Source organism: Lycium barbarum, chromosome 4 (assembly GCF_019175385.1).
Source record: "Lycium barbarum isolate Lr01 chromosome 4, ASM1917538v2, whole genome shotgun sequence".
Taxonomy (NCBI): domain Eukaryota; kingdom Viridiplantae; phylum Streptophyta; class Magnoliopsida; order Solanales; family Solanaceae; genus Lycium; species Lycium barbarum.
In genome coordinates, this window is record NC_083340.1 from 14,148,760 (window position 1) to 14,220,848 (window position 72,089).

The 72,089-nt window shown below is 34.8% G+C and overlaps 4 protein-coding genes and 1 non-coding gene across 5 annotated transcripts; 2 read left to right on the forward strand and 3 right to left on the reverse strand.

Moving 5' to 3' along the window:
• Positions 1–7,771: 7,771 nt before the first annotated feature.
• On the reverse strand, positions 7,772–9,697 carry LOC132635285 (protein HAIKU1-like). The gene has a single exon (XM_060351614.1). The coding sequence runs from the start codon at positions 9,204–9,206 to the stop codon at positions 8,157–8,159; it is 1,050 nt and encodes a 349-aa protein (XP_060207597.1). The 5' UTR covers positions 9,207–9,697; the 3' UTR covers positions 7,772–8,156.
• Positions 9,698–18,720: 9,023 nt separating this feature from the next.
• On the reverse strand, positions 18,721–18,805 carry TRNAM-CAU (transfer RNA methionine (anticodon CAU)). Its single transcript is given in 2 exon segments — positions 18,721–18,756; positions 18,768–18,805. It is a non-coding gene; the product is annotated as a tRNA-Met (tRNA).
• A 12,245-nt stretch (positions 18,806–31,050) lies between these two features.
• On the forward strand, positions 31,051–47,782 carry LOC132638215 (uncharacterized). The gene is made up of 6 exons (XM_060355173.1): positions 31,051–31,636; positions 38,810–39,529; positions 39,610–39,813; positions 39,940–40,026; positions 40,113–40,725; positions 47,545–47,782. Exons 2-5 carry the CDS (start codon positions 39,512–39,514, stop codon positions 40,248–40,250), a joined length of 447 nt encoding a protein of 148 aa, XP_060211156.1. The 5' UTR covers positions 31,051–31,636; positions 38,810–39,511; the 3' UTR covers positions 40,251–40,725; positions 47,545–47,782.
• Positions 36,224–38,441, forward strand: LOC132637179 (uncharacterized). Its single transcript, XM_060354311.1, has 3 exons — positions 36,224–36,551; positions 36,684–37,551; positions 37,658–38,441. Exons 1-3 carry the CDS (start codon positions 36,224–36,226, stop codon positions 38,439–38,441), a joined length of 1,980 nt encoding a protein of 659 aa, XP_060210294.1.
• A 3,440-nt stretch (positions 47,783–51,222) lies between the features above and the next one.
• Positions 51,223–51,561, reverse strand: LOC132637180 (uncharacterized). Its single transcript, XM_060354312.1, has one exon. It carries the CDS (start codon positions 51,559–51,561, stop codon positions 51,223–51,225), a length of 339 nt encoding a protein of 112 aa, XP_060210295.1.
• Between the last annotated feature and the right edge of the window lie 20,528 nt (positions 51,562–72,089).

Sequence of the window (72,089 nt, forward strand, 5' to 3'; positions counted from 1 at the left end):
ATTTAACGGAAAAGAACAAAAATGCACCTGAACTTTTAGAAAAGGTATAAAAATACCCTTTATTCATCTATTTTGCTAAAACTACCCCTCAATTCAACTATTTGGCTCATTTATTCCCCTTGACTAACGGACAACACTAATTTTTTTTTAAAAATAAATAAATAAATTGCACATGACATTTTATTACTGAAAAATTGATTTATTCTTTTAAAAAGAAATCTGAAACCTTGGAATTTTTTTAAATTTGGACAACTTTTTTTTAACGAGTAAAACCTTGACTAACGGACAACACTAATTTTTTTCTTTTCAAAATGTGAAAAATTGGATTTTTATAAAAATCTGAAAAAAATAAATTTTTTATGGAAAAACTGTGTTTAAAAAAAAAAACCAGAAAACTATCTTTTTTTAAATCTAGAAGAAAATTATGGAGTATTAGTTTTGCACATTTTACTTAAAAAAACAATCAGTTTTTCAGATTTAAAAATTGAATTTTCTAAAAAAAAAAATGGGGTTTCCACCTGTTAATTTTTTTTTCCAAACTTAAAAAAATTCCACATGTTTTAATGAAAATCCAATTCTGTTTTATATATATATATATATATATATATATATATATATATATAAAAGGCTTACTACATTTGTTTTTTTAAAGAAATGGATGTTGAAAAATTATTTTTCCTTATTCTACAAATAACAGTAAGCCTTTTATATATATATATATATATATATATATATAAAACAGAATTGGATTTTCATTAAAACATGTGGAATTTTTTTAAGTTTGGAAAAAAAAAATTAACGGGTGGAAACCCCATTTTTTTTTTAGAAAATTCAATTTTTAAATCTGAAAAACTGATTGTTTTTTTAAGTAAAATGTGCAAAACTAATACTCCATAATTTTCTTCTAGATTTAAAAAAAGATAGTTTTCTGGTTTTTTTTTTTAAACACAGTTTTTCCATAAAAAATTTAATTTTTTCAGATTTTTATAAAAATCCAATTTTTCACATTTTGAAAAGAAAAAAAATTAGTGTTGTCCGTTAGTCAAGGTTTTACTCGTTAAAAAAAAGTTGTCCAAATTTAAAAAAATTCCAAGGTTTCAGATTTCTTTTTAAAAGAATAAATCAATTTTTCAGTAATAAAATGTCACGTGCAATTTAATTTTTTTTTTAAAAAAAAATTAGTGTTGTCCGTTAGTCAAGGGGAATAAATGAGCCAAAAAGTTGAATTGAGGGGTAGTTTTAGCAAAATAGATGAATAAAGGGTATTTTTATACCTTTTCTAAAAGTTCAGGGGCATTTTTGTTCTTTTTCGTTAAATTTATTTGGGATTGTGACTAAAAGTGCACCACTTATGCAAACATAATGTACTATTAGTGCACCATATGAAAGAATATGTATGATTTTGATCCAAACCCAAACATTATGGATGATTTTGGTCCTTTTCTCAAAATTGTTCTCAACAAATTTTTTCAAGTTAAGGTCATGCTTTAAAATTTTATTAAGTGAGGACAAAAATTCAAGACCAACACTTTGACGACACCACACGTCATTTCCAGCATCGAAATAGTTGTTGAAATTATAAAGGCCCATGCTCAAGGCTCTCAAGGCTGACAAAACGCAGTGAAGATAAAAAAAAATCAGGAGCACAGATATGTGCTGCCAATTTATCAAGTACATTGTCGTGAAGATAAAGAACAGATTTTGAATATTGTGCCCCCTTATCTGAAAATTGAATCCATTTCGCTGCACATAAAACCAAAAAGTTTTGTGAATGTTAGAGCCCGTTTGAATTGGCTTATAAATTGCTTATGAGCTATTTTAAGTTTTTTTTGAGTGTTTGACTGGTCAGCTTAAAGTTATTTTGTGTTTAAATTAAATTCAAAAAAATAATTGGGCCCATTTGACTTAGCTTATCTAAAGCAGCTTATAAGCTAAAAAAAAATAAGTTAAACTATCTCAACTTATTTTTTTTAGCTTATAAGCTGCAAACAGCTTATAGGCGTAAGCCCATCCAAACAGGCTCTTAGTCCTTTCGCTTAACTCGTTTAATAATAAAGGATTTCACACACTTTATAATAAAAAAAATAATAGTCTTAAATGTAGAAGTGTTTACTATCTAAACCTACCTTTTATCGCTCCTTATATGTCTCACTAAATTAGTAACACTTTACTAATCGAAATATTAATGAGAGATTCAATGGAAGATTTAAATGAATTCTTGTTTTTCTAAAATATCAAAGAAGTCTGATTGAAAGTTTTTGCCTTTGTCACCACTAGGATTTTTGGGCTCGTTTCGTAATTTAAGTATGACTTTCCCTCGAGTGATTTTCCTAATAGGGGTGGGCATGGTACGGTATGATACGGTATTAGAAACTTCGGTACGGTAATTTCGGTTTTCGATTTTTAAAAATACTATACCATTACCATACCAAATAATGGTTCGGTATTTTGAAGTTCGATTTCGGTATTTTACAGTACGGTAAATCGGTAACCATAGTTTGTTCGACTTCAACTTATGTATACTCATATAATAGAGAATTATGACTTCGGCTATTCAAGAAGCGTCTCAATAATATCGTACTAACACCTTAAACATGTTAAAATATTCAAAAGAAAGCACAACCAACCCCCTTGGTAAATCAATTAGACAAAAAGGACGTTTCAATCAAGTTTAATAAGTCAAAATTTCAATATCTAAACAATTAATTTGGTATTAATACTAATATATATGAATTGTATATGTAACTATATACTTCGGTATGATATTCGGTATTTCAGTATATTATTTATAAATACCAAATACCGTACCCAATACCAAACTTTTTAAAAATGCATACCAAATACCATAATACCAAACCCTGGTATAAAAAAATTCGGTTTCGGTATGGTAATCGGTATATACCATACCATGCCCACCGCTATTTCCTACCATACCGTTCTCACTTTATGGATTTGCACAACAATTTTTTGTGCGGAGTGCCCTTCAAATGCACTAGTCTTTAATTTTTGTCCCTTTCGCCTAATACCATGAGGGGTTTGAACTCCAGCTCAGTAAAAAAAAAAAAAGACAATTTCGCAAGGCAGAATTTTGTAGTAAAGTTACGCCTGTTCAGGCCTTAAGGCAGAGTTTTGGCATGCCTTAAGGCAAAAATATGCCTTAAGGTAGAGTTTGCCTTAGAGAAACTCTGTCTGATCAGACAGAGCTCTGAGGCAAACTCTACCGGAAGGTAGCAAAATTCTGCATGCAGGCAGATTTTCGCCAAAATACTGCCTGAAGGCAGAGTTTTGCAGACAAATCTCTGCCTAGCAAATCCAAACTCTACCTTGCGGGTTTTTTTTTAAAAAAATTTTGACTGAGCTGGGGTTCGAATCTTAAATCAAGGAGTTCTAGTGAAGGACAAAAATTAAAGACCACTAATTTAATGGCCAAAAATTAAAGAGCACTCCAAAATAAGGGCATTCCTGCGAATTGCCCTCTGCACAATTCTATGTATACACTAATGGCGTTACATCAAGGTCCAAATATTGAACACTTACAAAATATAGGTCGTATAGAACATCATTAAACCCACCAAAGGATATGGTAGAGCGTTCCTCTATCTTTAATTAGAGGTTACGAGTTCGAACCCTGAGTATGAAGTCGCATTCAATAGGAAGCGCTTTAAATTTGAGACTTTTCAGCGCGAACCCGGATTAGTCGCACCCCAAAGAAGGTGTCGAACAAGGATGGAAATTAAAATTAAAACACCATTGAAGATTCAAGGTATTAATAGGGTTTATTGTCTTTCTTGAGCCTAGTTTTGCACCAAACAAAATCCTAACGATCTTATTGTTTTTTTCCAGAAATTACTACTAATAATCTTCCATTTGATTCTTTTTGCACTTTTCTCCTCGAGCGTCTTTTAGGTCGAAGGGGCAGCAATTCAGTAAATACTCCCCAGTGTTTCAAATAAAAATGGCAGTTCTCCCCGAGTCGACGTATTTAATTTTAGGTGTGAATTCTCTAAACTTTCTCGAATAAGATTTTACGTATTGAAAACTATAGAAGTACTGTAAATCCCTCTTTTTATAGTTGAGGATGTTCCAAGAAATAATACCTAGAGACAGTTCTAGCTCCCTAGATAGTTTTTTCTTTTTTAGATAAAGTATGTCAAAACCTAATTAAGATTGAAACCTGAGACAAAATTTCCTTTGTAGTATAACTTTATTCCGCTTTCTGATCCCAGTGTTCTTAAACAAATATTACTACCATTTTTAATAACGACAACAGACCAACTTGGGTGCACCTATACTATTTCACTAAATACCCGCTATCTTCACTAGCATAAGTACCAAATGACTTTGTCCACCAAACTTTAGCAGATGGAAAGAAATACATAGTAATAATTTTTCTCTTTGGATTTGAATCACGGTCTCTCATAGTTTTTGCTAAATGATTACATTTCATAGACATTGTAACGTGTGATTTTATATTTGTTCCTCTACTAATATTATTTATGTTCGTGAATGATCGGTCCTTCATGTTATGTTCGGATAGAAGAATTTGAAAGTAAAAAGACAGGAAGAGTAGATTGATGTTGAATAAATAGTCCATGGCTCCAGACGCAAAATGGTCCAAGTTCCATCATGGCACACATGTTATAGTAACTATTTGGTCCTTCAAAAAAATTCAACTAAAACCAAAAAATTAAGAGTTAATGCTCAGTCAAGATAGACTCAGAGGACTCATACAGCAATTTGATTACCGAGTCAACTTCCAACACAAACTATACCAAATTCATGAAAATCCATAGCAATTTCCATGAAGAAAAGTTCGCATGAAACTCTATATGAATACAGAAAAAGTTTCTCAAAACGAGGAAAGCATTCATATGAAACAAGTTTGGCAGCTGACAAGAAATTGAGAGCAAGTCGCCAATGCATTTTTCTTTTGCTAGTTGTGCAAGAATCACAAATCAAATGTGCATAAGAAATAATTTATTCAATGCAAGTGGGAAAAAGCAAATCGGCTTACGGAACTACTAAGACAACCGTATGAGCTAAAACCTAGGAAGAAATTATATTATTTAAGCACACTTACTTAAACCGGCAAAAAATTGTCAAGGAGCTCATTCAATGGTCTGGACCTGTGTTACCTGTAACCGCCTTCAGCAGCAAGAAGCAGCAGCCAGCCATTAGACAATTCTGCAACTCTCTCTGTCTCAATTTATATGAAGGACTATCCATTTTGAGAATACTTAACAGAATCTCTGGAAACTTTCAAGTCAAATTCATTAAACTATACAAGTTTTAAACTGTGATATGATGTTCTCACTATTCAACTAACTTAACAAATGATTTTAAATAATTTCTTCTAAAATTTTAGAGTTAATGATCAAAAATACACCTGAACTATCACTTTTTCGTGAGTTTCCTACCTGAACTATCAGCAACTATTTATTAAAACACACCTCAACTATTAGTTGTTCCCTTTTCCTACCTGAACTATCGAAAAAGTGATAGTTCAAGTGTGTTTTTGACCCTTATCTCAAAATTTCAATACAACGCACTATTGGAGACGATCAGTGCAATTAAAGCTAGTAGTTTCTTCTTAAATTCTAAAAGAGGAGTTTTACACATCCATAACCTCAAGGTAAGTCGATATTATGTAACATACTCACATCATCCATAAATACAATGTTATCCACACCTACTACAGAAGACTAGAAGAAGAACATAGCCCACTCATTCCATAGTTGAATCCACAACCTCAATGTAATGGATCCTCAAGTTTTTTGCGACCAGGCAAAGCTTCTATTGCTACGACTTACGGTTTTTGATCAAAGACAGGATGCAGCAACCAGATCCAAGAGAATGTTGAAATGTTAGTGTGTCTGGACACAGGCAGTAGTATATCACCCACCAACCTTATAAATAACCAGATCCCGTGAATCTTAAACACTAAGAATCCTAAGAAAACTAAAGAGAGTTGCGATAAAATCCTAGAAGGGCCATACCTGTTTGATAATATTTGTAAGTTATAATGTCGTAGAGTTGTAAATAGTTATAAGTTCACTATATAGACAGATGAATTTCCGAAAATATAGAATTAACTATGCAATTAAAGAGAAAAGGGAAATATTGAATTGATCTCATAACCAACTTTAGCTACATTAGGTTCTCATAAAAGAGATGATAATGGCCACCAACCACTGATCACTAAACGACAACACGATGCACAGAGCATTCGGCATTCAAACAGGAACCAGGGAAGGGCCGCACCTCAATTTTACCGTTGCTCTAAGGCTACCTATCCCTTTTCTTATGAAGTCATTTCATTAGAAAGGCATCAAGGAGATCCGAGGTTACAAAAGTATAAATGTTGGCTCCATTGAAACTGATCATGCTAAGACTAGGAACTAATAACGTCCAAAACATGATCAGTACTAGTTATAGGGGTTAGGTTTGTCCAACAAAATAAAGTAAGCAAAGATCTTCGATTCATTTCAGTCCACACAACCATTAAAGATTACTACACTTTGCACATCTCACAAACTTATTCTTCCAGAAAACGAACATTTAGATATAGGAGGTCTTTATAGCAGTGACAAACTTTCAAATTCCAAAGGAATGGACAGAAAATAACTTTGCATGGATGACCAATCATAAATTCCCCAGCCAGAATGAAGTTATCCCACTCTCAAATTAGCTATCAGCCATCTCATTGCACTCTGAAAGTAGTTTTTCTCAAGGTTTGGGCATTTCAGAGCTATCCATGAAAATGTAAAGAATCGTTGGATTTCACCCTACTTCTCAAACTAGGTACAGGACAGAAATCTCCACATTTTGCATTCACATATCACCTCTTGTGCATATCCCAAATTATGAGCATGACCCATTTCCAACCTTCTATCAGCTTCAAACCTCTTGTCGAACTTCTATTTGCCTGGAATGATACAAATGAGCTCCCTAATAACTTCCGAAGTGCAACCATTTAAGATATTCAATTATCTTGGTTCACATATTTAACTCTTAGACTTATCTAAAAGGGTGAACACGAATATTCAGTCGACATATACATGTTGCTTGACCAACTACTGGCACAATACAGATACATACTTGATGCTAATACGATAATATGAGTGTTTAGTACATTACTGAATCACTGATAATAATGGGCACATATAAAAGCCATTGCCAGAGTGAGTCAAAACAAGAAACCCAAATGTTTTGCTATAAAAAAAATGGCTTGTCTACTTTGGTAAAAATAGTTTTTTATGTTTTAATGGAACTGAACACTGAACGATATCACCTATTAATACAACCCAGCTTACTGCAGAACTTAAGTCCGGCCGTATGCTTTGAGGTTGCGAGGCTACCTGACCATGTCTACGTCCTGATTTTGTCATGTCGTCACCCTAACCTCTGCCTCACACATATACTATTAGGAGTCAGGAGATTCTAAAAGTGGATCCATTTGTCCTCTCCCTTGGCAGTTAACAAGGCATTCTTCATGGATCTGCTTAACTCCACTCAGAAGCTCAATAGAACAACTTTTGAAGTAAGGTTTTTATTTAAATTAGGTTTGGCTAACTTCTGGCAAAAACTAGATGGTAAAACACATTTCTACTCCAAATTTCCTATTGAATATTATAATACCAGGTTTGAAACAAACACATGCATGAAAGATGAATAAACACTGCACAGAACTTGTAGGGCGACAAAGAATGATAACATCGTGCAAAATATGAAATCATGAGATGAGAAGTTATCCACATGAAAGGAGAAAAGATGAAGAAAGTTATAAGTATTTGATTCCAAATGTGAAAGTACAAGAATACAAGAATCTTTCCTGCATGTATCCTACATATAGATCACTTTAAACAACATCTAACAAGTTACGGCCCTTTTTGAGTTGCCTAATTAACTACATTGCCGAGTACTAAGTGAATAAAGAGATAAATCAGCTACAGATGGCAATGTGTGTTAACAAAATAATAATGAACAAAAGGAACAAAAATAAATACAAATTTCTAAAAAGACCTCTTACGTTTAGCTAGGGTACATTGTATCTCAACAGGTATAAAGCTTCAATTTGGAGAAGATTTCCACCACGAAATACCTCAAACCAAATTCAGTCACTGGAGCTGTCCAAAGTCAGTAGCTTTTTCCTAGCACTATTGATCCCTCCATCTTGGACTTGTCATGGGGAAGAATCCCGAGGGTGATAATGGAAAGTAACCAGGAGATGGGGGAAATTGTGGTCCAGGGCCTAAAATCCCAGGCTGAGCCATGTGAGAAAAGGAGAAATTCGGAGAGAATGGTGGAGCATTCTGCGCACCTGGAGAAAGCAACGGATAAGGTGATCGAGGAGATAACATGTTAAAGAAGCCAGTGGGTGATTGCAAAAGGAACTGAGAAGTGGGGGACGGAAAAAAACTAGGAGATGGAAGAGGTGGAGGAGGACCATTCATCCTAGGAGATGGAAAAGGAGGATGTGGAGCATTCATTCGCGGGGATGGGAGAGGAGGTGGACCATTTGTTCTAGGCGATGGGAGGAGTGGCGGCGGGCCATTCATTCTAGGAGATGGGAGGAGTGGCGGCGGACCATTCATTCTAGGAGATGGAAGAGGTGGCATTGAAGGATTAGGAAGTAAACCGGATGACGAAGGATGTGTTTGTGTTTGTTTAGGCCCTGGATCTATTATCGAATGTTGAAGGTAACGCATATAAGCTGAGATTGGAGACTCAGCTGTATTAGCCCAGACATCACCAGGGTTAAACGGTGGCAACATAGGGGGAGATGGCTGACCATACTGGGGAGGAGGAGGAGGCCTCGCAAAATTGTTATTATATGCAACACCACCTGCAGGTTGACCAGGGGCTGGCATCGGTGCTGGGGGGTGCATGGGAATTCGGGGACGATTAATTGGTGCCAAAGGGGGAGGCCGAATCTTTTGCAATCTCATACTTGGAGGCTTTGGTGGATTATGAGGAGGAGGTCTAGGCTGAGGTTCTTGAGATGGCGAACCAGTCAATTGCTGCACAATACTCCGGAAATCATTCTTGTTGATATTATAAACTTGAGGTTGAGGTTGTTGTCTATTAGCACTATTTGCATTATTAAAGTTGGGTTGGTGTATGGGACTTTTCTTTATATTCTTCCCAAGTTTATTCACACCCAAATAATCAAGATTCCGATTGTTAGGCCGATTCGGATTATCCATCTGAATACTTGTTTACAGTAACAGAACTCCAAATGTTGCTTTACCTAGAATAACTTCTCTTTGTCAAACCATCAATGAACTTCAATCAACACATTAACCTTGAGCTCAAAGTCTCAAACACAACAACCCTCCAGAAATCATTCTAAGCAAATTCAAAGAGCTACCCAAGAAAGTCCCAAAAACAAAGTTGCAAACTTTGAAACAGTAATAGCAACATACACCAGTATAATCCCCAAATCAAATCAGCAAAAACTTTTCCTCAAAATGAACCAAAAAGCAGAGAAATCTGAGTATTTATTGAGTTTCCCAACAAAACACTCAACACCCAATTTATTGCTTCTCTCTGTAGACTTCCAAGAACAAATCTTTATCCTTCACAACAACCCAAAAATCCCACCTTTTTCTATTTTTCAAGATTCAGATATGAGCTGAAAATAGATAAAAGAAAATAATTGTACAAAAGGGTCAGAGAAGAGAAACTTACGCCTTAATTAGTGGGGCAAAGTAGTAATAACCCATGTGAACTGATTGATCAAGAAAATTCTTCCTCTCCTTCTTTAATTCAAGTATAAAAAAAAAAATCCTATATTTTGAAGGGTTTTTTACTCTATGGTTTGGGGAAAAAAATAATAAACCCTAGCTTGGAGCAAGGGGTTGAAAGTCAACCAGGAAATGAAATGGAAATTAGAAGTTAAAAATTAGACAAAACTTTATAATGATGATGAAGAAGAAAAACGAAGTGGAGAAATTGTGAAAAAAGGAGTGTGGGGCCTAGTGGATAGAATTACAGTGACGAACATATTGCGTAGTTGACAAGGGTGTGTCACACCTCGCGACTTTCTCAGCTGCGGTTAGGGAAACATTTAAGTACCCAATCAATTTTATTTAAGTACGACTATAATAATTACTATCTATATTTATATCTTATATATTATTATTATTATTTTAAAAACTTGAATATAAATATTAATTCATCAAAATATTCTTTAAATATTGAATGACTTATATACCTTTTTAGTCTAATTCTATCATCATATTTCTAAGGGCTATTATGATAAATGAAAAAAAATTCACAATTGAAAATAGAGTTTAAAACGAATACGACTTCTGAATTTTGATTTCTAATCTAGTACGTAATTAGTTAAAGAGGAGTATTTAATTTGCTATCACATCCAAATTAGGAAAAATCAAATCAGTGGCCTATTTGCGTTGGATATCGTTGTGATTGAAGGTTTTTTAGTGTGTAAGAAAACGATTACTTAATTATGAGACCATATTTTAGTAGACTAACTGGCTTACGTGTTGTATCTTAAAAGAGAGAACAAGATTGAAGACTCACTGTACTAAAGTAAACTCCACATGAATAAGGTTATAATTTAGGACTTCAAAATTAATTAATAGTTTTATTTAAAACAAACTTTCGGTGACGGTGACTATGACAAATTTGTATTCATGACTTGGACATCATTTATGCTTGATGGCTTCTTTTGATTTTGGCTGAGAGTTTTAATTTTAATATGTAAATGTTGTAGTTTTTATTATCTTATTGTGTATTAATTGTTGTATTTCGACGGTTACTCTTTTTGAAGGACTCCAAACGCGGGACACGGGACATCAATTTCAAAGAAGTATTAAGTAGACACAATCCTATAATATTTAACACTTAGTATTTTCGTAATTCATAAAATAAATATATATAATTACAAATAATATAATCCAATAATTTTACTGTGATTGAAATTGACTAGAAATAACGTGCAATTGCACGTTTATAGAGACTAGTTATTTTAAAAGCATGAATATAAATGTTGGTTGACCAAAATATCCTTCAAATATTAAACGACTTTTATGCCCTTTAATAAGTTCTAATCATACTTCTTTTTTTAACAAGTATTTGAATTGTGCAAAATTCAGCTCTTTCCCAATCCGATCAGTTGATTATTTAAATTAAACAAGGAGAGAGGTCTCCAATTCGCTACAGTTTGAGAAACAAATCCTATTTGGTCTAGAAGTCAAATTTCTTGTGTTGTTGCTTTAAATGTTTGTCCATAAGGCTGTCGGAGAGGATCCATAACTTGGTTATTAAGAGAGGTTATTTTCATGGATTTTTATGCATTAGTTGGAAATCAGAAGCTAAAGAAAAAGTATTTGACAAATCTTATATCAACTATACCTTTAAGTAGCAAATTTCTTGTGAGGTATATATGTAGTTTTTGTTACTAATGACTCTTGGTTTGCTAATTAAAATAGCATATATAGGTTCATCTAGACTTAGGAAAAGAATTGAGCCTCTATAAATTTTATGGAACTTTGATGGACCAATATGCTACCAAACGTATTTCTCATAACAATCCACATTAGGAGCAAAAAAATGACTTAATTTATTTTAATTTGTTGAGTAATGTTTTCAATACTTCTATATTCGTAATGACAATAAATTAAAAATATGGTCACTCAATCCCTAATGTGGATTATATTTGTGGTGAATAAACATCTTAAACAACTATTATTGGTATGAACTAATAATATTTTTGTATCTCATAAAAAAAGATATCGTTTACAAATAACTTAACCTAACAATTTTTTCTCATGGTTGACAGAGAATAACGTGTAACTGTATGTTTATAGAGACTAGTACTATATTAAAAGCACGAAAGACTTTAGAAATGTTGATTGAATTTTTTGCCCTTCATTAGAAGACTCTATAATAGACAAAATTGTCATTTACTATTTTTCCTCAATTTATTTTAGGAATAGATGTTTAATTATTCCCCTAAAATTTAGAACTTCAAAACCAACTAAATCTTGGTTATTAAATTCTATAAATAAAACCTTATAGGATTCCTTGTCTTTCTCCCTAATATTTAGCCTTTATAAGGTAGGTAAAAATCCTAACCATTACAAACATTAACAAATTATTTTACTCATATACGTTGTTTAAAGAAGAAAATAGGCAAAAGAAGTAAAAACAAAAAGAGGAACTGTTTTGTCCATGTTGAAGTTGATAATATTAAAAGAAAGATGTACGCGTTAGTGATCTGGAAAACTTAACTATTTTCCTAATATTACTGATATTTAGAAATAATTACTTAATTATTTTCTTAATATTTTGGAATATGAAATTAATTGAGTTTTGACTATTAAATAATTCCTTATTTGAAAGATATGCGAACTCCTAATATTTAGCAATTCAAAATACTTAGATAAATCCTAACAAACATTGAACATCTCTTCGTATCTATCAAGACTGAAACTCCTTGTAAACTCGAAGCTGATCAAAAGATTGAGGTAGTGTTTTCTATACGTTGTTCATGTATTGACTTTGGGTATTGAGTTTTCTTGAATTGCATTCTTTATTAGATTCTTTCATTGCGACCTTGAAATGATTTTTTCACAATGGGTGATAAGCTGTATAACGATTGCATGTGGTTATTTTTTAATCTTTATGTATGAAACTACTAACATCCAAAAAGATAAGTTAGGGCTGACATGTGTAAAACTTTTTGTTATACAATAATTGTGTTATTAGAAAGCTTTAAGTATGGATATTTAAATCCCCCATTCAAAAGTGCAGATACTTCTTTTTGTTGAATTCAAGTTCTAAATGTTAAATAAAATCTTAAATATCGTATAATTTTTTTTAAAAGTATATTAAATTTTTGAAGAGATAATTACTAAATGTATAAAGTTAATATGTCGATTAACTTTGAGTAAATTATGTCTATTAACGTGAGGGGTTTTTTTTTTCTTTTTTTTTTTCTGTAATTAAGATTTATCTATTCTATATAAAAGAAACTTACTCATACACGCTAATAGTTACTTTACGCAATTCTAATAAGGAAATGTTCTTTAAAAGTAAATGATTTATTTGATTCTGAATTTCTAAATAATATGAGTTTCTAAATAGTTTAAATTAGGAAATATTTAATAATCAAAATTTTAGTTGATTGTAAAGTCTTAAGTAATAAAAAAATAATTAAAATTACTATTTTGTCCTATGTGAATTATGTTTCGTAAAGGATAAAAAACGCGAAGGACATTTCGCTAAGAGCCTTCATGCTCCGTCCAAATTTAATAGCAAAAAAGAATATGTAAACATACTAAAATACAAGAAAAGAAGGACTCCTAATTGTAAAAGGAAATGAGTGGACGAAAATTTTGTCTCTCGGTGGAAAACAAGGATATATAAATAAAGTGAAGGAAAATCTAAATATTTATTATACATAATTCAAAAACTAAATGAATATAATAACATTATTTTGTCATTAAATGAATGTTTTATCTATTTCAACGTTCATCGCTATTTTATATACTTTGTTCTTTTTGTGTACAACTTTTAATTTACGGAAAAGGGTCAAAAATACCCCTGTACTATGAGAAAAAAAGTTAAATATACCCCTCATTATACTTTGGGTTCCAATATACCGTTCTCGTTATACTTTGGCTCCAAATATATCCCTCTATTATATTTTGGGTCCAAATATACCCTCTTCCGTTAAAATTATCCATGCTGGACATGAGATATGACGTTGCACAGACAACTCGGTGAGGTGGACACCACATGGCATGCTACCTCACCTCCTCATCCATTTACCCCTCTCTTCCCCTTCTTCTTACACCATTACAATCTCCTTTCCTTCCACAACCTTTGCCACCATCAGCACCGCCATCACCGCCTTCACTCCCTCTGCCTACAACAACCCTAATGGTAAATGTAGTTCACTTCTCTTAAACACGATATAGATATCAAAATTGTAATTACCACAACACAATGATACTCCAATAATAGTCCAGTAACACAAAGATGTGTCTCCACTCCATTCAAGAGCCTTTTTCTCTACCCGAGTCCCCAGCAATGTGAGAGCAAACCATCACACTGCTCTAATCTTCTCATATGTTAGGGAATTATGATCTGGTAGTCATCTGAGCATGGCGTTTGAACAGCCCTTACTAATTTATTATTTCCAGAAATCCAGTACTTAATGTTAAATAAAGAGAAGCAATAAGCAGTTGCCAAACCTCCAAATTTGAGCATTGGTCAAAACTCAAAAAAGTTAATTTTGCCTGAATATATAAAGATATCAAACAAATGAAGTTTTAAGTGTTCCAAAGAACTTTTAGGTGGAGATGCATATTCTCTATCTTACCAGTAGGAAACCTTTTTCTAAATTTTTTTGCTGGTCCTCTTAGTGAAGGTGGAAATAGTGGTGTTGATGGTGGCAAAGGTTATGGAGGGGGAGGAGATGGTAGTGGTGGAAAAAGAAGGGGAAGAGAGGGGTAATGGGTTGGGGTGGCATGCCATGTGGTGTCCACCTCACCGAGTTATCAGTGCCACATCATATTTCATGTCCACCATGGACAATTTTCACGGAGAAGGTGTATATTTGGACCCAAAATATAACAGAGGGTATATTTGGACCTAAAGTGTAACGAGAAGGGTATATTTGGACCAAAAGTATAACTAGGGATATATTTAACCCTTTTCTTATAGTACAGGGGTATATTTGACCCATTTCAGTTTAATTTATTGACACGTGCAACGCACGTACGCTGAAACAAGCAATAACACAAGAAAGGTCTAAAGTAACCAAAATACCCCAATGAAAAAAGAAGTGACATAAATATCTTTAACGAACTAATTAATTACGTTATATAATAGTGACTTAATGTCCCACATTAAATACCGTTACCCGAGTTTTGTTTTTTTTTTTTTTTTGACAAATTACAATAACACAATTTATTTTTGCGTTATGCAAAAGTACCCCAATCTCGGGAGTGCCCCAATTTTTTTGGGAGTGGGGGTGCTTTGCATAACGCAAAAATATTGTGCGCTATTGTAATTTGTAAAAAAAAAAAACTTGGGTAACGATTTTTAACGTGGGATGTTAAGTCACTTTGATATAACACAGTTAATTAGTGCGTTAAAGATATTTATGTAACTTCTTTTTTCATTGGGGTATTTTGGTTACTTTAGATTTTTCTTGAGTTATTTAGGTTCTGGACTCCCCGCCGTCCCAATTTGTTTGACACTTTTCGCTTTTCGAGAGTCAAACAAGTTGTTCTTTGACCGTAATTTTTTCATATGTCTTTTACATATTTTAAGTTATTAATTATGGTGACTTATAGTATTTTTTATGTAGTTTCCAAATATGTAAATTTTATTTTGAAAAATTTAAAGATTATATGTTCAAACACACTGTCAAACTTAAGAAGTTTAACTCTCGAAAAACGAAAAGTGTCAAACAAATTGTGACAGAGAGTGTATTTTCTTTTTGTAAATAAAATATGACAATCAGTAATTAAGAATATGTTTTTGGAAAAATGTTTTTCATGAACCGAAGATTTATCAGAAACAGTCTCTTTACTCCACATAGATAAAGATAAGATGCGTGAACGCTTTATCCTTCCGGTCCTCACTTGTGGGACACACAGGGTATATTGTTGTTGATGATAGTTACAAATAGAAAACTTCAATATTTGAAATAGTCGTGACATTATTCACTCGATGAATATGTAGTAATTCAAGTAAAGAAACAACGATTTTCATTAACAATTTTTTTAATTATCACAAAACTTTTCCGAATAAAGTTCGTGTCCTACAATTTCGAATATATTTTGTCAAATTTAATGTCAAATATTTACTCAATTTTTGCTAAACATCGTCAAGACGACTTTTAAGAAATCATGAAGCGATCAATATTAACATTCTCGTTTATTATTTTAAAATTGATTTTAAAAAGATCAAAAGAGTTAGTTGGATTAGCATGAGAATTAGTCAATCCACACCTATAAAATGGACAATCAAGCATTTTCATTAAGATTTAGATATTTGAATACATATCTGAATTGTTAAGATGTTATATTAATATCTGAATACTAAATAAATTAGACTGTTTGTTTTTCTAACACCTGAATGTATAAAATATATCATTAATTAATAATTAATGGTTACAAAATAAAATACTAAATTAATCTAATAGTATATATCAACAAATTATTTTTAAGAAATTATACGATGGTTGGTGAAGATGATGGCTAGTGATGGTAATTGTGGATGTCGATTAGCACTGATGTTGGCTAATGGCGGGGTGTGGGTTAGTAACTAATGGTGATGATGGTCTGCAGTAGAAGTCGATGGTGGTAGTTGGTGATGGAGGTTGATAGTTGTGGTGGATGATCATGGGCGGAGCCAAGAAGGGCCTAGGGGTTTTATCCGAACCCCCTTCAGCGGAAAATTACACAGTTTATACATGGTTAAAACTATTTTTTATGTGTTTATAGTAGATCGATGTTGAACCCCCTTTGGCTTCTTTGTGTATTTACTTCTTCATATTTTGAACCCCCTTAGTGAAAATTTTGGCCCTGTCACTGTAGATGATAATGATAGCTAATGTTGGTGGTGAATAATGATGGTGGTTGTCGATATATAATGTGGTGACTGATGGTAATGATTGGTGGTTGTTGTGGTAATGATGGTTGGTCATTGGTGGTAATTAATGATTGTAAATTGTGGATAGTTATTGTAACAACATTGACAATGATGGTGGTTGTGGCCGAGTATGGTGGTAGGTGGTGACAGGTAGTTAATAATGATGGGCGGCAATTGCGGTAGTTGATAATGGTGGACGATGACGATATTGATGAAAATATGGAATTAGTGAACAACCTATTTTGTAGAAATCTTTAAATATTTTGTTACAACTTTTAATAATTCAAATCTATTCAAATTCATTAAATGATTGAAACATAAACACAATTAATAATTAAGGTAGAAATGATTAAGATTCAAACGTAAAAAATAAATGACTTAATGACTAAGACTAAATGATTAAATTAAAATCTTTATTGAGTGCAAACAAGGCTTTACACCGGTTCAATAGTCGCACGGTTACCGTTAAGCTCTCTTTATGAATACGCAAAGTATGAATTACCACTATACTAATTAGTCTGGCACGTGCTTAAGTATATATACCTACTTTTTCTTATAGCAGCCAGCGTGTTATGATTAAATAAACCTTCGAGCAGGAAAATTAGTCGTTATACATAATCAACAAACCCTAAGCTAGAACTAGAATGACACGTACATATTAGAGGGTGCAAACCTTGAAAAGATTGTTACAAATTAATTCATCAACAAAATTCTAAAAGATTAACATGAAAGTATGATGCTTACTTTTCAATGGGATGTGATAGTCTTGTCAAGAAGACGAGTCCAATCACCTCATTTTTAACTCGTTGGTCAATTGCTTGTTAAACTTTCCACCTCTAACTTTCCACCTCTTCTTGCAATTTTCATGATTGACTGTTTGATTTTGTAGTAAGCTTTCTAAACAAGAAAACCTATTTCCGAGTCCTCTACTTGTTTTCCTATGAGTAATGTAACTTAAATACAATAACATTCAAAACAACTAAGGTTAGTGGTGAGATGAATAAGATTTCTCCCTTAATTAAAATTTCGAGTTCTGAGAATGAATAGGGAGTGCTTTCCCTTTTAATAGGTCTTATGTAGCGTCAATTAATTCGAATTCCAACACGAACACTAAATACCGAATGAAAAACAAATAAAAAAAATCCATTCAAAGGAAAATTGAAACAAAAATAGTTAATTTTTCTACGACATTGTCGGTCTTATAAGGCATTTGGACATTAAAAAAAAAATGTATTATGTAAAATTGAGTAGCATTTGAATGTTGAAATTTTAACGGTCTTAATGGGCATTTGGACATTAAAAAAATGTATTATGTAAAATTGAATAGCATTTGAATGTTGAAATTTTATTTAGACATGCATTTAACTTGAAAAAAAACCCTAAAAAAGTTAAGAGTGAAAAAAATCACTTGGTAAACTGATCAAAAATCAATTAATAGGTAAATTACTCTCTCTAAAAAGTAAGACAATTCTAATATACTGCAGGCATGTTACTGGGGATTGAGAAATTACAAAGAAATCTGCATAAAAAGACAGTGGACATTGTCGGTCTTATAAGGCATTTGGACATTAAAAAAAAAATGTATTATGTAAAATTGAATAGCATTTGAATGTTGAAATTTTATTTAGACATGCATTTAACTTGAAAAAAAAACCTAAAAAAGTTAAGAGTGAAAAAAATCACTTGGTAAACTGATCAAAAATCAATTAATAGGTAAATTACTCTCTCTAAAAAGTAAGACAATTCTAATATACTGCAGGCATGTTACTGGGGATTGAGAAATTACAAAGAAATCTGCATAAAAAGACAGTGGACATTGTCGGTCTTATAAGGCATTTGGACATTAAAAAAAAAATGTATTATGTAAAATTGAATAGCATTTGAATGTTGAAATTTTATTTAGACATGCATTTAACTTGAAAAAAAAACCTAAAAAAGTTAAGAGTGAAAAAAATCACTTGGTAAACTGATCAAAAATCAATTAATAGGTAAATTACTCTCTCTAAAAAGTAAGACAATTCTAATATACTGCAGGCATGTTACTGGGGATTGAGAAATTACAAAGAAATCTGCATAAAAAGACAGTGGGGTGAGAGAGGCTCGAACTCTCGACCTCAGGATTACTCAGAAGCTATGAGACCTACGCGCTAGCCAACTGCGCCACCACCCCACGTTGTTACACCTCTCGTCCTAATTCTACTAGTCCTTTGTAAATGCGCGCAAAATTCTGGAGTTTGGAATACCTAAAGCATCAGATGTATCTCTTGTACTGGCTATTATTTTCTGTTATCCATTGCCTTTCTTAATGCACAATCACAGGCACCCAAGGTGTGGCCTTGCGGTCTGAAGTAGTGCTGAGAACATGGAGTTTCAGATTCAACATCCAACGAATTAAAAAACTGTTGGGTTTAATAGATAAGTTGAATGGGAAATAGAGAGAAAAAAGAAGTGGAGGAAAAAATGAGTTGTTCCCTCTTGCTTTATGAAATAAGCATTTGTCCCTCATAGGTGGTGGAAAGAAAAGTTCTCCTACTTAAAAGTAGAAGCACTCCTTTGTGTTGTTAAAGGGTCAAGAAGAGGGTCTCCCCTCGCGCCGTCGTCGTCGCTCGGCTTCGGGTTTCTTTTTGGACCAACTTTCCTTTAATTTTAATTATTTAATTAATCAATTAATTAATTAAAGAGTCCTGACCCGCGACTCGACCCGTTTTCTTTCTTTCCTGGATTAATTTCAACAGAATTTTTCTGAAAGGTTGCAAACTTTTCTGAAAAGTTGCAAACCTTTTCCTAAACAGGCTATATATTTTTGTTGATCCTCAGAATTTTTACTTACGAAATTTTCTGATATTCATCTTCTTCTTTCTCTGCACTTCTTAAAAACTCTCGTGTGATATACTACCTTCGAGTGGTTCGTAGTTACTTGAATTTGCTGTACCGCTATTTTGGTGAGTAAATCGTTCTATCCTGGGAGGAAAGATTCCAATACCTCGGATACATTGAGGGGAATAATTTCCTTAAGGACACACTGTGAATTCAGTGGGCTCGATTTGGTTTTCCATATACTATTCATATTATTTTTCAGTTTCTGTTAATTTCGTTTTCCGCAGTTTTGCAGAAACTGGACAGATTCTGTTTTCTGTTTCAGGAATTAGTCTAACTTACTGGTTCAAAGTATTTTTTGCAATACTAATTTAATAACAATCTTAAGGAAATTAGAGTGTTTATATATTTTAATCTATATTCTGTTTTGGAGACTAAAACCTTCTGGTTTTCTACTCCGTTGGAATTTTTCTAGTCCAACTTGAAGAACATAAACACTTCATTGTGAAACAGATTCTGGAAAAAGAAAAAAAAATATATCTTCTCTGTTTACTGTTCTGTTACATTTGCCATTTATTAAACAATTTGTCAATTATTGACAGTGAAGAATGGAAACAGAAAGTGATGTTAATGCTCCTAATGGAACTACAACTGTTGGTGCGACTGCTAGTACTACTGTTGGTACTACTGTTGGCGTGACTGTTGGGCCGACAAATGTTGCATCATCAGGCCGTCCAACTGCTGCACACGCGATGGCACCGACAGAGAAACCAGGGAAGTTTTCTGGTATCAACTTCAAAGTATGGCAGCAAAGAATGTTCTTCTGGCTGACTACTCTAGGCATGCAGAAGTTCACAAATGAAAATCCTCCTGCTACTGAAGAAGGAATGCCTGAAAACCAGCGCTTTATGATTACTGAGGCTTAGAAGCATGCAGATATTTTGTGCAAAGGATACATCCTTAGTGCACTAGATGATGATCTATATAATGTCTACAGTTCTGCCAAAACTTCAAAAGAATTATGGCTTGCACTCGAAAAGAAGTATAAAACTGAAGATGCATGCTTGAAAAAATTCGTGGTTGCCAAGTTTCTTGACTACAAGATGACAGACAGTAAAACTGTTGGAACCCAAGTTCAAGAACTCCAAGTCCTTATCCATGACCTTATTGCTGAAGGTATGGTGATCAACGAGGCATTTCAAGTGGCTGCTGTGATTGAGAAGTTGTCTCCTTCATGGAGAGACTTCAAGAACTATTTGAAATACAAGCATAAGGAAATGTCGCTAGAAGATCTTGTGATTCGCTTGAAGATTGAGGAAGATAATAAAGTTGCTGAAAAGAAGTCGCGTGGAAATTCAACAATTATGGGAGCGAACATCGTTGAAGAAGCTGCTCCAAAGAATAAGAAAAAGGAAGAAACCTTTTGGAAAGAGTAAGGAGCAGAACAAGAAAAAATTCAAGGGCAATTGCTATAATTGTGGGAAAGCTGGCCACAAAGCCCCAGATTGTCGTTGTAAACACCTAATTTTTGACCGAACATAAGTTTTTACACCCTGTTTAGTTTTTAAATATTTCTTTTAAATCTAGAATAGATATTTTAATTTTTATTTCATTTTTTAGTAACTTTTATTTTAAAAATTTAAATCTTCAAAATAGATTCACATTTTTAGGATAAGTCTTGTTTTTCTTTCAAAAGAGGAAAGAAAAGAAAAATTAAAAAAAAAAAAAATCTTCTAATTTGGGTTAATAAATAAGCTAGTATTTTTTTTTTTTCTTCTTAGTTACATTTTGTTTTTGAACTAGCTCTTTAGCTATTCTGTATTCTTATTAGTCTAAACATAGTTAGTTAGTATTCTTTTTTTTTTATCTTTATATTTTAAACATAAAAAAAGGGACCAAAAAGAAAAGAAAAAGTAAATCAAAACCTAACCTAAAATATACTCACCAGCACTTACGTTACCTACTCCTATCCACCAAAACATAATTAAAAAAAAAACCTACATGTTTCCCCACCCCCCTAAAACTCTCACCAAATAACCACAACCTAAACCCACTCCCTCACGTCTCCATATTTCATGCAACACACCCACTTATATTATATACAACACAACACCCATATAACAGATATAGAAAACACACATCTACACGGGTAGAGAGAAAAGGGGAAGAACAAAAGGGAGTAGAAAAAAAAATCAGAAGCAGTAGAGAAAAACACCAATGAACAGTGACAAAAAAAAAATACAGATAAGGAGAAGAGACAAGAAGGCAAAATATCTATTGTCACCTTCATCTTCTCCTAAACCAGTCACCAAAGCTCCTTAAACACCACCATAACATCTCGTTTTCTGTCCAAAATTCGGGTTCCGTTCATGGCTCGTGGTTCAAACTCTTGTCATTGACTGCTTTATTTGGATAGATGAGTTCGACGGAGTTCGTTGTAATAAAGTTCTTATTAAAGAGATCTACATCGAGAGGTCCATATTCTACTCTTTTCTCTTTATCTGTAATTGTTAGACAAATGTGATGTTGGCCAGTTCTGTTTGGACTTTTGATATATACATATGTATGTTGCAACTATTATTTAATGGTCTATGCTAGTTCATCAGTTATTAACAAGTTATGTTGCTAGAATCATGTTAGCAATGTTTAATTAAAATAAATTAGGTTTCAGTTTAGTGTGTTAAAAAAAAAATCATAAGAATTTGTTTTGCATGTCTTAACCGCCCATGTGTTTGAGCTCAACTAGATAACCAAGTCTTCACTAGATCATACGTGACAACAAAAATTATGTCAAGTGATTTAGAGGATATAAAAAAAAGGGACCAAAGAAAAACTAAATCTGTGGTTTAATAGATTGGATGACAAGATTGGACTAATTTCGGTTTACCGTAGAGCTTGTGGGGGGAAGCTATCCTTACAGCTAATCGAATACTCAACAGGGTGCCCCACAGTAAAACACAATCTATTCCATATGAACTATGGAAAGAAAGAAAATCCAACTTGAAATATTTCAAAGTATGGGGGTGTTTAGCAAAGGTCCGAGTTCCTTTGCCCAAAAGGTAAAAATCGGACCAAAAACTGTGGATTGTGTTTTTATTGGCTATACTACAAACAGCAAAGCTTGTCGGTTTTTGGTTCACAAATCGAACAATCCCGAAATTCATGTTAATACGGTAATTGAATCAGACAATGCTGAATTCTTTGAAACTGAATGTGAGTCGTCAAGTGAAAGATCTAAACAGCCGCAAGAAGAACCAAAGGAAAGTAAACCAAGTGAAAAGGATCCAAGGCGTAGCAAACGTCAAAGGACATCTACTTCCTTTGGACCAGATTTTGTGACATTTTTGCTTGAAAATGAGCCTCAAACATTTAAAGCCGCAAAGTCTTCTTCTGATTCAACATTTTGGAAAGAGGCAATCAATAGTGAGATTGAATCAATTTTAAACAACCATACATGGGAATTGGTTGATCTTCTTCCTGGAAATAAACCTTTAGGATCAAAATGGATCTTTAAAAGGAAAATGAAAGCTGATGGCATTATTGACAAATATAAGGCAAGACCTGTGGTCAAAGGTTATAGACAAAAAGAAGGCCTTGATTACTTTGACGCATATTCTCCGGTAACAAGGATAACATCTATTCGGGTGTTAGTGGCACTGACAGCCATATATGGTCTTGAAATCCATCAAATGGATGTCAAGACAGCTTTCTTAAATGGAGAATTGGAGGAAGAAATTTACATGGAACAACCTGAGGGTTTTGTGGTTCCTGGTAAAGAAAGGAAAGTGTGCAAACTTGTTAAGTCACTTTATGGACTTAAACAAGCACCCAAACAATGGCATGCGAAATTTGACCAAACAATGTTGGCAAATGGATTCAAGATTAATGAGTGTGACAAATGTGTTTACATTAAAAATACTCCAAATCATGAAGTCATTGTTTGTTTATATGTTGATGACATGTTGATAATGAGCAGAGATATTTCCGATGTAAATGCTACGAAGCGTATGCTTGCTAGCAAATTTGACATGAAAGACTTAGGAGTTGCTGATTTAATCTTAGGAATTAGGATCCATAAAACTCTACAAGGTCTAGCATTATCTCAGTCACATTATATTGAAAAGGTACTTGACAAGTTCAAGTATTTAAATTTCAATGTCGCAAAGACTCCAATTGATGTAAGTTTTGCACTTCAAAAGAATGAAGGTGAAAGTGACTCACAATTGGACTATGCACTAGTCTTGGGAAGTTTGATGTATATTATGAATTGTACACGACCAAACATAGCATGTGCTATTAGAAAGTTGAGTCGATTCACGAGTAATCCCAATTAAACTCATTGGATGGCAATGAAACGAGTCTTGGGGTATTTGAAACACACCCAAAACTATGCTTTGCATTATAATAAATATCCCGCAGTAATTGAGGGATATAATGATGCAAACTGGATCACTGACTCATCTGAAGTTAAATCCACGAGTGGATATGTTTTCACCGTCGGTGGAGGAGTAGTGTCTTGGAAATAATCAAAACAGACATGCATCACCCGCTCTACAATGGAATCTGAATTTATAGCTTTGGACAAGGCTGGTGAAGAAGCTGAATGGCTCCGAAATTTCTTGGAAGATATTCCATTTTGGCCCAAACCTTTGGCACCTATATGTATACATTGTGATAGCCAAGCGGCAATAGATAGGGCAGGGAGCGTTATGTATAACGGAAAATCGCGTCACATTCGACAGCGACACAATACCATTAGACAACTACTCTCTAGTGGTGTTATCACTATTGACTATGTAAAGTTAAGAGATAACGTATTGGATCCGCTAACAAAAGGCCTATCTAGAGGGGCTGTTGAAAGATCATCGTGGGGAATGGGGTTAAGGCCTAGGACAAGTCATCATGGCGGTAACTCTACCTAGTAGACTGGAGATCCCAAGAACTAGGTTCAAAGAAATCAAACAAAGTTATGAATGACGGTTCAACATTGTCAAATAACTCAACCCATTCTCGTGATGATAACAATGTTCAGAACCAAGGATAAAACCTTAAGGCTTTTTAATGAGTTAATAAAGCATTAAAGTTTTTTAATGATTGTCTAAGTTTGGCAGAACATGACCAGATAGTGTGTCTATAGGACTACACGTTTAGAAATCACCTATGTGAGTGTGAAGTATAAGCCGCTTCAAGGGGAATGATGGTAAAGGCCCATTCTCTATGCATTCACGAAACCAGGCGGTGTTCATGGCTGAAACGAACACAACCATGAGAACCATAGATGGTTGAGGGTTAATTGTGTGACTTATGTTGTCTAGTTATACAACAAAGTTCGACGGTTCAAAGATATGACATCTATCGATTGATCGAGTATATCCGATATAAGTTCACTACGGAAAGTTCAAAGGGAAACCTACTTATCCAGATGCAATTAATCTTCGCTTGTATATCACACACTTGTCCGTGCATTCCTTTATCTTATAGCCATTCCCATTCATGTGGAGGATTGTTGGGTTTAATAGATAGGTTGAATGGGAAATGGAAGAAAAAGAAGTGGAGGGGAAAATGAGTTGTTCCCTCTTGCTTTATGAAATAAGCATTTGTCCCTCATAGGTGGTGGAAAGAAAAGTTTTCCTACTTAAAAGTAGAAGCATCCTTCGTGTTGCTAAAGGTTCAAGAACAGCGTCTCCCCTCGCGCCGTCGTCGTCGCTCGGCTCGTCTTCGACTTCGGATTTGGATTTGGTCTAATTGATTGATAATTTTTTTGGTTTAAATTTCCTTTAATTGGTTTTCCATACACTATTCATATTATTTTTCAGTTTCAGTTAATTTCGTTTTCTACAGTTTTGCAGAAACTGGACAAATTCTGTTTTCTATTTCAGGAATTAGTCTAACTTACTGGTTCAAAGTATTTTTTGCAATACTGATTTAATAAAAAAACACTAGGTGATTTCCAAGACTTGGTGGAAAGAATTATTCGGTACAGTCCAACTCATTCACAAGATAAGTGTCGCAAAGATGAGGATGCTAGGATGGATGTGTAGTCATACAAGATTAGACAAAATTAAAAATTACCAAATTCACTAAAAGGTTCAAGTAGCACAAAATAAGGATAAAATAAGAGAAGGTCGTTTGAGATGGTTTGGTCATTTTCTGCATCAACTTCTAGATGCAGCGGTCTAAAAGTGTGAAACCATGGTGAATGAATTGAGTTAAAAGAGGACAAAGTAAACCTAAAATCACATGAAAGCAAATTGTCTTGAAAGACCTATCTCTTACAATTAGTGTAGACTAAGTGTGAGAAAAAGATTTATTTTAGTCATGTTAATATGTTTATTTTACGTCCTATGCTTTCTAGGAGTTTTTTCGCCCTATTAGAGATTCTTATGCCAGTAGAGATATCGAGAACCTTTAGTTCTTTGCATCTTTTATTTTTAAATTCTAAAATATTAGCTTAAAAGGAATTTAAATAGGGAACATAGTCAGTTTGCTTTATATAATCGATCTCAACTTGTTTGGAACTGAGGCATATTTTTGTTGGTCTATTTGGATTCAGGACTCATTCTATTCCTTTTTTCTTTTTCTCTTCTTGGTCTTAAAATAGAAGAATGGGTTCCATCCGCTTCTGGTGTAGTTTATTGTTAACATGCTTTACTTTCCGAGGAAGGGGGCGGGGGGTGGGGCGAGGGGGAAGGAAAACAAATGCAAGGAAAGAATGATAAACTTTGTGCTATTACATATTCTTTCTCCACTTTTGATACCATCCATAATGGCGTTGACAATGTTGTGCTCTCTGTAGAGAATCATATCTTCTTGTAGGATTTTCAAATTTTTTACACCTTGAATGTGTGGTTTTCCCATCATATCAATAAAACTATTTTCTGCATAGGGTCATAGGGATAATGAGAGTCCGGAGCCTAAAGGGTATAAAAATACACGGTATTTACCAAAAGGGGATGACAAAAAATTTATATACCAAAAGGGGTATATCGTGGGCTGATCCACGATATACCCAAAAAAAAAAAATCGGCTGTCAGACGCAAATCAACGAAAAATAAAAATAAAAATAAAAAATTGTATAACGTGGACTGATCCACGTTATACAATATATATTGTATAACGTGGTGATGTCCACGTTATACATTCATATATTTGTGAAATGTACTGTGCATTGTGATCACAATGAATAATTATAACAGATTTTTAGCTTTTGAGATTCTCTTTTCTAGGTTTTGGTAGTGGGCGATGGGTTTGAGAATTTTGATTTGCATATATTGGAGCTTTTTATCTTTGCAACTAAATACAAGCAAGAGATCCACCACAGATAGACGGATTCAGGATTTAAGTTTTATGGTTTCAACGTTTAAGATCTTTAGGATTAAACTCAGATAGTTTTAAAATTATAGGTTTAGACCTTTTATTTGTTGTAATTTTAGTTGCTTTTTACACATAAATTTATATTTCGTATCGAAAGTATTGGGTTCACATGAACCTAATATTGCAATGTTGCATCTATTTTCTGCCACCACACTGACCGTTGAAAAATATGATGATCTTTAAACCGGAGACTTCTCGAACCATAAAATAAAGAACTTTGCGATAAATTACCCTTAGGTGATACAAATTCAAACTAATCAAATGAGTGTATCACCTATTGGTACATAAATTTTTTATCATCCCCTTTTGGTAAATACCGTGAATTTTTATACCCTTTAGGCTGCGGACTCGGGATAATGATGTTCGGCTGTGTGGATATATATTGTACTTAGGATGTCCTTTTTCTTTTCTTTTCTTTTCTAGATATAGTTTTTTCGTCCGTATCAAGCCCGGTTGAGGATGAGTAATTCAAATTAAAGTACATAGAAATTGTGAGAAAAGGACATAAATGGTCCCTTAACTCTGCACTTAACGGTTTTGGTCCTTTAAGTTTGCCACAAGTTAACAAAAATGGTCCCTTAACTAAAGTTGGTTAAAAATAGTCCCTTAAGTATGCAATTAACAGTTTTGGTCCTTTAAATTCGCCAAAGGTTAGTACTTTTAGTCACCGACAAAATATTCATCGAACTCTGTTTGTTAGATTTGACAAAAACTATGAAAAAGAGAGGAAAAAAATAGCGAGAACTCACATTTAGAGGTACACATTATTAAAGAAACGATCAAATACCTCTGGGCAAAATCGACGGACATTACTCGGTTATAGAGAAAAATCGAGGAAAAACCTATAGTATATGGAAAAATCGAGGAAAAACCTACAGACTTGATTATGTCAGAAAATAGTTTCTCGGAACACAAAGACCGGCGGACTCTGTCGATTTAAACCGAGGGAGTCCGTCGGTTAAGTAAAATACACTAGACTCGTTTTTACTGAAAACCTGGTATAAAAATAAATACTTCCATTGTAGTGATTCTTTTTTTTTAAAAAAAAATAAAAATCTGCGCATTTTTCCTCGAAAATAATCGACGGACGTCCATTGGTTTTTGCAAAAAACAATAAAAATTAAAAGAAAATTTAAAACTAGTGTCCCTCGATTTTATCCATCGGTTTCCGTCCATCATTTTTTTGCTTGTTTTTAGTAGTAACAACTTTGTAGTTTCTGATATTACTAATTTATTTCTTAAGTCTGAGTATTTTACTTAGCTGATGGACTCCCTCAGTTTTAATCGACAGAGTCTATCGGTCTTTGTGTTCCCGAGACACTATTTTTTGACATTATCAAGTCTGTTGGTCTTTTCCTTGAGTTTTCCCAATAACGGACTAACGTCCGTCGATATGTGTGCAGAGGCAGATCTAGGATTTGAAGGTAGTGGGTGCCATAATTTTCTTCAATTACATCTTGTTAGGAACATGTATTTGTGTCGGGTCCATCTCTTTTTAGTTTATTTGGGTCAACTTAATAGGCTTTTTTTTTTATTTGCAAATATGAAAATTACATCTCAAAAATCAAGAAATGAACATAATTAGCATCTTAAACAAGGAATCACACTCATTAACAACAGTAGTAAAATCAACATTTTCACCAAGGGACTTACATCTCTTATGTATATTAACAAATGAATTTGCACAAGTAAAATAACATCTTCAATAAGGGAATTACACCAATCAAAATAAGAAAAATAATAGAAAAACTCTTCAATAGGTAAATACTCCCCATAAGTAAATGTAGAATTAGATAAATTACTAGATCTCAAAAATAAATCATAAATTTCATATTCTTTCTAAGCAGTGCTTACGAAATTTCCATCACAATTTAAGTAGTAAAGTGATTTAAATTGAATTTAACAATTATAGAATAGCATTCCATTTTTATTTGTCTATTATACTAAGAAATTATATGTCCACTTTTACTTTTAAGTTATATAGTTTGAAAAATCAAGACATAATTTACCATTTTATACCTATTTTACCCTTATTATTAAGTACTTCAATTCATTTCTCATTTTATTTATTGCTTATTAAGAGTGTCCCAAGTCAAATATAGACAAGTAAACATGAATGGATGGAAGAATAAACAAAAGAAATTATTAAAAAAAAAAATTGAATTTTGATCTCAATCCAAAATTCCCATTGAGACTCAAATTTTTCGATTTAAATACTCACAGATTTGAGATTAAGAGAAATGCATAATTTAAGGGATTCTGAAGTTTCTGTTTGTGTGTTCTCGCTGGAGATCACAGATAAAATAATAGAAAAGAGGAAGGCAATATAAATAATAAAAAGATAAATTGAAAATTGGGAGGGCCGAAAAGGGAATTATTAGTACAAAAGAAGTAAAAAGCGCAAAGAAAAATAGGAGTCGGAAAATGTTCAAGATACATTCAAACTTGTGTTTACCAGCCGTGACACCTTTGTCTAATTTACGACTGGGGGTGGCAGGATCAAATATTTAACCTAATTTAAGCAAATTACAACATAAGTATATAAAAAAATTATTAATCGAGGGGGTGCCATGCCACCCCCACCCCAAGGGGTGGATCCGCCCCTGGATATGTGTACCTCTAAATGTGAGTTCTCGCTATTTTTTTTCATAGTTCTCATCAAATCTAACAAACAGAGTTCGATGAATATTTTGCTGGAGACTAAAAGTGTTAACTTTTGGCAAACTTAAAGCACCAAAACTGTTCAGACTATTTTTAACCAACCCTCATAGTTAAAGAATCATTTTTGTTAACTTGTGACAAACTTAAAGGACCAAAACCGTTAAGTGCATAGTTAAGGGACTATTTTGAACCTACTCTCATAGTTAAGGGACCATTTATGTCCTTTTCTCTAGAAATTGTTATCCCGGGAAACAAAAACTTTCATGCAGATGGGAATTCTGAAGCCCAGTTTTGGCATTCAGCGATTGAAAAGCTATTGTTGAAGTATGTATTTGGATCTATCCTTATAATTGAGCTTCAATCACTATTTCATTTCTCAATGTTAGTTTATCTAGACCTCTAGCCATATGAAGGAAAACTGACAAATAATTTGGTTTTCATTTGCAAGTGATGAATGCATTTGTGTACAAGATGCATCCGAAATCTTCTCCTGTCACGACGATGTGTATAAAAGTTTGTTTTTTATATGTGGTTTCCCGTTCTTGAAGTTACTATTTCTACTATTTTTTGCGAAATGGGTTCTAAGCGGATGAACAGCTTTCATTCGTTACGTTTCCTCTGATTTTCAAAGTGAAGGGTTCAACTTATATTGAAGTGTTCATATGAGTTATCATTTTCGAGATTTGAGTATGCCCGTTGTAATATTGAGGGGGAAATCTCCAGGTATTCCTTACACTTCTGTCACTTGATGCTAAATGAGATTTGCTGGAGACAAAGATGTGTTAGCTATGGCTAAAAGTTTAGCCTTTAATTCTCCTAAGAGCTATGTGCCACTGACTGATAGTTTGATACGGGTTTGCATTCAACTTCTTTTTTTGGGCTTTTGAGATTCAGAGAAGTAATCTTGAACTGAACACGCGACTTTTATGCTACCTTGCACTCACTTGACCATTGATCCATATCTCACTACCAGAAAATGGGCCTATGGCAACGCGATCTATGGTAACGATTGTACAACTGTTGCTATAGATAGTTTATGGCATCGGTCGTAGCCGTTGCAATAGCTTCTGGGTACTATAAGTACACTTTGGCTACAAAACTGTAGCTATTGTGTAAGAACCGTTGCCATATGTGTAAGTATTGTGACGAATTTTTGAACCGTTACAGTAGAGACGTTTATTGCAACAGTATTTTTGGAAAATTTTCTATTGGGACGGTTGTATAATTCCCTCCTTAATTATTTTCCCCCCAAAATTTTGATACACCCGCCAATAATTTTATCCCTTTAGCTTTAACCTTTTTAATATTAAAGTTAATTGGTTTAATTTTTATCCTTTTCCCCCATCATCCACGCTTAGCAAACAAAACCCCATCTCACTTCTTTACCTCTCTCAGTAGTGGAAGAGAGGTAAATTTTCTCTCACTACATACGTGAAGAACAACTTGACAGAACACAATTTGTTGATCTTTTAGGTTCTATTTTCTATCTATATGCTTATAATTTTACATATTCTGGTCGAATTTTGCCTCTGTTCTTTTGGTGGGTGTTTGATAAAAATGGTGATTTGTAGTTATTGTGGTGGGTTTTCTTCGATTTAGACTTCTCTGAATTTTTCCGTTTTTGCATGAAATTATTGCTCTTTGGTTTTAGTTATTTTCTTGGTTAGAATGGAGATTTATGGTTGATTCTTAGTGGGGGTTTTCTCTTTGGATTTCATGGTCATGAATTGTTTGTCAAAATCTAATTTTATGGTCATGGGTTCTTTGCATGTTTCCATTTTTACCTGAATCTTCCTTCATATTTAAATTTTTGAGTTTTTGTTTGACTAAATGGAGCTTTATGCCTTATTTTAAGTGAGGTGTTTTTGTTGGAATCCAAGTGTCAATTTTCCAGGTTCAATTTTATATCTAAATCCAAGTGTTTCATATTTGCAACAATTTTGCCTCTTATTGTTTTATTTACTTTTTCTTTTTTTTGTTAGTTTTTGGGAGATTTCTTTTTATTAGATGTAGGTATATGTTTTTTTTTTTGGTTTTCTAGTTCCAATTTTGTTTCAAGATTATGACTTGTTTGCTGAATTTTTCCTTTGATTCTAGGTAACTAGATCGTGGGGAGAATCCAGAATTTGGAGCTTCAATCAGTTGGGAGGTACTGAGTGTTGCTCTCGTATTGTACCCTTTACATTAGATGGTCATCAATCAGTTGTGGGTGTTTTCTTTTTGGAGTTTGGTAGAGTCTTGAGTATTTGCAAAATGGTCTTAGAATGCATATGATTTCTTTTGCTTGTTGATTGAGGTTTGCGGTTGTCTTATTTTCTTGTATAGTCAGGCACATATAGGCACGTGCGTGTATGTATGTTTTTTTAATGGGGTTTAGAGCTAAATTTTAATTCAGAGATTTTTGCAGATGCATAAGATGGTACGTTGTTTGTTAAGTTATCTCGATAGAGATGCTTCTCTTGCTGTTTCCATGTATGAATCACTAGAAACTTGCAAATGCTTTAAACATTGTGTTAGGATTAATGTTTTATCCATGGAATGATTCAAATTTTTAGTGTTGTTTCAATTGTGGAAAGCATTTATACTTGTTATTCCCACTTAATTTCCATCTGGATTGGGAATGAGCAGAAAATAGCAAAGATTATGCATCGGTGGTTCACGACGGTTCTTCTTCTTGCTTCTTAAGTTGTTAGTTTTATATTCTTAATGAGATTTACCCAGAAAAGATTACACCTTTCATAGAATTGTTTGATTGATTTTTGGCCAAACTTTCCGTAGAGTTTGTTTGAGTTCATCGATTGAGGTCGCCTGGGTCTCGTTCCAGTAAACTTGACATTTAGCTCGGTTGATTGCGTCTACTTCTCTCCAGGTACTCTCTCTCTCTTATTTGTTTTCTGGATTTATTTTGTATGCTCTTTGTTTTGCTATTTTGGAATTCTCAATAGTCGATTCTTGCCTGTAGCGCCTTCCTCATCGATATTTCTTCTAACAGCTTCTCCTTTTATTAGGATTTGATTTTTGGAATATGTTTTTTTGGGTTTGTTCCATTGTACTTTTTGAATTATAATTTTCAGTGTTGTCCGCTATTTTTCTGAAAATATACCCCTGGACATGGATTTCGACTTTGACAACCTAAAATAAGTTCGTAAAAGAAAAATATTGAACATCATTGATAAAGGGGAAAAGGGTCAAAAATACCACTCTACTTTGAAAAAAGGGCTAAAAATATCCTCCGTTATGAATTTGGGTAAAGAATACCCCTCCCGTTATTAAACGTTTCAAACATACCCCTCTGTTAATGGAAATATCAAATCCCCCAAAATAACCATTTTTTAAAAGTTGAAAAGGAGTTTGAATAACAAATAACAGAAGTAACGATGCTCAAATATAATTTTCTATTTTTTGAGATTTCTTCATTTTCTTTGTGTGAAAACATGTAAATCTAAATTCAACCTTACATAGTTGGGAGAGCTTCACCTATACCACACGAATAAGCAGTTGAATTTATGGTGTTTTGTGTGTTGCGTGTTGTTTTCTTTCTAAGAGCTTTATGCTGTTTTGGGAGCTGCTGGGGATGTTTTGAACTATTGTTTTGTGAGACCAGAATTTACGGAAACTGTAAATTTTTATTGGGAGTTTGTGAATTATGACATTGGTTTTGCACTGTTCTTAGCTTCTTTTTGCCTTTTAATTGTTCTTCTTTTAGAAACTTCACTCTCTTATTTTATAATCATTTAATATTTAGAGTTTACTAATCTAATTAATTTATATCCACTAAAATTCATTCATAAACACTAGTTATTTGGGTGGATTTGATATTTAAGTTAAGGGGATTTGATATCTCAATTAACTAAGGGGTATGTTTGAAAATTTTAATAACGGAAAGGGTAGTTTTGACCCAAATTCGTAATAGATGATATTTTTAGCCCTTTTTTCAAAGTAGAGAGGTATTTTTGACCTTTTCCCTTGATAAAGTCTCTATTTCTTTTAACATAAAATACTGCTCGTAGAACCCATTGTATTTGTTTCCATATTTTGTATATAGTCTTCACACGACTTTAGGGGTGTTGTTGCTTTTGTTAGCTGATATAGTGTGTGTGTGTATATATATATATTCCAATGTTGTTTTAGGAACTTCATTGTACTGATGTGCAGTTCCATCTAAGTGATGTTTATTAATGAAGCTTCTTTATTGCTTATTGATTTGAAAGAATACTAATACTTTAGAACCATTGGAAGTTTAATTTATTGTAACTGTCTTCTTGCTTAGCCTTGGGGTTTGTTACTTGGTTCTGAGATTCTTATAGTGTATGTTAAAAAACATAAATATAATTATAGTAATCCACATTTACATATTAGCAAAAGTATGCAAGTGTATGGTGAAAAAAATAAAGATTTTTTTTTGGCAATTAAAAGAGAACTTTATTAAATCACCAAAGTGAGAATTACATACCAGGGGAGAGCTTAGCCACCTCAATCCCTTCTCAGTTACTTCCTCTACACCTAGAAACAACAACACCTAGGAAAAAACCAAACAGTACAAATAAACATACAGATTACTAATGTATTCGAACAACCTACTACTAGCTCTAACTCTAGTACAAATAGCAAGCTTCAGTTGCTGAAGCAGTTGATTCTCTGGTGTAGCTTTGTGCTGAAAAATCCTCAAGTTCCTTTCAATCCAAATACCATGTACTACTGTTGCAAAACTATCCTTTAAGATAATCCCTCTAGGATGTTTGCCCCTAGCTTGCTGCATTACCCAGTTACACATTGTATCCCAATCTTGTGATCCTCCTTGCCACTTATTCCACTCCAACATGCTTCTCCAGGTTTTGTAAGTATAGTCATAACCAAAAAATAGATGTGCTTTAGTTTCTGGCACAGCTTGGTAGAATACGCACATAGCATCCGCAGTCATTCCCCATGTAAGTAAAATGTCTTTGGTTCTAAGAGTACTGTGAAGACAAAGCCAAAACATAAAGACATGTTTAGGTTCAGCTACATTCTGGCAGATCAACTTCCTCCAGGGGACATTGGGTACAACACCTCTCAAGATCTTGTAAGCACTACTTATGTGAAAGACCCCTCTTTGTATGAAAATGTTATTCTGATTTAGTACCTGCTAGTGTTTCCTCATATTAATAATCTTCCTAATCATCCAAGAGGCTTGTTTTAGCATCTTCGTTGTGAAATTTTTTTTGAACAAGCTATTTATGTCGAATGGATTGAAACTAATAGTTCAAAATTTCAGCCCGCAAAGTATGATGGTAACTGTCTGTTTTGGGTCCTCCGTGTATGCTCTTTTAGTCAAGGATTTCTTATCTTTTGCTACAAATTAAAATAGCGTTTCCTTTTCCTTTTGAGATTCAATTCTAATGAATGAGTAAGAATTTTGTGGTTGGTAGTTGAAGGTCCGTAACAATTATCTTAACATGTTGCTCTTCTTCTATTTCTTGGCTATCAGGACTTCTAAATTTTGTGTTTTTCTTATCTTATATAGGATTTTAATGCACAATGATGATAAAAGTTGGATGAACTGCCTAAGATGGATGGAGGAGTATAGTCGTGGACAATTTTCTTGATAAGGCATTTGAATGAGCTTCTCAAGTAGATGAAATATTATGCCCTTGCAAAAAATGTGTTTATCGCTACTGGCATTATAGAAATGTCGTGGAAGAACACTTGATTGTTGAAGGGTTTGTTGATAATTACACCAAATGGGTTTTCTATGGAGAAGGGTTTTACTCGAGAAATGCACCTCATCCAATCAATGATGATGAAGATTCTAACTTGCGTGACGACATTGATGGACTGCTTCATGATACATTTAGAAATGTGGAGGGTGAGTCGGCACATAAAGAAGTAGGAAGAGAGGGACTATCTGAAGATGCAAAGAAATTTTTTAAATTATTGGAGGAAGGGAAACAAGAGTTATATCCGGGGTGTGAAACTTTCACTAAATTGAGTTTCACCATTTGGTTGTACTTGCTTAAAACCTTGCATGGGTTGAGTAATGTAGCATTTTCAGATATTTTAGCATTGCTGAAAGAGGAATTTTCCTTTGCTCAGCTACAAGAGTCATTCAAGAAAGCTATAAACATGATAAAAGATTTGGGTCTTCATTATGAAAAAATACATGCATGCCCTAATGATTTCATGCTATTTTGGAAAGACAATGAGAAAGCAGAAAATTGCTCCGTCTGTGGGTCTTCTAGATGGAAGAGTGTTGGTATTGCCTTGACTAATGCCAAATCTAAAATCCCTGCAAAGGTTTTAAGGTACTTTCCCTTAAAGCCTAGGCTTCAAAGGATGTTTATGTGTCCTGAAACATATGTTGCACTGAGGTGGCATGCTAATGAACGACCCAATGACGAGAATATAAGACATAGGACATCCTGCTGATGGAGAAGCTTGGATGGATTTTGACTCTTTGCACCCAAACTTTTCTAGAGATCCTCGTAATTTCAGGTTGGGTCTTTCAAGTGATGGTTTCAACCCATTTCGAACCATGAGTATTTCTCATAGCACGTGACCTATTATGTTAATGAACTATAATTTATCACCGTGGATTTGCATGAAGTCGGAATATATCATGTTGTCAATGATCATTCTGGGTCCTTCATCTCCGGGAAATGATATAGATGTGTACCTACAACCATTAATTGCAGAATTAAAGTAATTATGGGAGGCTGGGATAGAAACTTATGATGCTGAAACCAACCAAACATTCCGAATGCGTGCAGCCTTATTGTGGATAGTTAGTGATTTTCCAGCATTAGCAACGGTTTCTGGATGGAGCACCAAAGGGAAACTGGCATGCCCCACTTGTAATTATGACACATGCTCTCAATATCGCAAGCATAGTCGTAAGATGTGTTACATGGGTCATAGGAGATTTTTGCCTCGCGATCATCCATTAAGAAAAGATAAGAAATCATTTAATGGTCAGGAGGAGCATAGACCTGCACCAAATCCTTTGTCGAGTGTAGACGTATTTGAAGAGCTGCGTGAATTCAACAATGTGTATGGAAAGGGAAAAAAAAGGCCTTGGGATAATAAGGGTCCCTGGAAAAAAAGGTCCATTTTTTTTTAATTGCCATATTGGGCACATAATAAATTGAGGCACAATCTTGATGTGATGCACATAGAGAAGAATATATGTGATAGTTTGCTTGGGACTTTATTGGATATAGATGGAAAGCCAAAGGATTATGTAAATTCTCGCTATGAATTACAAGAAATGGGGATACGGAAGAAGCTACAACCAATAAAAGATGATAATAGTAGTTTAAGTTTAGCTCAAGCTTGTTTCTCCATGAAGCCAGAACAGAAAGGGTTGTTTTGCACAATCATGAAAAATGCCAAATTACCAAAAGGGTGTGCTTCGAATATATCACAACGTGTGCAAGTGAAGGAGATGAAAATATCAGGGTACAAGAGCCATGATGCTCATTTTATAATGCATCACCTTCTCCAAGTTGCTGTTAGAAAAGCTTTGCCCAAGAATGTTTCGCTGACCTTGATTAGGTTGGGCAATTTCTTTAGAGCCATATCTAGTAAGGTTATAAGGCCAAGAGATCTTGAAAAAATGCATTCTGAAATTGTTGAAATAATATGTGACCTTGAAAAGAGTTTTCATCCAACATTTTTTGATATAATGCTACATTTACCTATTCATTTAGTGAATGAAATTAAGTTTGGGGGTCCGACCCATCTTTGTTGCATGTATTCCATTGAGAGGCACCTATGTATGTTGAAGGGGTTCGTTCGCAATCGATCTTATCCAGAAGCATCAATTGCAGTGGGGTTCCTGGCTGAAGAGTGCTTGACTTTTTGTTCGAGATACCTACACGATGGCGTGAAGACAAGATTTAGTAGGTACCAAACTGAGGATGATGGGTGCCTTCAAAATTTTTCACCTATATTCCCTAACATAGGTCATCCAATTGGAAGAGAGAAGAAAAAGAGAAATACTTTTCCTATGGATTCACAATCCAAAGATGAAGCACATCGGTATGCTCTGTTCAATACTGGAGATGAACAAGTGGAGAAGTTAATTGAGTAAGATAAATTATATAACAAATATTTACATTTAAACTTCATTATTTGCATTTTAACTTCATTTATAAAGGCCTAGTAATTTAATTTTTAATTTTCATGATTGTAGGGAACATAAGAATTTGATGGGTAATCATACTAGATCAAATGCCTGGGTAAGAGCAAGGAATCATAGTCGGGAATTCAGTAACTGGTTTGAAAAGAAAGTTGAAAATGTTGAAGTGCCAGATTATTTACGAGGGCTAGCTCAAGGGCCTAATTCGGTGGCCAAAAGATATACTGCATATTTCATTAATGGATACCGATTTCATACGAAAACCCGAGATGCACCCCGCAAGACTCAAAATAGCGGAGTGACTTTATCAGCAACAACTGATAGTTTTGCTAGTGCTAGGGACCAAAATCCTATTGATGGAGAGGTTATCTATTATGGAGTTATTCAAGATATCATTGAGATTGATTATTATGGTCATTTTAGTGTCGTGTTGTTTAGATGTGATTGGTTTCCTAATGAAGTAGATGAATATGGTTTAACTCGGGTATACTTCAACAGATTATGCAGTTCAAATAACCCTTATGTGTTAGCATCGCAAGTTCATCAGGTTTTTTATGTGGAGGATCCAGTTGAGAAAGAGGTTTACTATGCAAGGAATAAAGTCCCGGTAGATTTGTATGATTTAGAGGAAGAGAATTGTCCCAATATCAGAGACACATTTTGGAGGGAACCTAATGATGACATTGGTTCCTCAAGTAGATTACCTGATCTTGACAATGGCAGGTTAAGAGAAGACATGCCTGTTGATGTTATTGACGTACCATTTCGTGCACAAGATTTACAAGAAACAATTAGAGAATCATCAGAAGAGGAGGATGACATTGATGATACTGATTGAGATTGGATGGAAGAGGATGATTAAAGTGAAAATCTTGAAAAAACTTTAATTATGCACTAGTTGTTTTAGATTTAATTTTATTTTTTATCAATGAGTGATAAATGCCCTTTTAGAAAACTATTTATGATTTTTCTTGTTCTCTCTTTTTAATCATCTTTCATTTATCTTCTTTAATTTACTGAATTTGTGAATAGATTTGTATATTTAACAAAATGTATCTTAGGATGAGATTTAAGTTATATGAAAAAGGTGTGAAGGTCCTGATACAATATTTAAAAGGTGTGATTTTAGAGTTGGTCATCTTTTATTTTGTTTATGTTAATGCTTATGCTAACGTTTCCTTTTTTTTAATTTTCTGAACTTTACAGAGTTCTGAATAGTCATGGATGAAGAAGACCGGGCTTTAAGAAAAAACAAAAAAGCAAAAGGCTCAAGTTGGATCACTTGCCTCGTTGGCAAACCAAATGTCGTTGAGGGGAACAAAAAGAAATGTTCAAGCTGATTGCTCAAATAGGAAAAAACAGCATCCAAGGTTAGGATCCCAAGTGCAAACTCAAGTGCAGCAAGTGCCAATTCATTCTTCCTCTCTTGTAGAACAAGTACAACAAGTACCAAGGCATTCAACCGCTTCTGCAGCACAAACAGTACTAGAACAAGTGCAGCAAGAGTCACTACATCCTACCCCTTCTACAACACAAGCAGTACAGGAGCAATTGCAACAAACATCACAAGATTCTACACCCAAAGAAGCAAATGAAGAATATGAGGAGCAAGGTAAGAATCTATAGATTGTCATAGATTCTACTAACATTAGTAATTTGGTAATCTCTGTGTTGTGATTATTGTAGGTCCTTCCACAAAAAAAAAAAAAAAGAGGTAGAACACAAATGCAAAATATACATGGACGGAATGAGCGTAAATTGATCGTGCTAAATAAGCACAACTAACCTATTGGTCCTACTTAAGTGATCGTAGCAGAGTTAGGTAGCTTCCTTGGCACATTGGCAAGGAATTCGACCTTTTGTCCTGTTAACGTATCAAATTAGAGGAAACTGAAAACACATAAAGATATGTGGAAATATACCAAGGTTTGAAGTTCTCAATGTTTCAATTTTTTGTTGATATTTTTCAGTATCTTTCGCATTAACCTAACAACACCAAATTGTAGGAAAAATATAACATTCCTGATACTGCACAAGCATGGGCTTTAACAGCAATTCAATCTGCTTGGAGAAAGTATAAGAATTGGTTGAAGAAAAAACACTATGTACCCTATGCCAATGACGAACTTCGAATGGAAAACAGGACTGGATATATTCTACAATCTCATTTTAAGGATCTCCTTGTATACTGGAACTCCAAAAAATCTCAGGTAATATATAAATTATGGGCAACGTAACTTTCTTTTCTTGAAACTAGTGCCTTATTTACATCTGATTTATGCTCTTCATTGCTTATATTTTTGGTTCCTATTGTCTCACTAACTAATTTATTGCAGAAAATGTCCAACATTAATGCAGAGAATCGCAAAAAGTTGAGGTATCCGCATACTGTTGGCAAAAAAAGCTTTGCTGTAATTCGCGAGGTTTGGTGTTTTCTTTTATTGTTCATTTACTATAAATCTGCAGACTTTACTTAGGAAGATTTTTATGCCAACTTTCATTTAACTAGGAAAAAAAGAAGGAAGGTCCCGATGTTGTGACGAATAAGGCCATCTTTGTGGCTACAAGAAAGAGGAAACCTGGTCGAGTATACAAGGACTCATATGAAGATACGATTAGGAAAATAGTACGAAACTTTTTAATATAAAGTTTATTGAGATCATTTGTTTGTTCTTAAATGTTGGATCAGTTTGATATACTTGAACTCTCTACTCTTGAATCTGATTTGTAGGCTGAAATGGAAAGAATAGAAACTCAAGAAAGCGAGAATGGAAGTCAATCAGTTGATGCATTTGCCGCAGTTATGGGACCTGATCATCCGGGCCACGGAAGATTGTATGGGCGTAGGGTTACCAAAACTGTCTCGAAAGGGAAAGCGGGAGATTCTGGACCCTCTTTAAATGGTACTGATGAACTGATGAAGCAAAAAATGAAGGAGATGGAAGCGAGGATGCAAAAAATGCAGGAAAAAATCGATGCACAAACGGAGGTGATGGAACAAGGTATTACAATGAACGTCATTGCACAACTTCAGCGTCTAAACCCAGACTTAGTACTTGATCCTAGGATGCTAAGATTCAATTTTCATTCACGGGGAGAAGCTTCTAGTAGTAACAATCAAGGTCAGTAATTCTTTTTCTTCTTGCACTGTTCTCTCTGTTCAAGACATTTCTTTTCTTCTTCTTCTCTGTCTCAAGCAACTGAGTAATCTTGATTCGTACATGTGATCTATTTGATAATTTTTCTTAATCTCTCTATTGATTTTTTTTTCTTGCCTAAGCATTGATGAAATTTTATGCCGACTGGTTGTTTGTAAAGAATGAACAAAATATGTAATGCTGGTGTTTGCTTGCTAGTTCTTGATCTATCTGGATTGGTTGGAAAGAATAGTGAGCTGGAAAAAAATTATCATGTTATTGGTTGTGAGCTGAAAATTACATATGGAACTGATTTGTCAAAATTCAGTAGTTGTTTTTAGCGAACTTCTTTGAGAACTGCAACTATTTGCTTCTTCAGTCACCTTTCTATTCCAACTCTCCTTCCTTGTATGACTTTTATTTCTGAATTTTCCACTTTGCACCTGTCTAGGTGATATATCACCCTCCTTAACAGCATTAAAGAAGTTCTACGCAGTCGACTCCTCATCCATATCAATTCTACTTTTTTCCTCTCCCGCTATTGCTACTTGCAAATGTCCATGAGAAGTTTTTACTGCAACTTAGTTTTTTACATATTAGATGAAGAATGCTGTAAAACCTGAGCATTTACCAGTTGATTCTGCTTATTTCCAGCAGACTTAGGATCAGTTTTGCTAGGCTTGTGAACACTAGCACTTGAGGTCAAATGTTCATAACTTTCAAGTGCATTTTCCCAACTTTGAACTATTCGATCCGGTATCTGCTAGTGCACTATACTGCTGTTTGTGAGCTGCAGATTTTTAAGTTGTAGACTGGTGCTGCTTATGAGTATTATCCCTTGGAGTCACATTATTTTCAAGTGTCTTGTTTGCTTCTTGCATTGTTTTTACCTCAGCACCCCTCAAATGAGATGGAGTAACTGCAGCACTTATAGTAGCATAGACTTGCTGCTGTGTGTGAACATCAGTACCCAAGACTTGCACTATAGTACCGGTTTCACCAACAATACGTTTAGTACTGCCCTTATTCTCCGCAACTGATTGCAGCTTCTTTTGTGAACTCTGTACCTGTTTGCGAACTGCAGCACTTGGACTCATTTGATCCTCAGTCTGCACCATAGCATTATGTAGCACTTTAGCACCATCCTCCAAATTCCTTTCTCTCTTATTTGTTTGTACTGCATCATGTGCAGTTTGGATCAAGTTAGAAGCTTTAGTAGCTGCATACAAGTTGACATCTTCAGTAGCTACATATTCAACTGCAGCCACCTTGTTTACCATGATTTCCTACATGTTACCTGTTGACACCCAATTTTGTCCCTCATTTGTTTCAATTTATTTACTGGAGCTTCTAAATTATTAACGAGCTAAATACTTTATTTTTACTATTTTATTTTCACCATTACCAGCAAATATGATATTTCATCATCATTTCACTTTCTACATATTAATTACTAATCACATTACACAAATTATATCACCTAGGAGCTAATTATTTATCGCAATAGATGCTAAATTAATGGCTCAAACAACAAACAACTGAGCCCATTACCCCTAAACTTTCGGACCAGCCCAACACTCACAACCAATACTCCAGCCCACACCACAATACCCGGTCCAGCCCATACCTTCACCCGACCCGGCCCAACGCAACACATTTTAGCCCTATTCCCCTTAAACCTAATGAAAAACCTAATCCCTCTCTTTCTCTTCAAACCAGCCGCCTGCCCCATTTCTCTTTCTGACCTCTCCTCTTCAACTTCACGCTCCTCTCCACCTTCCTCGTTCCCTGCCACTTCCACCACGCTCTGTCACCCACTCATCTCTGTCCCCCGCTCCTCTCTCTCCTCACTCTATAAAGGTACAAGAATTATTCAGTTGAAAGGGGGATCGATTTTCAGATTTTGGGAATTGATTCAGTGTTTAGGGACACCCATCATCTTCCGACCATGATTTTCACTTTTCCGGTGAACTTTAGCCGGATATTACTCTAAATCACTATATTTTCATACAATCTAAGTTTTGGGTTTAATCGGAGCACCCTCTATTCGTCGTCTTCGAATGTAGATCCGAGACCCGAGCCCCCGTTCGCTGCACCAACAAGAGGTGATATTCCTTTCTTTCCTTTCTTGCATTTTTGCTCGAAGCTTAATGTGTGTTAAGAGTTCTGTGTTTATGCGTTGGAAGCGTTTTAGTTTTTGATATGCTTCTTCACATCATAGATGTCATTAGAATGAGGATTTTTTTAATTTTGCGTATTATACACAAAAGTCAGTAACTCTTTTGACATTAGGTTCTGTTCCAACTATTTGCAGTCGATTTTGGTAGTTTAGTTCATTTTGTGATTATGCATGTTCTTTATGTCATTTTGGTCGGACAAGTCGACTAGTGTCATGTTCGTAGTAGGATTTAAATTTTGTTAGCATCTATGAATTCGTGCTAGTGTTCTGTTGAGTCTTATAATGGTGTTTGGAGTCACCTGTTAACGAAATCTATCGATCCTGTGCTGTAATGACTTAGATGTGATTTTGGTATGCTTGGTTTCATTACATGTATGTTTGTCTGCTTCTGTTTGTGTCTGTTAAGCTGGGAACTGATGTGTAAACTTTATGGGAATGAGTCAGCCCGAATGTTGTCTGGTTTCAGTTCATTGTGCACTATTTTTTTGCATATCCAACAAATTGGTGTACAGGCTTCTTGAAAGTAGTTTATGATTGAGTTATCGGCTAACAGTAGTTGATTTTGGTTTTCGTCTAGTCAAAGTTCCTGTGATTGATCATCTGTGTTAGCAGCCACTAGCTTGTAACTTGTTGTTTCCAGTTTCCTCTTAATCTGCCCTGTTATCTTTCTTTTTGTATTCCCCATATCATGTTGTCTTAAGCTGGTAATTATCAAGGTAAGGTAAACTTAGACCTTGGATTAGGACATTGTTATGTATTTAGCAAGTAAGTTCTGTATTTATGTGTGAGCGGAACTTTGGTAAAATGTTTTTCTATTTATTTTCAAACGAAGGAATTAGTTTCGGGAAAGATAAAAGGAATAAGTAGGAGCCCAGTATTGTTGAAAGGAAAATGAAGGAAAAGGATGTCAGTTGGTGTTTTACAAGATCAGTTGATCACTTGTTTTCAACTCGATAAATCTGTATAGTTTGTCCTTGCCTGTCCTCTATTGTTTTGTTAAATCAAGTAAACTTATGATAGCTAAAACTTAAATCAAATAGTTTGGGGATATAATTGATGCTTGTTTGATGAATACTTTGTGGAAGGTGTAGCAAATCTTCAAATACTTTAAGATGCACCTAGCTGCAGCCTTGTGATGCCATGAACGGCTGTGCTTTTTGGTCTTTCTACTGCCATTTATTGCTGTTGCTTTGCTGCTACATTAAGGCTGTCATTACGTTATATCTTTCTTTATATAATAACCGTGCGTATCTCCATTTTGCCTACTGTTTGCATACACCTAACTTTGTCTATTTATTAGTATCACATTAGCATCTGTTTCATGTTCTAATCTTTCTTTATTTCTTTGTTTGCACGAACACCGGAGCCGAAGAGTCTCACTTGAGACTCGACGACGCCGACGTTGCAAGGAGTCTTAATACAGGACTCCATGTCTTTGCTGAACTAAGAGTCTGCATCTACAGTCTTCTACCATTGACAACTCTCTCTCTCTCTCTCTCTCTCTCTCTCTCTCTCTCTCTCTCTCTCTCAGCAGAAAAAAAACAAAAGAGGGACGAAATGAACAGCGGACATCCCGTTAACATTTTATTTTCATTCCATTGATTCTCATACATTATCTATGTGTTTCTTTTGGCTTGCTTGAGTGATTGCTGATCATAGCTTTAAGATTTTGTAGCAAGATTAGCCTCAGCTGCTTAACTTTAGGAAGTATTAATTAAGATTTCTTAATCACAGATATTACCCGTTAATTCAGCAAGTACTTTAATCAAGGAATGATTTCATTTCGAGTAAGCTTCTAGTCGAGTTGTGCTTTCGGAATGGATCTTAGTAGGTTGATGGATGATCTGTTACCTGTTTTTGGATTAGATCAGTTTCAGTTCATCCGTAAGGTTATTTTAGCATATCCAATTCATGTATTTTAGTTTAGTGGATTTAAGATCCCCAGGTGCCCTCATAGTTGTTTTGAGTTGCTGCTATACCTTTACCCTTTTTGCCCCACCGCTGCATGTTTAGGTATTTGTTGAATCCTTGATGTTATTGGAATATAGTTCATTTATAATTTTCTCTTAAATGGTTTGTTTTACCCAAAGTTGCCTTACTCCATTTCTCTTGAAAAGAAAGGCCAAATACTGTATCCATGCTTTGTAAAACGTTTGAAGACTCAAGTTTTTTTTTTTTTTTAAGCTCTAAACGTAGAATTCACTATGTTAGGATTTTTGTTTACACCTGAGTTTGTTCACACGTCCTATAATATTAACATGACTTTTCTTAAACACACTCAATATTATTATATTTATTAATGTGGCTTTTCTCAAACCAGTTCAATATTATTTTACTTACTAACACCACTTTGCTTAAATAAGTTCAATATTATTTATACCTATTTTGGCTAAAGGAATCATAATTTATGCTTACTATCTTAGAAGTTTAAAACATGACAAATTATACACTAACGTTAGCTTATTTCTGGGAAATAAAAGGGCAAACTAAATTAACGGATAACGCTTTCACTTTAATTCCTTTCCAACACTTGAAATACATATTTGTTTAAAAACCTTTCGCACAATATACATTAAACTAATAGTCTTCTTATGAAATCTTTAAAATTTATTTAATGTTAATCTTACATTAACTCTTTTAATTTGTGAGTCGGCATAACTCATTTTTTTCCAAATACATATAAACATTACATGTTCCGCTTATTTTAGTTTATTTTAACTAAACTCTTTATGTAATTATTTTTTTTCCTTTTCTACAAGCTTTACTTTAAACAAATTTAGCAATGCTTGTAAGATATTTTCTTAAATATTTAAATATCACATCTACATTTTTAGCCTTAATTAATTAATATAAGTCCGGCCGGTTAACCATTGTTAATGGGTCTTAAAGGATGCCTAATACCTTCCCTTTAGACTAATTGAACCCTTACCTAGAACCTTAAGTTTCGCAGACCTTAAGCAAAGCTAACTTTAGAAATAACTTTAATAAACTTTAGGTGTCCTAATTCACCATAAATAATTAGGTGGCGACTCCTTAAAATAAACAAAAACAGGAATCACCAATATGTTGCACTTCTAATTTAACCCGATTAAAATGGGGTATAACATTACCCCTTGATTCTTTCTCAACAGCATCCAAGACTTGCACTTTAGTGCTAGTCTCACCAGCAAATTGCACCTACTTCTGAATGTCTCCATTAGGAACTTCTTCAAACATGCCATTAACTTATTGTGAAGATGTTAATGAATCCACAGATTGGTTTTGCTCACCATCATGCCCTGTTGCAATCTCTCCTTCTTCCACTTGTTCTTCAATCTGGTCACTCTACAGTTTTCTATCACCAGTAATGATATCATTAGCATAAGTAGTTGAAGGAGCATCTAGGCAAGCCTGATTTAGAGTAACTTTCTCCACTGGTGTAAAAATAGCTTTAGTAAGAACTAGTATCTCTGAACAATAATTATTCAAAGAAACATTATCCTTCACCACTGCTACAGTCACCAGCTGTTTTCCTTCAATGCCAACTTTTGCTGCAGTAACTGGAACAATAGGAATTCGAACAACTGGTGTAGTAATCATATGAAGAGATGAATCCCCATTACCAACCACCTGAAACTCCTCTTCACTATCATTATTATTTTCTATATCCTCCTCTAGAGCAGCAAACTAGCTTGTTAACAGTTTGACTACTCTTAGGATCAACTGAAACTAACTCCTTCCCATTATTCTTATCAGTTGGTTGTCTTTGTGGTAAATCCAACTGTTGTTTCCCAGTACCATTACTTTGTCTCTGATTTTTCCTTTGGTTAGTTTGCCACTTATACACATTCTTAACATTGCCCACAACTTTCCCTCTCTGTAGCACCATAGAGTAGCATGATTCTTCACATTGCCCCCAACTTTCCCACAATTCCAGCACGTGAAAAGCGGGCTGGGTGAGCGGATTGTGTGGCCAAACGCAGTGGTGACTCTTTCTTAGTGGTGTAAACTTTTTCACCCTTTTCATTAATGTAAAACTGGAGATGCATCTTTGTTAACTTTTCACCTGAGCTACTTTGTTGGTTTATAGAGCTAAAGATGATAATTTGTCACCTTATAAACAATTATAGTTTTTTAATTTGTTCTTTACGGTATTGGAGAAAGGAGTAACTTAGACAAATAGTTTTATTTTAGAGTATACTATGTTTTTCACTTTCAATCGTATCTCTTGTCGTGATGACCTCATGCACTGGGGCAAAAGTTGAGCTGAGTTGGTCTTCTGTTCTCAAACTTAAGTCTTGGACTACTAGAGGCAATTTTTTGGTGTTCTTGTTGTTGTTAGCGTTTCTTGTTGATCTTTCTCTTCTCTAATTATATATTCGTTTTGGGGTGGATTTTGAAAAGACGCAAAGTGATACTCAGCTATCTAAATATCATGAGAGATTCATCTTGCTTCTACTTTCTCAGAAGAGAAATTGTGTCACATTTTCCGGGGATTCTTCTTTAACATGCTTTCCATTGTTGAAAGTTGATGTGTACAGATTTGAATGTTTCTCAAAAAGAAAATAGGAGTTTTAATAATTTATTATCTGTGTATTGAGTGTGCATGCTTGAAAGGTAATGACATTATTTATCCTCTTTTGTAGGTGTTGAAAATGAAGAAATGGAAGGTGATGATCGGAGTGAAGACTTTTGAGTTGCTGCTGAAACTTTAGTTCTTTTGGGATGATCTTTTGCTAGATGTTTTAGGAATGATCTTTTGTTAGATGTTTTAGGAACGATCTTTTGCTATCAAACAATTTAAAACTTACGCAAACTCTTGAAAGGCATGTAAGTAATTATGCATATTTGGATTTTAACATTTTGCTTTTATGGATATTACTAGCTTGCAGCCCATTTGGATTATGAAAAGTTCCATTTTGTGATTATATAAAGTGCATTGTATATTATAATTGATTTAAGATCAGGGTTGTTATTTTAATTTTTACCGCTGCAATAGTCTACCAAACCCGTTGCAGTCTACCAAACCCGTTGCAGCAAGTCCCAAATAAAATGTAGCAACCGTTGCAATAGTTCATGTGAACCATTCCTATATGTCCGAAAACTGTTCCCGTAGATACTTATTGATTGTCTCTAATCCAATAAAATCGTTGCATAAATTTTTATTAACCTTAATTAAGCATTGCCATACCCGAAGTAGCCGTTGCATAAAAGTCTATGGGGACGGTTTTTAACTGTTCCAATTAATCAAAAAAATGTTGTGGCAGATAGACCAATTAACCGTTGCTATAGAGAAACTATAGCAACGGTTATGTTAACCGTCGCAAGAACCGTTGCTATAGAGCTATTGGCACGCGATCAGATGTCACGGATGGTAATCCGTCCCGATAGATCTATGGCAACGGTTTTCGTGTCTATTGCAACGCTTTTGTTTGTGTTGCCATAGGCCCATTTTCTGGTAGTGGTTGTTGCTTGTTTTGAGATTCGGATAAGTTCTGATGAGAGTTTTTTTTTCCTCTTTTAAATTTCATAGGCAAATGTCCCCTTTTCTATCTGGTGCATTCCATGATTGATCTTATATGTGGTTATCACCTTTACTGTATGCGTATATTGAAAAAAGAAATCCACATATGAATCTCTTGTGCATCTTTTGAATCCCATAACTCCTGTACACTTCTTGCAAGAGCTTATTAGGTTCCCATCTTCCTGAGAATTTGACATCTGATGACAAGCATACCATGTTTATATCATTTGTTGAACATCATATCACTGACCTGCATGAGGTTTGTTCCTTACTCCTTAGAGTGGTCTAGTATTTTGAGAGGTTATAGCACATTTAGCTGAAAAATAAAAAATAAAACTAGGTCTTCTATGATTGTTCCTTGTCGTTTATTGCTACCGGGACTATGCAAAGCCTATGAATGTTGCTTCAAGGAATGATGCCACTGAGCAGTGCTTCTCAGCAGGTTGTCACCAGAGTTTATGTGCACAATTGGAGAAGTGATGCCAGAAGGCTCCTGCAGTAAAGCAGAAGGAAGCTCAGCTGTGATAACTTCGATACAAGAAGTTGACTTTATCTAGTGGAAGTCGGGCACCATTGTGACCCATAATGACCAGATAGATACAGCAGCAAGTATGGGAAGCAGAAGCTAGAAATAAAAGAGGCTGAGAGTGTTGACAATAAGTTGCTTATCTGGCTGGCCTTGTACATATTTATCAAATTATGAGGTGCACGACTGCCTTGTGTAATCTAAATATGCACTACATTAGATAAACCAAGGAACTTGGAATGACACAGTAAGTGACTAAGTGCTACCTATTCTCTCTCATATTTCCTGAATCTTATCACTAATCGTTCTCCTTTTTTCTTTTTGTGGGGGAGGGAGGGTGTCATGGCGATTCTTGATGTATCTAGTCTGTTTTCTGTATGCTGACTGATGCAATGCCTGCTATTGCAGAAATCACAAAGATAAATTGCATGGGTTGATAATGCTTGGTGGTAACTGGTAAGACTGAGCATTGCAACTCTAATTGGCATGTTCTCATACCTTGATTTGGTCTTTTGGAATATTTACATTACAACACCTAAATATAGCAACTCTAATTGGCTTACTTTCTCCTCATCTTATTCAAGGGTGTATATTACCTCCTTCTCCAACCAAAGAGATAAAACAAAAAAGATTTGGTTTTGGGTTGATAGAAAAGCAGAATTGCTTTCCAGGCGTAACAAATATGAGGGACAAAAGAATCAACTGAGCGATACATTTTTGGTGTGTGTGTGTGTGCCAAAATAGATAGTTTACTACTATTACCAATAGCACCATGTAAAACATAATATATTGGCTACTAAAATTGGTTGTGCCCTCTATATATTTTAAAGAATGAACATTTTTTGTGCGGAAAAAACCCAAACTTATAGTCAGGGGCGGATCTATTATGGTCGAGGGGATGCCACGCCACCCACAAGCTTCGGTTGAACCTATGTAAGTATACGTATATATCTAAAATATACTACATATTATTCAATGCCACCCGTAACAACAAATGAGGCAAAGGTGCAAGTGGCAAAGGCTTAAAATTTCTCCCAAGCGGTGGCGGTTCGAACCACGCTACCAAACAGCAGGACAGGTGTATTTTTTTTTAATATCTTACTGAAGCGATAGAGAGGTGCATACAAATACACATAATGCAAGATTTCAAGTACATATACCATTCTTTTACGGTTCTTTTCTTTTCCTCTTGTCAAACTATTCTTCATTAAATGTTGTTCCGACTCTTTTTCAATTGATTCTTCGCTTAATGTCTATCTTTGTTTAAGACTTTAAGTATATACTTCCTCTGTCCCAAAAAAAAAATATTTTAGATTCGGATTACGAGAGTTAAACTAACTAACGTTCAGTGTGAAGTGAATTTGGAAATAAATTTTTTATTTTGAAATAAAAATTGCATATTTAGAAATTATATAAAAAGTACTATAAGTCACAATAGTTACCAATTCAAAATATTTAAAAAGTATTTGATCGAAATAGGACAAAACAATATCCTTTGACTGTTCAAGTAGTAATTAAGACAATCTTTTTGGGACGTAAGGAGTAATAGATAAAATTGAAAATTCTATCTTCTCCTTAAAACTTAAAAAATCACCTCTTACCATAATAATGATATTCGGCTTGACGTCATAACCGCTTAATGGAACTAAAACATATGCTTGTTCTCACTCTAACTCACAAGTTGGATTAAACTTTTGTTTTGCGCCAAGTTATTATAATCGTTAAAGTTTTTTCGTTTGATTGATCTATCAGAATCTCTATAAATTGAAAAGATGAATAATCATTGAAGCCTAAAGTTATCAAAGCCCTATTTGAAGGTTCTAGCTAGGCGCCACATTGCTTTGAATGTAGACGTACATTATAAAAAAAATTGCTAATTTTTGACAGAATTTTTCGACAGAGTCTGTCAGAATTTTGCTGGCTGCTAACATTTCCAACAGTTTTTGATCTAAAATTTCTTACCGATGAGCCAAATTTCGTCATTAGTTGAAAAATAGTGATTTTGTGATAGTGACGTCTACGTTCAAAGTTGGCATCCGAAACTTCCAAATCTTAGATCCGCCTCTGCTTATAGTACCAAGAAAGAATACATATTGTACCTGCACCCGTTCTAATCCAACTTTAACTAAACACCCTGATGTTTCCTCTCACTCTGAACACAAAATTACAAGACAAACGACATACTAGCATAATTCACAAAAAAGAAATTAGTAAAATTGAAAAGTTTTATATAAAATTACAGAATTGCCCTTGTGACGACATATTTCTCCATGATCAACCCTCATTCATCTGTCTGCAGAGATGCTCAAAACTCCAATCCCTTCTCATCCCAGGGCTCCTCTGCAGCCTCGGCGTGACGCTCGGAAACTCCATCGGGCCACCACCGTTGTTTTGAAGCCGGTGAGAGCCGTTGTTCAACATTCGAGTCATCGTATTCTCATAGCCAGAATTAGGTGCCAAGTTCCCTGACCAACTCCTATCAGCTCTCCCCAAACACAGGCTAAAATTAGACGTTTCTTGGGTACTATTGTCAACATCATTGAATCTTCCCCTTGGCTCATTATCTGAATCTGTCCTCCTTAAAACCTGGCATGTCAAGCAACTTAGATTCATTTTTTACTCTAAAATCAAAGAGATAGAAGCAAGATGATTGTGGATTTAATTTCGAAAAATATTGTGATAGGAAAGAAAAATGGTTGTTGTCCAAGCCTTGGTAGGCAAAGTTATTCAGTATCAATAGCTGATGGGAGATAGCAATTATCCCGTGAAATTAGTCGAAGTATGTGCAAGCTGGTCTGTCGTTATCAAAAAGAAATGGTTGAAGTTTTTGTATGAATGCAACAATGGGAATTCCAAGAGAAAATGAGGGATCAATTTTATGAGGAATTTATATATGCTATGGAGAGGGTGAGTGTTTGAGGTAGGTTTTGTTTTTCTTATTTTTCCTACCACACTCGCACCTCTTCCCCATTTTAAAGGAGAAGTTTAAGGTCATCTGTTAATAATGTCCATTATTTTTTGTCTTTGTTCAAGGTTTGATCCCTAGATTAAAGCTCAATGTCAATTTTTAGTTAGCGGCTACTATTAATTACTTGCTCTGACTACTTTGAAGGACATTAACCTTGCAAACGCATGAATCATGATAATGATTAGTAGGTAATCACGTATTTACAAGAAATAAAATAATAACTTCAATAGAACAAACAATGGTCGTAAGGATATTTGGTTATGAGACTTCTATTAATTAATTAAGTCTCCTATTTTTACGGTCGACATCTTGTCCAGTAACCAGAAGAGGAAAGTGTCTAAATTAATTGGCGCTTCAAAAAGTTTCGTTCAATCTCAACAGTTGACCCACATGATATTCATGACAAAATAACCCCGATGAAATGCCAAAATAATACCGAAAATAATTTAAAAAATATTTTTGGTTTTTGCAATAAGTATTTTATTTTATTTAAAATTCAATAAGCTTGTAATTAATTAAACATGTGAAGGGTCAAAATTGTGTGTCAATAACGGCCCCTTTTCAGATAAAAGTGCTCCTAGTTAAAACATGAGAAACTTCCTCATTTATTTGGTCTTTTTCAAATTAATCAAGACACGTGCAAATCATGTGCATTTTTTTTAAATTAATTAAAATTGCGTGAAAATCATGTGCATCTTTTTAATGATATAAATTTCAGTCCATAAATCATTGCACCTTTTCATTTCAATTATAACCAAAACATTGATAATATAACCAGATTAAGATCGATTGCTTTTGAAATCAAACCACTCTTTAAAATGTAACCAATTTGAAATGAAATAATTATCCAATTAATTAATTAGTTAAGCTTCTTGACTTTAAAATTAATTAATTAGTTAAGCTTCTTGCTTCTTGAGAAAACCAATTGCAATATTTGCTTTTTTGGCATACAAACAAATATTGGGATTTTGGTTTTCCCACATCCCACTACGACTCAAGTTAGGATTACTGCAAGTTGGGCAGCGCCAATAGTGCTGACATGGTACATCAGTACTTGCACTAGCTTGTCTCCAGTTTAATACTATTGTTTATCATATTTGTCTTTATTATTCGCAAGTGTTATCTTGATCAGCGTCGCCGACAGAGATGTTAGATACTCTTGCAGAAATAGAAATGCAGGATGTTCCTGTAGATATAGCAACGTAGGATGCTCCCAAAAATGAGAATAGATAAATCAGAAAAAAAAATTAAAGTTATTAAGTTATGTATTTTTAGGTGATTCTTCCCCAAAAACTCCAATTCAAGACTAAAAAGAGGCACCCGTTTCAATGGAAATAAATGCCATGTTACTAATATTTCGACATCATTTAAAATATAATTAAACATTAATTAATATTTAATGTGGCAATAAAATTTAGATAGAAGTGCCCCTAGTTAAAGCACGAGAAATTTCCTCACTTATTTGGTCTTTTTCAAATTAATTAAGAAGTGTGTATATCATGTACATTAATCTCAATTAATTAAAATACGCGCAAATCATGTGCATTTTTAAGGATATCATTTGCACACTGATTTAAATTTTTGTTAATAAATCATTGCACTTTTTCATTTCAATTATAACCAAAACGTTTTCAATATAACCGGATTAAGATCGATTGTTTTTTACCACTCTTTAAAATGCAACGAATTTGAAATGAAATTGAGAAGAAATAGCTATCCAATTAATTAATTAAGCTTCTTGACTTTGAAATGTAACCAATTTGCTCTTTTGGCGTACAAACAGGTATTGTTGATTTTGTCTTTCTCACATTCCGCTACGACTCAAGTTCAGGCTACTGCATGTTGGGCAGCGCAAAATTGCCGACATGGTTCATGTACTACCGTGTAGGCGGTTTAATACTATTGTTTATCGTATTTGTCTTTATTATTCATATATTTTATCTTGATCAACATCAACGACTAGAGATGTTAGATGCTCCTGCAAAAACAGAAATGCAGGATGCTCCTGTAGATATAGGGACCGGGCACTTTTGTAACCCAAAAAAAAAAAAAATTGGAACCAAACTAACCCGTTAAAAAAAAAAAAAACCAAACTAGGCTTCACGCACAGAATCTGTGCGTGAAAGGGCACTTTGGTCCTTTCACGCACAAATTCTGTGCTTGAAACCCCTTCCCCCCCCCCCCCCCCCCCCGACCCCAACTTTATTCTTTGGAAATCAAACTCAAAATTAAGGTTTTTTTCGTACTTTGACCGAAGATTAGTCACGTTTCGAAACACCGGAATATAAATATTTTATATAGAACTTAATGTTTTTTTAGTGTACAATAATATCGGCTCATTACATCAAGTATACCTATACATTTGGATCGTCGTTTTAGGAGTTGTAAAGTGCTCCGAAGTACGTTTGAAAACTTGTTATATTTAGGTTTAAGTGTCATATTTTATAGGGGTTTGATTAATCTCTTTTGTTTTACTCCCAAAGTTATGAAAGTACTTTTTTGGTTCAAGAAAGATAGAAAAGAAAAAATTACTCTGCTTTGTATTAGTTTTTTTTTTCTTTTATGTCTTTTTTATTTTGTTATTATATTGTGTAATCCGCACCTTTTGAATGTACAAAAATAAATATAATATTTAAAAATATTTCATTCCATTAGCAACGAAATACATCATTAAATTACAATAGACTTAAAAAAAAATCAAGTTCTAGACACTCTTCTACTTCCAGATGTGCTGCCACCACGGGAGTTTTGCCCATATGAACGCTTATCATGCCCAAATTGCTTACATGTCGAGCACTTGCGAGAGTAAGTCTTTTCGCTAACATCCATTTGATTGTGATAAAGGGTTAGCTTGTTTTTTCCCAATTTATGGATATGCTTTTTGTTCGCAATCATAGAAAATGGCGGGGCTGGCCAATAAGCTTTATCACAAAGGGGGTGGAAGTGGTCGGAATATGCTTTAAGGTATTTTACGACCTTATATTCCTCCGCCATATAATCAGTTACATTTCTGGCCGTTCTCTCAAAGCACTTAACTGCATGAGAACATGGCATGTGGTACGTTTTCCACTTACCACAAGTGCATGATTTTGTACGCTCAGTAACGATATGTTTGTTTCCTCCTTTGCAATCGCAATAACCCGTTCTAACTTCATACACTCGTTGAGCGACGTCATACTCGGTCATTTGGTGACCCTCTGCCTTTCTTCTATGGTGCTCCATCTTTTTGTAGGGCTTTGGCATCCATGTTCCGTCCTCGGCTAATATGGCTCTGGCCTGCCTTGTCCTATTCGCAAATCGCTCCACGACCTGCCTGAAAGTTAGTCTTACTATTGCGGTGACAGGTAGTCCTCGAGTAGATTTGAGGAGTCCATTGAAAGACTCCGAGTTGTTCATTGTGAGCATGCCCCTTCTCCTTCCTCCATCAGCATAAAGCATATATTTTTCAACTTCTAATTTCATCAACCAAACATATGCCCTTCACTCACTTCCCTTAGCAGCTCCATTTTTGCAGCCCATTTTCTTTGTTGATGCTGCATCGCAGCCCCCCACATCAATTTGTTTACAGTGCCATTTCCAAATTTTGTTTGCAAATTAGCCTTTAAGTGCCTTAAACAATATCGATGGTAAGCATGTGGAGGCTGCCACCCTTCCAGAGTACGCATATTGTGCAAATATGCCTTTATGATGATTCGATATGACACATAAAACGGTCAAAAAATGCAGCATTGTATTGTCAAATCGGTCCTTTACATGTCATAAAAAAGCTGAAATTGGCATGCATGATGTGTTATCAAATCATGTTCTATTGCGCATTGAAACATTGCGTAATATGAATTAAATTCAAATAAACGGTCAAAAATGCAGCATTGTATTGTCAAATCGGTCCTTTATGTGTCATAAAAAAACTAATATTGGCATGCATGATGTGTTGTCAAATCATGTTCTATTACGCATTGAAATGTTGTGTAATATGAATTAAATTCAAATAAAACGATCAAAAAATGCAGTACTATATATAACATGATTGACAAACAACTAGTATTCACTTTAAAATGAGTTATCATGACATTCTACACCCAATTTGATAATCTTGATTCTATTACATGTTTTACCCCAGCAAACGTATTTGAAGCAATGGGTAGGACATGGAAACTAGATGATGATGATTTTCATTACTCAAATAACCCTAACAAAAAATTCAGTCAAGAATAGTAAAACAATGAGAGAGGAGTGAAATTGACGTGTTAGGGAGGCTGAAGCACTAGAGTAAATACGCCCAAAAAAAGTGCTATGGCAATGCCTCGCAGAACTCCACAAGAGTTTAATTTTGCTCTTAACCGTTTTCGTGAAGAGAACAATCGGATGCAAATACGTTATCGTAGGGTAGAATATGGTATACATGGTAGCACAAGATTTAGATCCAAGTGGGATTCGGACTGTGAAATGTCTGATGAAGATTAATATTTTTCTTATAATAAGGTAAGTAGGTAGGGTCATAAAGACCCCCCCCCCCTACCCCGAGGGTACTTGGGGGTTTGCAACTATTTAAGTAGTCCTTTTTTTTGTTATTAGACTACAACGTATTCAATGTCGAGTAATTGAAACTCAGCTTGGTCTTTACTCCTTCCAAAAGAACTAAATAGCAGTAATGATGAGAGTTCAAATCATAGTAGTTTTTCGAGTGATACCAGTGATTTCAAACTAGACGAGCTAAATCCCCACCTTCTTATAGAGCGTAATGATGATTTCTGCAACGTGAAATATTCAGATCGCGAGAATATTATTATGGTTTACGCCGAGAATGGTCACATCGGATTGCCGAATCAGAACGTCTTGTTCGTGACTTGGAAAATCTCAACGCACCAATCCCAATAAGGTATTCAATAACCATGCCTCGAGTACGTCCAGTAACTTGCGAGCTTACCGTACAAAGGATTAGAAAAGAAAACAACAGAATGCTGGCAAGACGTTGTAGATTTTACAAGCTAAAGTTTGTCGAAGAACAAGCATCGTCAACCGGTAAAGAACTAACATCTCCTGAAAAAAGATGTGTGTTAAGAGACCGCCAGTATCATTCTGAGGATGATATTGAGGACTTCTATTCTGATGACGATTAGGGTCTATTTAGGCTCACTTTCTTAGATTATGGGTCATTTAAGTTTTGGACTAAGGCTGTTAATTTGTATTTTTATTTTATGATGAAGTCATAAATTTGAATTAGTTTGGCATGTTTTTAATTCTTCAAAGTTTATTGTTAAAGTCTATTATTAATTGACAATTTAACAAAGAAACACAAATAAATTTGTACATAAAGGGTGCGGATTACATTATAGGGGAAATGGTACAACTAGTAAAAAATATAATCCATAGAAATATTAAACTTAATAGACAAAATACATATAAATAATGAACAACAACAAGATAGCACAAATAATCTTCCACAATTTAAGTTTTTCTTTCAAAGCTATTTTCTCGTGTTGAGCGTCTCTAATTTTAGCCTTCAACAAAATTCGTTTTTTTTCGGAACCGGTGAGCAAGACCTCCAAAAGTTCAATTTTTTCTTCAGCTTCCACAAGCTTAAATTGCGAGTCCAATTTAGCGGTATCTCTAAAGATACGTGAAGTCGCGGTATCTCTATCAAAAAGTGGATTTTTAAACTTCGCCGCCACTATTTTATCCACGTGAATGCTATCTTCCCACCGAAAGTGTTTGCAACTGCCCATATCCTATAAACATTACAAGAAAATCAGTTTTTTAAAGTAAAATATATGAATAGCGTGAAAAAAAAACACTAAAAAATGTAAAAACACTTACTTCGGGCACTTTACAACGCCAAAAACGGCGACCCGGATTATCTTGGGTCTTTGATGTTTTTAGTTTAAGTAATAACTGCATTCACAAATATCGGGTTGTATAGCAAACTTTGAAGTTTCAAAACTTTGAGACATGTTTTTGGGAGTGCAAAAGTGTGTTGAAAGGGTGAAAATGGAGGAAATAAAAGAGAAGAGTATGCTGGAAAAGAGAGGGGTTTTTGTTAGGTGTTTCACGCACAGATTCTGTGCGTGAAGCCTACTTTGGTTCTTTTTTTTAATGGGTTAGTTTGGTTCCAATTTTTTTTTTTTTTTTTTTTTTTGGATTACAAAAGTGTTGGGCTCTAGATATAGAGACGCATGATGCTCCCCAAATGAGAACAGAAGGGTGCTCCTATGGCGTTCCCATTTTTGCTTTAGCTACTATATATAATATTTCTGCTTACTCTTTCACACTTCTTTAGGCTTTGAATGGTAGGTATTTCAAATTTTAGATGGTTTGAAATGGACCGAACTAACCGTCAACTTTTATGATCTATTTGATTTGTAATACTCAAATTTGTGCAAAATATATTTGACTCCATGATCTATTACCGTTAACTAATTGATATTCAATTATGACGCCAACATATAAATGTCCTTCATGTTAGTCTCGTGCATAACACAAACTATCCACTTCTACAGTGATTAAGTTATGTATTTTTGGGCGATTCTCCCTCAAAACTCCAATTCAAGACTAAAAAAAGAAGGGAATTTTTAACTAAAAAATTATCTGTTTTAGCCCCTCTTTTTTAAATTGCCCGCCATAGGCATTTTTTTCCTCTTTAGTTTTTTATTAGTTTTGTACATTATTATACACTTTTATACAAGGTTTATACATTGTCTACAGTAAATGTATAAAGTTATATATTGTTGTATAATATTGTATACTAGTCTTATACATTATTATAAACTTTTATACGAGGTGTATACATTGTCTACAGTAGGTGTATAAAGTTGTATATTGTTGTATAAAGATGAATATTCAAGTTGTGCCATGAAATATTGGGTTGTAGGTTTGTAATTTAAAATATGGGATATGAAAATGTAATTTGACCCATAAATTGTTTATAACTGAAATTTTCCCAAAAAAGAACCCCTTTCAAAGGAAATAAATGTCATGTTACTAATATTTCGACATCATCTAAAATATAATTAAAAAATAATTAATATTTAGCGGGGAAATAAAATTTAGATAAAAGTGTCCCTAGTTAAACCATGAGAAACTTTTATTTGGTCTTCTTCAAATTAATTAAGACATGTGCAAATCATGTGCATTTTTCTCAAATTAATTAAAAAACCATGATAAAAAAAAAAAAAAAAAATTGTGTTTGACAACATTATTCTTAGTGGTACGTGCAAAAGAGAAATTAATTTCTTCGTCAAACTATCATAGCTAATTAGCATGAAAAAGGTCAACAACAAGATTGAAGCAAATGTAGGAAATCAATTCGTAATCTGTATTGATGTATGAAAGTCATTATATACAAAGTAGGTATCTGACTATCAGCATAATACTAGGTTAAATTATAGGACCTAATTACTATACATAAGGAAGAGATCATGCCTAATATACAGTTGCTAATTATGAAAAGATTATCCTAATATTTACAATATTTACGTAGACTATTACATAGTTTATCACACCTCCGCAGTCGAAGCGGGAGGTTGTCGTATGCTTAGACTGTCCCTGAAATCATCAAAGAGCACGCGCGGAAGACCTTCAGTGAAGTTGTCTGCGATCTGGTAACGGGATGGGACATGAAGAACACGGACTTCTCCACAGGCAACTTTCTCTCGTACGAAATGTATGTCCATCTCAATATGTTTAGTGTGTTGGTGCTGAACTGGGTTACCTGATAGGTATATGGCACTAACATTATCACAATAAACCAATGTAGTTGTCCGGATGGGACAACGGAGCTCCAACAGAAGGTTGTGAAGCCAACAGGACTCAGAGACGACATTAGCGACGCCACGGTATTCGGCCTCGGCACTCGACTTAGACAGAGTAGGTTGCCGTTTGGATGACCATGAGAGGAGATTATCGCCAAGGAAAACACAGTAACCGGATGTGGATCGGTGAGTGTCCGGACAACCACCCCAATCTGCATCTGTATAAGAAACAAGAGAGGCAATGGAGGATTTGTACAGATGGAGACCAAATTCAATAGTACCTTAAATGTATCGGATTATGCGTTTTAGAGCATGCATATGTGCAACCTTTGGATCATGCATGTGAAGGCATACTTGTTGAACCGCATAGGAGATGTCTGGTCTTGTGAATGTAAGGTACTGCAACGCGCCGGCCAACTTACGATATTGTGTGGGATCATCGCAAGAAGGCCCGGTCGTGGCACCAAGTTTGGCTTTGGTGTCGACCGGTGTCTGACTCGGCTTACAGGCAGTCATGCCCGCACGCTCTATAATATCTGCTGCATAATTTTTCTGAGAGAGAAGCATGCCGTGTGAAGTCCGGGTAATAGCAATACCCAGAAAATAGCTTAAAGGGCCCAGATCTTTCATAGCAAATTCGGCACTAAGCAAAGACATGATGGATTTTCTGAGGGCATCTGAAGAAGCTGTGAGAATAATATCATCAACATATAGTAGAATGTAAGCAATGTCAGAACCTCGACAATAAATAAAGACAGAGTGATCAGATCGGCTATGTGAAAAACCAATAGTAGAGACATAGTCTGCAAAGCGTTGGAACCATGCACGGGGAACTTGCTTAAATCCGTACAGCGATTTCTTCAAGAGACAGACATGATGGGGATGCTTTGAATCCTTAAACCCAATAGGCTGATGCATATAAACAGTCTCATTAAGATTACCGTGTAAGAAAGCATCCTTGACGTCCAACTGATGAATCGGCCAAGAGTGTGCAAGTGCAATGCTCAAGACAGCGTGAATAGTAGCCGGTTTGACAACCGGACTGAAAGTCTCGTCACAGTCAACTCCAACCTGTTGAGACCTGCCATCACAGACAAGACGGGTTTTGTGCCTCTCGAAAGAACCATCAGATTTCTTTTTATGACGAAAATCCACATAGAATGAATAAGATTCACATCAATGGGACGTGGAACCAACTCCCACGTCTTATTTTTAATTAGAGCATTATATTCATCAACCATGGCAGTTTTCCAATTGTGGTCATTTAAAGCACTTATAGGATTTCGCGGGATAGGCGAGATGGTGGAAGTGTTTAAGTTAAATGGTTGTTTGGGCTTGAAAATCTCATGTTGGCTTCTATTGACCATGCGGGTGGGCTACTGGGAAGGCACGGGTGGGACAGTAAGGGGGAGGTGCTGCTGGGCAGTGGCCGTGCGGTTGGACTGCTGGGCAATGGGGGGACGGGCTGTTGGGCAGTCACGGGTGGAGCAGTGGGGGGGAGGGGCTGCTGGGCAGTCACGGGTGGAGCAGTGGGGGGAGGGGCAGCTGGGCAGTGGGGGTTCGGGCTGGACCGAGGGAACGACGGGTGGAGTAGGCTGCGACAGAAAATGCAGGGTGTATGGAGAAATCCCATGGTCCAAAAAATCATAAGAAGCTGGGGTTGGTGAGTGCAACTTTAAGAAGGGAAATTGAGTTTCCTCAAAGATGACATGCCTTGATATGATGATTTTGTTGGTGGATAAATCATAACATTTATAGCCTTTATGATTCAACGGATAGCCAAAAATACACACGGGGTGGATCTTGCTTGTAACTTATGAATAGTTGTAGATGGGAAAAGTGGATAACATAGACACCCAAAAACCCGGAGATGAGAATAGGAGGGGGTTCGTTAGTAGAGAACTTGCGTTGGTGATTTATACCCAAAGACCTTGGTGGGAAGTACATTAAGGAAGTATGTGGTCATTTGGAGAGCATGATGCCAAAAGGAGGGGGGCATGGAGGAGTGGACAAGAAGAGTGTGCACTATGTTGTTAATGAATTTAATTTTTCTTTCCGCTTTGCCGTTTTGAGGAGAGGAATGGGGGCAAGAAAATCTGAAATTTAAACCATTGGAGGCGCAAAAAGATTGAACATGCCCATTGGCGAACTCCCGCCCATTATCACATTGAATGTTTTTTATGTCTCTTTCGAATTGAGTATGTATTAATGCCTTAAAAGATAGAAAAGTAGAATAAACTTGGGACTTCTTAGAGATTGGAAAAGTCCAAAGAAAATTACTATAATCATCAAGAAAGAAAACATAATAGCGGTGCCCATTAGAACTCAAAACAGGAGATGTCTATAAATCACTATGAATGATATCAAATGGCATAGTAGTAAATGACAATGAATCATAAAATGGCAATTTAACGTGTTTCCTCAAAGGACAAGAGGTACAAAAAAAAGCTCGAGCCCTATTACATTCAATTAAGGCATTACTACGAAGAGAACTAAGGATAGCATTTCCCGGATGGCCGAGTTGGGAATGCCACAAGCTAGGTGATGCGACAATGAAGGTTAATGGTAGAGTGGTCCGTTTTGTGGCAGTGATAGGATACAATTCCGCGGTACTCTCACATCTCATTAGGCGGCTCGCCGTCGGTAAATCCTTCACAGAAAACCCAAGAGGATCAAACTCAACAGAAACATTATTGTCCTTAGTGAATTTACGTACGGAAATAAGGTTTTTGATGAGTTTTGGAGCATGCAAGACATTTTAGAGACGTAATTGGGGATTAGGTAGGGGTAGGGATGTATGACCATAACCTCGAATTGGAATAGTGCTACCATTACCAACAATGATTCCAGAATTATTGCTCAAATTAAAATAAGACGTGAGAGTACCTGAGCTGGCAGTCATGTGGGAAATCGCTCCGGTGTCCATGTACCAATTATCATCCTGTTGATGCATGGACAGAGTGTGCATGGCTGCCTCCATGTCTGTTGGAGTGTACACAGAATAGGACGGACCATGCATGGAATAGGCCTGCTGAGGTCTTGGACCCGCACCTAGAATGCTGCTGTCGGGCCGTGGCGTCGTGGGACGCTGCTTCCACGGCCTTGTTGGATACGGGTAGGGGGGCAGTGGCCACTGCTGTGGCGGCCAGGCAAGCTAGTAGTAGCCCCCTGCCTGTGGCTGTCCCGTCGGCCACTGGCCGTGGCTGGTCTATCCGTCGCCGCCGCGGCCGGATTTCTCGCGGTTGTTGTTGTTGTTGTTATTCCCCTTTCCCTTGTTCCTGTTGGAATTCCTGCCACGATTATTATCACGACGGGTAGTTGAATTATTGGTGCCGCCAGGTGGCGGGGAGGGAGTATCATTGTCAACAAGTAGAGCCGCGGGACTAGAATCGCGGGCACATTCTTTGGCTGCGGCGTCTTCGAGCTTGAGTCTGGAGCACACTTCAGAGAAAGAGGGCAGCACATCCTTCTGCTGGATAGTGGTGACAAAGTGTGCATATGTCTCCGGTAAGCCTGCAAGGAGGCGCAAGACCAGACGTTAGTCGGACACCGGCGACCCCACGTTGGCAAGCTGATCCGCGAGTGACTTTAGCCTATTATAATAGGCCATAACTGAGCTGAAGTGTGCCATTTTTGTGGTGGTGAATTCAGTTTCAAGGTACGCTGCCCTTGAGTGCTTGTTATCTTGGAAAAGATGAGCAACTCGATTCCAAGCCTTCTCCGTAACATTATCCGCCACGAGAATAGAGGTAAGAATATCATGGGATACGGTGGCGTATATCTATTGAAGGACCACCGCATCTAGTCGTTTCCAGAGCGGAAGATTAGCCGTCTTCGTTGTGTTGTACGCGGTGAGTTCAGTGGTGTTAGTTGGTGGTATGATGTGCTCAAGTACGGAGTGGACGCGGGCTAGAACTTTAAATAGTGTCGCCCATTCGTGATAATGGCCGGTTTTCATGTCTACAGTGATTGGTATTAAAGATTTCACATTCCTGACGGTTAAAGCAGAATGAAAATTTTTGTTGTCAGCCATTGAAGAGAGAAGAGAGAAGGGGGAGGAGGAAGGGGGGAGGGGCGGCTACGGCTAGGGTTAGGAGAGAGGGAAGTGGACGGCTAGGTTTAGGAGGTGAGGAAGGAAACCTAGTCTGATACCATGTAGGAAATCAATCCGTAATCTGTATTAATGTATGAAAGTCATTATATACAAAGTAGTATCTAACTATCAGCATAATACTAGGCTAAATTATAGGACCTAATTACTATACATAAGAAAGAGATCATGCCTAATATACAGTTGCTAATTATGAAAAAATTGTCCTAATATTTACAATATTTACGTAGACTATTACATAGTCTATCAGCAAAAACGAGGCAATGCAATCCCCCCCCCCCCTCCCGGCGCCGCCGACTCGCTCTTCCTCTTTCTTCAAGGTTTAATTAAGCAAAACCAAAATTAGCAAAATTATAGCAGAAAAAGAACAACTTGCAGTCCAAAAGCGTCAAACACAACTAATGAATAAGAAACTTATTACTTATATTATTACATTTGTGATCCATCGATAGACATAAAATTTTGTGAGAATATTATAAACTAATACTATTACCCCTCTTGGGGTCAATTTTAGTTGCATAAACAGTGTAAATAAGGCCAAAGGTCATCATTATCTCGAAAATAACTGCATTCCATGGTGTTGCCCCACCTCTTAGAGCGGATGCTGACGTGTCCTGTAGGATTTATAAACTTAATTAGTTAATATAAATATATGAAAGCTATTTGGCGGAGTTTAATCCCTAGACAAGTAACTTTATTGTTTGTTTTTGTTGAAGAATGAAAAAAATTCTTCATCGATGGTTAATGAAACAGGTGGTCTCCTTATATAGACTTGGACAATTCTCCCCTCATAAGCTAGTTTTTGAAGTTGAGCTAGACCAATGATATATTTCTTTATATGATATCAGAGCAGAACCCATATCACCTGATGTGGGCTCCCAAATTAAATTGCCCACGCACCAGATGTCCAGTCCTGGGCGTGAGGTGGGGTGTTGAAGAATGGAAAAAGTCCCTTATCGGTGGTGCGAGCCCTCAAATTAAATTTCCCACGCACTAGATGTCCACCCAAATTAAATTGCCCACGCACTAGATGTCCACCCAAATTAAATTGCCCACGCACCAGATGTTCAGTCCTGAGCGTGAGGTGGGGTGTTGAAGATTGAAAAAAGTCCCTCATCGGTGGTTGATGAGATGGGTGGTCTCCTTATATAGACTTGGACAATCCTCCCCTCATAAGCTAGCTTTTGGGGTTGAGTTAGACCCATGATTTTTTTTACGGTTTTGTTAATTAAACCATCATGAATTATTTTTCCAAACACTTCTTACCTTATTTTCTATTTGATTGTTGTATTAAATATTTTCCTTTATCTATGTGACGACTACACGAGGTACTAGGCTACTAGCAAAGTGTATGGCTATGGGAGTGCCATTACGTACCAAGCCACCAGTAGCAAACTTGAGGAGGAAGAGAGCCACGACAGATCCAAGCAGTTGAGCAATCCAATACAGAACACTCCTATAAAAGGTAATGCGACCTACAATAAAGACACCGAACCAAAACTCAATGCCAACCGTTTCTTTCATTAGAATTTTGGTGTTTAACAATGGAAATTAAAGAGGCAGCTCTTTGAATTTATATAGGAAGACCAAAAGCTTGCCCTGAAACCACTATGTCAATTCAATTAACTTCCGTTCAATTTTGGATTCAGATGGACTAAGAAAAGTAGTGGCTAATAAAGAGGAATTGGGAGTTGAGACAGAAGTAAAGAGCAGAGGTATATGAAGATGATGATGGTTGTGTCACCGTGTTGATTTCATGGATTAGGATTGTAATTTGCTTTGTGATTTTGATGATGTTCTTTTTTTTTTTTTTTTTTTTGGTTAATTGTGGTGATGATGTTCACTTCATGTTGGTGCTTCTTCTTTGGCCATATCAAAGGATTAGGCAGGGGAATATTTATGGACATGCCACTGAAAGATTGATGGTATTATTCTTAAACCTTTTTGTCTTCGTGATGAACGTAATTTTATGACAAAAGACACCATTTAATTCTTGAACTTAGCACGAAAATTCAGTTTAACAACTAAACTTAAGTTGTATTTATATACCCCCTTAACAACTTTCATTTCAATTATTTCCACATCTAATGCTGATGTGGCAAAAAAGAAAAAAGAAAAAGAAATTTAGGCAAGTAAATGACATAAAAAGATGGGCCCACTAATATATATATTATTATTATTATACAATAAATCAATAAAATAAAATAAAAATGGGCCTTTTCTCTTTTTTCTAAACCACCCCCCCCCCCCGGGTTCCTCTTCCCCACCACTGCCACCTCCACCATCACCACCACCATCTCCACCACGGCTACCACCATGGAAGTATATTATTAACCAGTCAATTTCTTCATTGTTTTTTTTCTTTAGTGAAGGGCAGTTCGTGCAATTTCTTCATTGTTTAAAAACAATGAAGAAATCTTTTTCTTCAACATAAACAATGAAGAAATTTTTTTCTTCAACAACTGAGCATTCGTTGAGTGATAAGGATAAAGAGGAAAATGAAAATGACAAATATGGGATTTTTCAGTTGGTTTGATTTAAGGAGGCGGTGGCTATGGTGGTGGTGGAGGTCGTGGTGGGGGCAGGGGCAGGGGGATTCAGTTGGGCTGATTTAGGTGTGGTGGGGGGAAGAGGAGCGGGAGGTGGTGGTGGAGGTGGCAGTCGTGTAGCGGGGGGGGGGGGGGGAGGGAGGAATAGTGGGGTGGGGGAAGAGGAGCGGGTGAAGAAGAAAGAGAAAAGGGAGAAGTGGAAGAAGAAAGAGAGAGAAAAAATGATAAAAGAAAATAATTTTCTTTTGGGCAGTGGCAGCGGCAGCGGTGGCGGCAACGGAGATGAGGAGAAAGAAGAAGAAAGAGAAAATGGTGAAGAAGAAGGAAGAGAGAGAGAAAAAATAATAAAAGAAAAACAAAAAATGAAGTGTTGGTAGTTTTTGACATGGCAACGACGTGGCAACAACGTGGCAATGATGTGGCGCGAGTGTAATACACCTCACCTTGTGAGAGTGGTATTATTTTTTTAGGATGGAAAATAATTGAAATGAAAGTTGTTAAGGAGGTATATAAATACAACTTAAGTTTAGTTGCTAAAGTGAGTTTTCGTGCCAAGTTCAAGGGTTAAATGATGTCTTTTCTCTAATTTTATTTATCATATTATTTTTTGGTGACTCATTCACGTGTGATTTTGGTTGATAATTATATTTTCACGAATTGATGTTGTTCTTTTCGTTTTTACTCCCTCCGGATTAAAAAGAGTATCCACTTAGTCATTTGCACGCCCTTTAAGAAAATACTAATTCCTAGATAAAAATAGGTAATCTGACTAAACTGCCCTTTATTAAATAAGTATTGGGATTTGGTCGCATAACACTTAAAATGGGCAAATCTGAAAAAATAAAGTTAATTTTTTTTTAATTTGATAAGTGGACACTCTTTTTGACTCAAGAAAAAAAGGCTAAATGGACATTTTTTTTTTATCCCTGAGAAGTAATTAATTATGTTTTAGGACTTGGAAGTTGAAGTTGCTATCTTGATCTCTAATGACTAAATTTTCTTGTAGTAAAAGCCGAGTTTGTCAAAGTCTAGGTTTGCGGCCTCTTGTCGTATTCTTTGTTATCAGTAGGGGTGTTCATGATTCGGTTATTGATTAAAATCATAACCAAATCAATTTAATCGGTTTTTAAATGTTTAAAACCATAACCAAATCAAATAAAATAATAACCACCGGTTTGATTATTGTCGGTTTGGTTCAATTTTTCGGTTTATGACTAGAACCATGGGACTTATCAATAAAACTTTAAAAAGTTGAAAAGACATGTCTTTTTTTTTGTTCAAACGATAATTTTTATTTATAGTTTAAGGTGGAACATACATCATAGAAATATTTTCACTATTAGTGATAGCGTAGTATTCAAGTTACCCAAAGTTGCTAAACTATTACATATAGAGCTAAAAACTAACTTCATAGTGGTTGTACCATTTTTGTCATCTTAATACTAGGGTTGTTCACGGTTTTGGTTAAAACCAAAACCAAACAAAAAATTTAACCAAACCGAATAAAAAAACCGACATTTGGTTTGGTTTGGTTTGGTTTGGTTTGATTTGGTTTTAAATTTTAAAAACCGATAATATTTGGTTTGGTTATGGTTCTATTAAAAAATAAACGAATAAATAACCGAACCAAACCGATAAATTATATACATAAATTTTATAATTATTTATATGTATAATATTAGTTTTTCATAAATAATTATAAATAGTTTATACCTTTTAATCATTAATTTGATTTTTGGTCTACTTATTTCACATGATTGTTTAAGGCCCATGTTTTTAAGAATATGTCCAAGCCCGTGTCTTTAAGTCTTTTAACTCTTTTAAGTGTTAAGTGTAAACCTACTAACAGAAGCTCACGTTAGAATCTAATGTCTTTAAATTAAATTTTTAGCCTTTCTTTGTCAGTCATTTGATTTTAGGTTGTTTCTGCTTCTTCTTCTTCTTCTTCTTCTTCTTTTCGAATTTATACCTTTCTTTTTTGTTGTCTGAATGGGTCCTAAACTTCTAATATTTTTCATATGAAAAGGACAGAGGTTGTAGATTTGAAGGTTCCTATAGAAGATACTTCAGTAACACCAGCATTTGCTGCAACTCAAGCACATTGTAATGCCCTAATACTTCTTCCATGGGTAATCCTAAAAAGCATAAACGAACAACCCCTTGTAGTCGAGACTCTAGCCTTGGGGATAATGATAGAAAAACATCTGAAGTTTTGGATCATTACACAAAGTTTTTTTTAATAAAATGGGAGAATTGAGGGCAAAATGCAAGTACTTCCCCAAAGTTTGGGATCATTACACAGTTTTTTTATTTCATATATTTTTATTTTACTTTTAGGTAGTCTTTATGTGTAATTAATATGTATGTTTGTAACAACAATTAAAAGCTCTTATGCTCTACTTTATTTCCAGGTATGTGTATTAAAATGACAAAAATGGTGCAACCACTACTAAGTTAGTTTTTAGCACTATATGTAACCGTTTAGCAACTTTGGGTAACTCGAGTACTACACTATCACTAATAGTGAAAATGTTTCTGTGATGTATGTTCCACCTTAAACTATAAATAAAAGTTATCGTTTAAACCAAAAAAAAAAAAAAAAAGACATGCCTTTTTCAACTTTTTAATGTTTTACTGATAAGTCTCATGGCTGCTAGTCATAAACCGAAAAATCGAACCAAACCGAACCAAACCTACAATAACCAAACCGGTGGTTATTATTTTATTTGGTTTGATTATGGTTTTAGACATTTAAAAACCGAATAAATTGGTTTGGTTATGGTTTTAATCAATAACCGACCCAAACCGAACCATGAACACTCCTACTTAATACACATGCCTGGAAATAAAGTAGAGCATAGGAGTTTTTAGTTGTTGTTACAAACATACATAATAATTAAACATAAACACTGCCTAAAATTAAAATGAAAATATATGAAATAAAAAAACTGTGTAATGATCCCAAACTTTGGGGCAGTACTTGCATTTTGCCCTTAATTCTCCCATTTTATTAAAAAAAAAAAAATTGTGTAATAATCCCAAACTTCAGATGTTTTTCTATCATTATTCCTAAGGCTAGGGTCTCGACTACAAGGAGTTGTTCTTTTCTGCTTTTTAGGAGGATTACCCACAGAAGAAGTATTAGGGCATTACTATGTCCTTGAGTTGCAGCAAATGCTGATGTTACTGAAGTATCTTTGATAGGAACCTCCAAATCTACAACCTCTGTCCTTTTCATATGAAAAATATAAGAAGTTTAGGACCCATTCAGACAAGAAAATCGAAAGGGATAAATTCGAAAAAAGAAGAAGAAACAACCTAAAATCAAATGGCTAATAAAGAAAGGCTAAAAATTTAAAAGTTAAAGACATTAGACTCTAACGTGAGCTTATGTTAGTAGGTTTACACTTAACACGACCAAAATTCAAATTAATGATTAAAAGGTATAAAATATTTATAATTATTTATGAAAAACTAATATTATACATATAAATAATTATAAAATTTATGTATAGAATTTATCGGTTTGGTTCGGTTATTTATTTGGTTATTTTTTAATAGAATCATAACCAAACCAACTATTATCGGTTTTTAAAATTTAAAACCAAACCAAACCAAATGTCGATTTTTTTATTCTGTTTGGTTAAATTTTCGGATTGGTTTTGGTTTAAACCAAAACCGTGAACAACCCTAGTTATCAGTGGATTCCCATTTCATTTTATTTGATTTGATTTCTTCCGCTTATTTTATGTGTGCTTGTGTTATTTTGGCATATGTGAGTATAAATAAATAGATCTGTTGTTCTAATATGTTTAGATGGTTAATCTTTTATTTCAAAATTTACCTTTTCATTTGATTTATCAGAGTTATATTTGTGATATTTCCTATTTGTTGAAAGTTATTAATAGTTTGTTATCTCATGAAATGGTTCAAAACCAATCTCATCAAGTTAAAGGATTCAAATGTGATTAACCGAAAAACATATATAGAACAAGATCGACAAAATAAGGAAGCCTTCAGGAAGTTGATGGGGAGGAGAATGAAGACTTCTATGTTCTAAACAAAGATGTTTGATCAGATATCCAACTTAGTTACTAAATCAAATGTCTGTTTAATTGTAATTAACTTAATATGATGCTTCTTGTCCTACGACGAACTTAATATGCTACTTCTTATCCTACATTGAATCGTCACGTTCTCTTTTTGTAAACGAATGAAAAAGATGTATTTATGCTTTTATGCATATCTTTTTCATCAGATTCATTAATCTCATTCCCTTTTTCTTTTGACGATAGTAATCATTAGACCAAACTCAATTCATTCCATTTTCCTTGATATGTGTATTAAAGAGTGGAAAATAAAAAGAGCATGAAACTAAACTTGGTTGTTGCTCTAATATATATATATAGAGAGAGAGAGAGAGCAACAATCACGTTTAGTTTCATGCAACAGGAGAAACTTTCGAAGGTTATTTGAAAATATCAAATTTAACTTAAATATGCAGGCATATGTTAAACAAATACTAGGCAAAGATATTTGTTGTTTCTAAGCATAATAATACAAAAGTTTTGAAAATTCTTTTCGATTTTTAAGAAACCAAAAAGCTAATTGCCGAAATATATATTAACTTTGCATATATAGATTAGTTTATATATGGTTCTTGAGGTACATTTGTGATTTAATCATATTTATGATTAATTTTCTATATAAGATTATTTGTTACATCTTCCATATTAACTAAATTTACAAAAGAGTTCCTTTCTTAATTTTTTTTATAACTGCGCGAAGCACAAATTTACTAATTTACGAAGAAACAGAAGAAGGATTCATCATCGTTAGCATATCAAGAGAATTTTACTTTTACTCTTCACATCCAATCAAATTAATTTGACGCACCACACAAACATGTACTCCCTTCCTTCCCTTTTACTTGTCAACTTTAGCATATCAAGAGAATTTTACTTTTAGTTTTACCTTTAGCATTAATTACTCACTCTAAATTATTTTTCAAGTCCATTAAAACTACACACCAATTAATATGAGTATCATGATAAAATATCATGAACTTCATTTATTATTTCTTAAGAAGTGTGCAAAGTTTATTGTGGACAAGTAAGAGTGAACGGAGGAGATAGAATATATAGTACTAACGGAGGTGAAGAATTTCCACTTTACTCTATTGCAGTATGAGTACTCCCATATTATTCATGTAAAAAGTTTATACTTGTGAACTTAATTTTCTTAATATTTGAGTGGTTATAATAACAGTTTCTCATTAAGATAAACTTAAGAAGTGTACAATGAAAATTGTTTTCAAGTATAGAAGCGTAAGGCAGATGTTTTTATTTTTAACGAACCAAGGCGTAAGCACCAAAATAATTATGGAGCGCAAACTCCTATGAACGATTTTAAATTTTGCTGATTTATAATTTAACAAAATAGTACCACAAATATACAAATTATGAAAAATACATTCAAATCCTACGAATTTTAAACTACTATAAACACATTTTCAAGACATTCTAACTTGCAGAATGAAAATATATAGTATAAACGTTTATAAAATACCATGAAATACGAATCATCTACTGTTGGGGTATATACCATTAACCATGCGTTTAGATATGGTATATTCTAACAATTGTCATGGTTAAAAGTCAGGTGGGAGATTGTTGGGATATATACTATTAATCATGTGTTTGGATATAGTATTTATTATAGAACAATTATTCATTCATTTTTTAATAAAGAATTAAATAGATCAT

Excerpts from the sequence above, each read along its gene's own strand:
- LOC132638215 (XM_060355173.1), top strand. Across the intron at positions 39,814-39,939 it reads GGAACTCCAAAAAATCTCAG|AAAATGTCCAACATTAATGC; the intron begins GTAATATATAAA and ends AATTTATTGCAG. Across the intron at positions 40,027-40,112 it reads GCTTTGCTGTAATTCGCGAG|GAAAAAAAGAAGGAAGGTCC; the intron begins GTTTGGTGTTTT and ends TCATTTAACTAG.
- LOC132637180 (XM_060354312.1), bottom strand. The coding sequence starts at position 51,561 with ATGAATCTAAGTTGCTTGACATGCCAGGTTTTAAGGAGGACAGATTCA.
- LOC132635285 (XM_060351614.1), bottom strand. The coding sequence starts at position 9,206 with ATGGATAATCCGAATCGGCCTAACAATCGGAATCTTGATTATTTGGGT.
- LOC132637179 (XM_060354311.1), top strand. The coding sequence starts at position 36,224 with ATGCGTGCAGCCTTATTGTGGATAGTTAGTGATTTTCCAGCATTAGCA. Across the intron at positions 36,552-36,683 it reads AAGGCCTTGGGATAATAAGG|ATGGAAAGCCAAAGGATTAT; the intron begins GTCCCTGGAAAA and ends TATTGGATATAG. Across the intron at positions 37,552-37,657 it reads CAAGTGGAGAAGTTAATTGA|GGAACATAAGAATTTGATGG; the intron begins GTAAGATAAATT and ends TCATGATTGTAG.